This window comes from Symphodus melops (genome assembly GCF_947650265.1).
Source record: "Symphodus melops genome assembly, chromosome: 11".
Lineage (NCBI taxonomy): Eukaryota > Metazoa > Chordata > Actinopteri > Labriformes > Labridae > Symphodus > Symphodus melops.
The window spans coordinates 16,949,337-17,014,702 of NC_136701.1; the positions used below are offsets into that span (position 1 = coordinate 16,949,337).

The 65,366-nt window shown below is 38.4% G+C and overlaps 1 protein-coding gene and 1 long non-coding RNA gene across 2 annotated transcripts; one reads left to right on the plus strand and one right to left on the minus strand.

Annotated features, from left to right (window-relative positions):
- Positions 1 to 23,672: 23,672 nt before the first annotated feature.
- Positions 23,673 to 26,237, plus strand: LOC306831279. Its single transcript, XR_013780067.1, has 3 exons — positions 23,673 to 25,027; positions 25,400 to 25,520; positions 26,162 to 26,237. It is a non-coding gene; the product is annotated as an uncharacterized lncRNA (long non-coding RNA).
- On the minus strand, positions 25,127 to 60,591 carry rxfp2a (relaxin family peptide receptor 2a). Its single transcript, XM_079355266.1, has 20 exons — positions 60,315 to 60,591; positions 54,561 to 54,704; positions 50,982 to 51,065; positions 49,098 to 49,203; positions 45,270 to 45,341; positions 40,927 to 40,998; positions 40,590 to 40,661; positions 38,448 to 38,519; positions 36,520 to 36,594; positions 35,987 to 36,058; positions 34,643 to 34,714; positions 33,087 to 33,161; positions 31,063 to 31,134; positions 30,917 to 30,988; positions 30,564 to 30,793; positions 29,004 to 29,149; positions 28,177 to 28,272; positions 26,643 to 26,811; positions 26,159 to 26,377; positions 25,127 to 25,683 (listed from the first exon to the last, which is right to left on the minus strand). The coding sequence occupies exons 1-20, from the start codon at positions 60,370 to 60,372 to the stop codon at positions 25,418 to 25,420; spliced, it is 2,244 nt and encodes a 747-aa protein (XP_079211392.1). The 5' UTR covers positions 60,373 to 60,591; the 3' UTR covers positions 25,127 to 25,417.
- Between the last annotated feature and the right edge of the window lie 4,775 nt (positions 60,592 to 65,366).

A 65,366-nucleotide genomic window follows, 5' to 3' on the forward strand; every position in this document is an offset into this window, starting at 1 on the left:
ACAAACATGCCTGAAATAACACGGGCCTCACATAATAGAGATGATAATGTCTGGTAACAGGGTGGACATTTGACCTCTGTCACACACACGGAAAGAATCTATCTAAAATTAATAGATTATAATATCCTGAGCTGGACTAATATCATTTTCTGATAGTTTATAAAGCCCTCCTTCAGATCAAATGTTGAAATCATGAACATTTTGAAATTTTTTTATGAAAAGGTATCGAGCTGAAATGGCACCGAATAGCAGGAATGACTCATTTATCTATTCGCTCCCATTTGTTATTATTTCAATATACTTGTCATGGTTGTTATTATGAGTGGGCATGGCTACCTGGCATCGGGGGTAAGCGATGTCATGAGAAGGTGTGGCCGGGGCCTTTAATTGGGGACAGGTGTAAGATTCGGGGGAAAAGAGTGGAAGGGCAAACAAATTTCCAACCACGCCACACCACACCATAGCACACAAAGAAACGCTGTACTTAAATCCATTACAACGAATAAACGAACTGAAGAAGGATGAAATGAGGGTGTGCGTTGTCTAACTGACCACTCTTAACATAAAGTTGAAAATTTGCCCGTCCGATCACGGGGAGAGGAGGGGAGAGAGCAATGCTGGAAGGATTCCATGAATGAAAACCAGGAAAATAAGGATCGATCAGCTGTTCTGGTGTCTCGGAGAGCCAGGAACTCGCCGGTACCGTGAGTAGAGGCGCCGCTTCCTGACTGTGGCAAATCAAGCATTAAAGAAGATATACGAAATGTTTGGATGTGCATAAAGAAACCCCACGGTGACGTGAATTAATAAATACGGAAATACACGAACACAGCCACACAGCTGATCGCCACCTCTGCACAATCGGCTGATCGTCTCTCCTTGTAACGCACGGATAAAACACAAAGCATCTTATGGAATAAGTCATTGTGCTCACATGAATCCAGTGATTAAAGCGCTAATAAACCCGAGGGTTTCTTGACAGACACTGAGCGGTGACTGCGCGTACCCGACACAGAGCGCTGGGTGCGCGTGCCGGACACAAAGTGACAGCTAATAAATAAAGATAATTAAACAAATCCGGCCAAGTGTTTATAAATAAAACAAATGAATAGCGGGGAATCTGTGACGATGGCTGCAGGAGGGGATCTCGCGGACACGGAAACAGAAGCTGAAATGAACAGTAGACAGTATAAATCACTAAGCGCATCACGCAGAGGTAAACTCGGACATTGCACGCGCAAACTAAATGAAATTAAAACAATGATGGAAGAAAGTGCTGATGTTAATAGAGTACAAGAAGGTTTCGCTGAACTTCAAAGACTGCTTGATGAATTTAAAGTGTGCCATGAATCTGTTCAGATACTGTTGCCTGATGACGCAAGAATAAATGAAACTCTTCACTGTAAGCCCGGATGTCATATCTACAAAAAAATATTAAGTACAATGTACTTAAATTTGAAAATTTTGTTTCATTACTAAAAAAATTTAAGTATGTTCTACTGATCTGCAGAAAAAGTTGATTTTGTGAATAACTTTAAGTTTAATGCACTCAAATAATTAAGTTTTAGCCCTAACCACAACCAGAAGGCCTCATGAAATTTACTGAAATTTTAAACCTGTGTTCTGTTGTTGCTTGTTAATTTATCTTTTATCTGCCAAATATAAGTTTTAAAGTTTTTACATTAAAATGAGTTTCTTCTCTTCCAGTTTCGTATGTTTTAGGGCTCATCCTGCACTCAGGAGTATTTACTAGATTTGCACCCAGTAAAAATGCTTACTTAGATTTTTATATCACACTGTGACTCTGAATTTACAGCCCCTGTAAGCTAGTGGGCATGTGCAAGACCGACCACATTGAACATCCTGTTTCAAACTCGTGTTTATAGTATAATGAGCCTTTATTTTGAAAACAACCGAAAGCGCGTTATAATTACTGCACACTTGAACTTAACATCGCCCCTCCCCCACAACGGTTACCTGCTGCATGTTTGACAGGTTGAATTGACATTCGGCTGCAACTTGTCTCAGTGAGAGGTTTCTACCTGCCATGTGGTTCCTTCCTTTTTATTCACTGGATATTTATGAGCAGTGGAAACTTATTTGAACTTAGCAACTGCGGACGTTTTCGGCTGCTAGCTTGCGGACGTTTTCGGCTGCAACTTGCGGATATTTTCGGCTGTTGGCAGAGGACAGTTTTTCGTGTGGCAGTTCGCCACTTTTTCACTGGAGAGGCTGTTTTTAAGATGTGGACAACTGTTTCAACCAGTTCAACGGACCTTTTTTTATTGTTCATTCTTTCGGCGGACACCGCCCCACTTTGAACCATAGACTGTCTTTGAACCCGCGCCCCAGCAAAGAAAGGAGGGTGGACGGGACAAACGCTGCGCTAAGTGTGGTGTATCACCGCATGCTATGGTGTGGTAGTCACGACAGTGTGACGTCACGGCCAAAAAGTGTTCGGGGTTTTGGAGGCAAGGTGTGTTGAGTGTACAACCTGTGTTACGACAATAAAGCCGCCATAAGCACACAGTCGATGTCCGTGTCTTACTGGACATAATACTAAGGTCCTCTGAATTTGGTGAGTAATTATTGTATGTCACTTGCATGCCTCGTTTTTGTAGCAGACGTTACTGTCATAACATTTTCTCTCTAAATTTGCTTTGTTTAACTGTTGAGGGTAATCAGGAGAGATGCTTTGGAGGTGCAAGTATTGTTCTCTTAACTATGGTAAAAGAGGAGAGCTGTTTAAACATTACAGGCTTAAACATGGAACTTATGCCAGGACCGAATCATTTCCTTGTTTACATCAGGAATGTCTCTGTACCTTTACTTCCCTAAATGCACTGAAAATACATTTATCCCGCCTTCATCCTAAAACTCAGGACCAGCAACCAAGTTTAGGTGTACCAGTTAAGTTTTGCTGTCTGTCATGTGACTTTGCTGAGTCTTGTTCTGAGACACAATACTTCAGTCACCTGCATACTGTACACTTAAAAGTTAACCATAAAATCAGGTGCCCTTTTAAAGAATGTAACTTTGAAAGCAGTGTGTACTCCACTTTCAAAGCTCACAAGAGCAAAGTACACAAGGGACAGAACTGGAAGAGTTTCAAGTCACACATTATCGTTTCTGATGATGACAGTGGTACAGCTCGAGAGCAAATATCAGAAATGTCACATGATGACATGGACGAGTTAGAAGAGGATATTGGTGAGGCCAGTGCAAGTGATCTTTTTGATTTACAAAAACAGCTTGAACACAATTTAGCATCGCTAAAGTAGCCCAGCTAGCGGGGAAAAACCACCATCAACTGGGACGAGGGAGCATTCATGCTGTCCCACACCTGGGACTCTCTCCTCCAGAGACCATTGGACAGCGGGGGGCGCGGCCAGCCTGATAGACCTGTGAGATCCGTCAGGTTGACCACTCCTAGGAAGAACAACATATAAGGATACGTCACAGCGATCAGCTGACGCCTCTGAGAAAGACTGCAGATGACGGTCGAAACATGTCAAGGTAAAAAAACATCTCCTACTATTACTCGTCTGAAAAGTACAGTTTTATTTGTTTTTCCCGAGTATAGTTTTAAGAACATAAATGTTATTGGGTGGGGGTAGCTTTTCTTTATCTTTTCCCTGGTACCTTTTTTGTCATCTCTTTATTCTTCTCCTTTCCTTTCCGCTCTTCTTTCCTGTCTTTTTTTCTGTACATTCTTAAGTGTCCTCCTTTTTCTTGAATCTCCTGTATCTTAACCTGTGCTTTGCTCCTCTCCTTTTTTGCTTCATATCTTCTCTTCTGTTCTTCTCATCTGTCTATCTTCTTCCTCCTTCATTTCCCTTCATATTGTGTCCTCTTGTCTGCCTAGCCAGGAAATTTCAAATGATGTTCTAAAAATTGTTGTGAAAGTTCTGGCATTTAATTGACAAATACATGTAAATATCTTCAGCTAACTTGTGTTCTTTTGCGTACATTTTAGACTACTGAGCCCACTGAGACCAGATGCATATGTGTTCGGGGCCTGCCAGTTATCTTGGGGGATGATCCCTCAGACTTCTTCAGGACCAACACAGTAAGTAACTTAATTTTAAATTGTATACAATATGGTTTGCTGGCTTTGTAGCTAGGGACAGTCCCAGTCGTGCTGAAAAGATTGGGAGGGGGGGATAATTACTTAAAGTACAGTTTATATAGGATGAAGCTTAATGATTATGTTCTCTCCTGGTCCATCTCTCTCTTTCTTTGCTATGCTGTTGCTGACTAGGAATCATTCAGTCAGACTGCAGTGGGAATCCTGTGCGTAGATGAGGAACATCATCAGCTGAACCCATCCAGAGTGGGCATAATCTTGGAAGGAAATGTTGTCATGAATGAACTGTCCAACCTGCCTCAGGCCTTCTGCATCCTTTTTGGACTGATTTATGCCCTTCACCTGGACTACCCAAAGTCCATGTAGTACACTTTCCACTTTGTCCAGCAAGTGCTACTCAACCTGGGTAAAAGTGAGCTGGCACCAAAAATTCAAACACTGAAAAATCTGCTTACCTTGTAAGTTCCAGGTAGGCATTTTATGACATGTTTATGTTTGCTGTTGTGCACTGTTTGCATTGTAAGTTTTAAAGTTTCTTAACAGTTGCATCAGAAGGGCAACTCCCATCATTTATACTTGTTCAAGATGTCTAGTTTCTACTTGAACGGAGAGCCGTTACACATAATGCTGTATCTTAACATACGTCTTCACAAATCCACTGAAAAATTACAGACCGAGATGGGTTGGTAGTGATTAACCCATTTAAAAAAAAAAATGGTGCGACATAACTTGTTTTACCTTTTTTTTAAGTTTTTTATGTGAAGTAAAACCCAGTGCTGGGAAGTTTTATTCAGTACTGACTATTACTGCTCGCATGCTGAAGTGCACCTGTTAAAACAGGCATTCAATGTTTACGTTTGTAACTTACTTACGTTTGTGAAAAACATTCTTCTGTTGCAAATTACATTTTTCCACTGTTTAAAATATGGAAATAAAAAGAATGTACTTCTGTATTTAGTGTTTTGATGTTTTCTTTATTTAGTTTTCTGGGTTAATTAAACAAATATAATCATAAATGTACTTTAAGGAATTAAGTGGAGTAATTGGACAAAGCAATTGAAATAATACATTATTTAAAGTTTAACTTTAACAACTTAGAATTTAGTGTATTGAACTTAAAAAACTAAGTGTAATCAGTGTGCAAAGCAATTGATAGTACAGATGATTTTGAGTTAAGTCAACTTGGTATTCAGTGTATTGAATTCAAGCTTTTAAGTTAAATGCACTCAAGCTTCAAGTCCATTGTACTTTCTTTTTTAAGGCAACCGGTTTCCTCGGATTTTTTAAGTAGACTCAACTGAAATGGGTTTAAAGTGTTGATTGGTATGATCCAAAAATGTCTGATTTCACTGCATTCATGAGTGAGGTGGAGCGCTGGATAAAATCCCAGTCTGACCTACAGGCCCTTGTTGATACGACAGACAGCGTATCTAAAGCATCAAGGAGCAGCTCAAAAGCCTCATCGGTCTCATCAGCCCGCATTAGAGCTGCAGCAGACAAAGCTGCTCTATTAGCCAGAGCTGACACTCTGAAGAAAAAGCATGAACTGGAACTGGAGAAGCTTCAACTATGTTCAAAAATGGAAACATTGGAATTAGAAGCAGATGTTGCTGCAGCTGATGCAAGAATGAAGACCCTGCAAGAATTCAATGACAACATGGAACATAACTCAAAACCCGGACTGACAAGGATGGAAATAAGTCGGGATGAACATGAATATGTGAAAGAAAAACCACCTGACCCAAAGGAATCACTGGAGGCAAAATCAGTCCTGTTTACAAGAACAAATGGAAGCCTATCACATCTCGGTTTTGCAGAGCTTGGAGCAATACCAAAAACCCCACTACAAAGAATAATTCAGGCTCAACAGATCCCAAAATCACACGGCAAAATAAAACCAGAAGAGCATGCAAAAACTATAACTCATCATAAATCTAATACTGACACGCCTGATCAGTCATATAAACAAGAACATTCTACACCTAAAAATGAAATGAATCAAAGCCTCGACCTCACAACCATTATGCAAAGACAAATGGATCTAGCAAACCTGCTTGTAATGCAGCAGAGACAGGCTTCACTTCCAAAAAGAGAAGTGCCTGTATTCAATGGTGATCCTTTTGCTTTCCGACCATTCATACAAGCTTTCAAGCATAACATCGAGGAAAAGGCCAACAGTGATGAGGATCGACTGTACTTTTTGGAGCATTACACTTCAGGACAGCCAAATGAGTTAGTTCGAAGCTGTTTTCATATGAATGCCACAAGTGGTTATGCTGAAGCAAAACGCCTGCTTAAACATCACTTTGGTGATGACTTCAAAATAACAACAGCATACATTGACAAGGCCTTGAACTGGAACTCAATACTAACGGATGATGGAAAGGCTGTTCACAGCTACGCTCTTTACTTAAGAAGCTGCGGCAACGCAGTGCAAGATCTTCCATACATGACAGAACTGGACCTGCCTTCTAACATGAAGCAACTGGTTTCAAAGCTCCCATTTAAGCTTTGAGAAAAATGGAGATCTGCTGTATGCGACATAATGGAAAGAACACAGCAAAGACCAAGGTTTCAAGATCTGATAACCTTTATTGAAAGACAAGCCAAAATCATTCAAGATCCTGTGTTTGGAGACATTCAAGATGCAACTGGAGGTGAAAAGTTAAGAAAACACAAAACTGACTCATTGTACAATAAATCAAGCAGCAAGAAAAGTTTTGTCACCGCAGTTACTCCAGTTATAACCCGCACAGAACCCAACATGGTCCATGACAAAAAAGTAAGAGGAGAAAAATTACAGTGTACCAGTACAGTTAACAAGGATGCTTTTATAAGGCCTTGTGCATTCTGTCAAGGAGATCACGTGATGGAAGCATGCCAAGCTATGTCAAAGATTTCCCACAAAGAGAAAATTGAGTTTCTGAAGAAACATGGACTCTGCTTTGGCTGTTTGATTAAAGGTCACATGAGTAAAATGTGCAAAAATCGCCTTACCTGTTATTCCTGTGAAAAGAAACATCCCACTGTACTGCATATTAAAAACTTTAATTCAGCAGACATTACAGAGAAAGAGAAACAAGCAACCATCAAGAACAATCCTGTTACCATCGCTATGGTCTCAACTGAGCACACAGGGGCCAGAAACACGGATCATACACTGGCAGTCATACCTGTAAAAGTGAAAACCAACAAAGGCAGCTGTGTCATACAAACATATGCCTTTCTGGATCCTGGCAGCACTGCAACATTTTGTACTGAGGAACTAATGGAACAGTTATCTGTGAGAGGAAAAAAAACTGAGATTCTACTGCGAACACTGGGACAAGAAAAACCTGTGAAAACCTATACCTTAGGCGGACTGGAAGTTAGCAGCCTAGATGACAGCGACTTCATAGAACTTTCAGAGGTCTTCACACAGACTGCTATTCCTGTTAGTCGAGAGAACATTCCTACAGAGACAGATATAAAAGGATGGCCTTACCTGAAGGACGTTCACCTAAACTCCATCAGAGCAGAAGTTACACTGCTGATTGGTGCAAATGTCCCAAAAGCAATAGAGCCAATAAAGGTCATCAGCAGTCGATGGGCCCTATGCAGTCCTACACTGAAAAAAAAATGGAGTGCTATTTACTTGAAAAAACCTAGGTAAGTTTTTCCACGCAGAAATCCTGAGTAAATTCTACAAGGGTGATTTTCAAGTAAAATTTACTTACAAATATGAGTTATTTCTACAAGAATAAGTCAGTAACTTTTACTGGTAATTATTCTTTGAATTTTAATTCGCTATTTTCAGTAAGTTCTACTACTAATTCAGATTGCATAAAACTGAAAATCTCTCCTTATAAAAAATGTTTTTTTTCAGGGTATTTTTTAAAATAGTTTTACTTATTTTTTTACAGGCTATATTGAAGTAACATTTACACACAATTTTACATTATTTAACATTAAATTCCTATGGCAAATGTAATTCCCTATACTGGTTCTGTATAGGAACACATCTTTACACAAACGGAAGCAGCTCTGTTTAAACAACAACACCTTTATTTTTCTTTTGTGTGTTTACAAAGTAGGTTCAAGGATCATACTTTGCCTATCTGCGGATTCCTTTGATCCATCAACTCTATGAAGAAGCCACTGAACACATCACAAAAACAATTGGAAAAATTATCTCAGTACATCTCGAAAAAAATGCCAATACAGCATCCAAATGTGTAATCTCAACCAAACTTTTGGGGGGGAACCCACAACACTGAAATTAGAAACAAAGAAATAGACACTTTTCCCCAGTTTTGGCCTTCAAGTGACTACATGCATAAACAACTTCTTTTAAAGTACAGTTCCTAACATGCATTTAGGTGGCAAGTTTGTTTCGCAGTGAAAGGACTTAAGGTGACAGTTTAAGGATGTCAAGCTCAAGAAAGAGCTTTTGAAACACTTCAAATGTGTACTTCATCTTTGGTGGGTAACTCAAGTTAATTGCGTAGATGATGCCCATGAGCAAGAGGTACGCCTTCGCAACACTTCGACAATTCTCAAGTACCTCAGTTCCTTCAACAACAATGGACACATCAGGACTGGATGGGCCTTCGTGTTCCTCATGGACATGGAGGACACAAATTTTCAGAACTTGCTCAGTCTGGTCCTCTTTGACTGCATCTCTGCTGACATCCTGTAACATATATGAACATTCATGTTCAGTTGCACAGCATGACTCAATTTGTTATGTAAGTTACTGAGTTTTGAATAAGTTATTTGTTGGATTAATTAAAAGAGAAATGTTCATAATTTTGAATTGCAACTGAAATGATAGCCAATTTAGTTGCCACTTTAATATCATTTTAAATTTGAGACAATAGTGGTAAATAGAACTTTATTAGTACCGGTTGATAACATGGCAACAACAAATAACCTTGTCACCCAAACTTTATTGTTTATTGATTTTTATTTATTTTTTAATTATCTGCACATTCTAAGATGTTAATGAATGAACCAATTAAAGCTGCTTTTAGTAGTATTTCAACAGTGAAAATGAAAAGAGTACAATATAATCTACACTCCCATGAACTGATGTTCTTTCTGCATTTTCTTTTTTCATTCAGGTAATCAGTTTGTACAAAATGCAGAGCTCACCCATAAGGCCCTTTCTGCAGCCTTATATCAGAATGTTATTTTTCTGGTTTCATTTGATGCATGTCGTGTCAAAATCGTATCCTAATATCAAAAACCTGTAAACCTTAATGTAGAAAGTCTGGAACCCCCCCCCACAATTAACAGTAAAACCAAAAACAGACAGGTCAGACTCTGAGATTCTTTCTGTTTTAATGATACTTACACTATGATATCACCATTGATACTTTTCTCACTATTTTGGTGGAGAAAAAAACACATGATATGCCATCAAACTGGAAAGATATGTTCTTCATTGAACTGTCAGTATTAGGTTTGGATTTTGTATTGCTAGCTAACCAGCTTGTATCCTGTTAATTCAAACACCTGTCAACTTAAAATGAATATGTAGTTGGAGCTTGTGAGTCAAAGGTGTAGAATTTTATTTCAAATTGTTTAACAATGCTCGTGTTTTAGAGCTTGAAGTTCAATCTTTTTAGAAGTTTTAATTAGACAATTGCACGTTTGTAAATCGATTTAATAGCCTTTTTAAGAGTGTGACAAAAACTTAAATGTTATTGTTATGTTATTGATTTTTGGGTATCAGATTTACCATGTAGTCCTTGATGAGGTCCTCTGAGGACTCCCCCAGGAATATCATCAGGCAGCGGATTATGGTCTCCCGTTTGGCTTCAACGTGTTGCTGTAACAGATGAAAGATACTTTTGTAAGGACTACAATATGAACTCAATAATGCACAAATGTTGCGTTATTGCTGATGAGAGCTGCATCAAACAGTATGTCATTATATTATCCTAAGAAAAAAGATCAAAACATACAAACAAAATATATGACTTCCGGAATCAAACTAATTGTATGCATTTAACTCTTTACCTGGCTAAGTGAATCCAGCAGGGGTCTTATTTTAGTCCCAGCAACCCCACCTTTTTTGGCAAATATCTCCTGCAGTTTTGGGGTGTAGTAGTCCAGCTTGCTCAGAAAGGTTCTCTCCAGGTGAACTGTTGTAATTCTTCTGAACTCCTCCTTAATCTTAAAAAAGAAGCAAAGTTATGGTATTTTCTTCTGTCATTTTAACAAATAATTTCTGAATGAGTTTATAAATGCAATAATATGAATTTGTTGTTTATTTATTAGTCGTGTATTTCCATTTATTATAATTTCTTCAATAACTGAAAAAGTGGTGGGCTGTCAAGATTTCATTAGTAAAGTGAATATTAAATACATGGTGCTAATTAGGATATCATCATTTGTTTACATAAGTACACAAACACTTGATTCACCTGAGCTTCAGAGAAAAGAGCAGGCCACCTCTCCCGGAATTCTTGGATGCCAGGGCACTGCTTTACAACTTCCAGTCTTCGGTAGGAGAAACATCTTTCCATTTTCTCAGCAATTATCTTGTAGTTGTTTTTCTTCTTACTTTCTTGGAGGATGTCTAATCTCTCCTTCTCTAAAGTGGCTTCTGTGTCTCCGAATGGCAGTGGAGGCAGGTAGTTTACTACTTTTTGATCCCTTTGCTTGAACCTTTTTCATTTAACCTCTGTTTTTTTATGGAGTTCACCTCCAGCTCTGGACAGGCAAGTTGACGACATCTTAATTTTGAACGGTAATTCCCCATTTTGTATTTGATTCTCTGCTGCCACCCATAAAGGCCATTAAAAGACCCTGGTTCCCTGAGGCAAGGGAACTTCTCGATTAAAGCTTCGACGACAGTCAAAATTTGGATTCCTGTTGGGTATGCCGTATAGCTAAATATCACTTCTGCCAGCTTCTCGAGAATGCTGCTTGTCAATTTTGGATTGTGTAGCAGGGTACCATCCTTCAGGAATGCTTGGTTTCCAGCCTCCAACATTAGTTGTACGTCATAGGGAAAGGTTGGCACTTCAAATTTGGCTGGCCATGACTGAGAGCGGCGAGACACTCCGCTTTCATCAGAGGAGGAGGAGAGAAGGATAGTGTCTTGAGATCCTGATGAGTGAACTGAGGAATTGCTTGCGGATTCTTCTGGAAGAGGGGAGTCAACCTCTGATCCTTCCACAGCACTTAGATCTAGCACAATTGGTTGTGCTTGCACAATTTTTAAGGTTGCCTTGTTTTCCACTTCATCAATGCAGCTGAGAGTGAAAAACTGACCATCAAAATCCATGTCCTGATAAAGCAAAGAAAAATCCACAGGAATATCAAAAGTATCTCTGATAACACAAAAAAGCTCTTGCTTCTTGGTATGCCTGAGGGCAGAGTTAGTTTGCGTATATCACTCTCTTCAAAAATTATGCAGAGCTTTGCAGGTCCATCCATCGTGGCAGAGGAGGCTGCATCAGAAACAGACAAATATCATCAAATAACCATTCTTTTGGTTATTATTAACTATTCTCAATTAGAAAAAAACATCACACACTGAAATTTCACAAACATGAAACCAAATAAACTTTACCGGGGTCGAATCACTGTTTTTTGTTGAAATACTGCAGGTCTACCTGGTAGCCTACAGTTAGTGAATGTGTTTGAAGCTGAAAGCAGTGGAGGGCTCAATTTTGGTGGTGGCCACTTAAGATGTTAAAAACATCAATATAATATGATGAATACTAGCATCAAATATGTTTCATTAGCTTACCTAGAATTTAGCTAAATATCGCACCAAAGTTCATCTTACTCGTAAGTAATAAAAGTGAAAATGTAGTTTGAGATTTAATCTATAGAGATACTCAATATATTTTGTCATTTAAAATTCATTTTTTATGTAACACATACACATTTCTTAATCGACCACATATACCCTTTCCCACAATCGGTGTCCTACACTTTGAATAAGTTCCACAGTTGTCCCACTCCCCAACACTCTGGGACAACTGCACGGGGCTGATGGTTATGCACCGCCATTAACGAGAAGCTCCGCAAAACAAATTGTGTATGCAATAAACACCAAGTACTTTAGTCATACTGGTATATTGTTAAGTAGGCGAAGTTACAGCTCCATATCTATCTGCACACGTGCACGTTGCATGCTAGCTAGCAAGGAAATAAACTGACAGATAACTAGAGAATAACGGATAACGGAGAAAAACGTCTGTGCTCCATTTGTAATAAATTCGCCCTGAATTAAGTTGCATTTAGTTTTAAAAGTCAAGAAAGCACTTTTAAATACTTACAAGAATTAGCTGACTGCCTCCGCTCTGCAGGTTCACGTCCTGTCCGTGTCCATTCGTTGCGCGTTTTTTGGGTGACGTCACTCGCTAGGTTTGAATGAGGTTGCCAGGTTTGTCAAGTAAAAGTTACCTGCTTTTAGCAAGTTGACCATGTAGTTAATGAATTGAATAATTATTACTTGATAATGTCATTCATGTTTACCTTTTCAAATGAAGTTAAAGAAATACAACGAAATTTCAAGTATCACATCTGAAAAATAAGATGTTTTTCTAAGTAAAAACAGGGAAACAGGAAACTTGAGTAGAATTTAATTATGAAATAGAGGTCACATTTACAAGGCCAAAAAATCATTTTTTTCAGTGTAACACGCTTAGGCTGGACGATAAATGGACCGCTTGGAAGCATTTCACAAGCAGATATGCATGGCCGACCGTGCATTACAGCTAACCGTATTTCCGTGTCAAGATTGGAGGAACTGCTAGTCCAACAACACAATCAGGACTTCTCCGAGTTGGCCTACAATGAGAAACAAGAACATTTGTTTGAAGACAAAAGGTTCCTGAGGATAGTTAACAATTCAATCACAAAGAAAGACGGCCATTATGAAATACAACTTCCATTTCGCCAGGGTAACGTATGTCTACCTAACAACAGAAAGGTGGCAGAACAAAGAGCACTAAGTCTTACCAAAAGATTCAAGAAAGACGAAGCATTTCAGAACGATTACTTTGCTTTCATGAATGACGTCTTGAAGAAAAGATACGCTGAAAGAGTACCTAAAGAACAGCTCACCCGGAACGACGGAAGACTGTGGTTTATTCCTCACCATGGCGTCTACCACAAAAGAAAAAAGACAATCCGGGTGGTCTTTGACTGCTCCTCTTCCTTCCAAGGTACGTCCCTGAACTCGGAGCTGCTTCAAGGTCCTGACCTTACGAACACCTTGTTGGGTGTACTCCTCAGATTCCGACAGGAACCAGTAGCAGTGATGGGGGACATTGAAGGAATGTTCCATCAAGTAAGGATACCCAAGGATGATACAGACTTCCTTAGATTCCTGTGGTGGCCTGGCGGTGACACCAGTCAACCACTGGCAGAATACCGAATGATGGTACATCTGTTCGGAGCAGTCTCATCTCCGAGCTGTGCTAATTCCGCACTGAAAAGAACTGCCGACGACAATGAAGGGAAACGTGGCACTGAGACCCTCAACACCATACGTCGCAACTTCTACGTGGACGATTGTCTGAAGTCTGTCTTCACAGAAGGACAAGCAGTCTCTCTAGTACAGGAGCTGAGAGCTACATGTGCCACTGGTGGATTCAAGCTCACCAAGTGGACCAGCAACAGTCGATCTGTCCTTGCTGCTGTTCCAGCAGAAGAGAGAGCTAAGGAGGTAAAAGATTTGGATCTCGACAGAGACAAGCTGCCTGTAGAGAGAGCCCTCGGCATGAGATGGAACATAGACTCTGACACATTCTTCTTCATGATAACCCCTAAACAACAGTCAGTTAATCGCAGAAGTATCCTGTCAGTACTGAACTCAGTTTACGATCCTCTTGGATTTCTAGCACCTGTTCTGCTTAGAGGAAAAATTATACTCCAAGAACTCTGCAGGCTGAACTGTGGATGGGACGAAGAAGTTCCAACAGCCTTTGCAGAAAAATGGAAAGACTGGCTGAAAAATCTTGACCTGATCCATAATCTGAAGGTCAACAGATGCTTAAAACCCTCAAACATCAACATCTGTGATGCAAGTGAGCGAGGTTACGGGACAGCCACCTACCTGAAAATGACGAGCAGCAATGGATTAGTTTACACATCATTCGTGATGGGAAAGGCAAGAGTTGCCCCCTTGAAGGTGGTAACGATCCCAAGGCTAGAGCTTGCAGCCGCTGTCCTTGCCGCTAGGATCGACACAATGCTAAAAAGAGAATTCGAGTTAAATCTCACCGACTCTGTCTTTTGAACAGACGGCACCTCTGTCCTGAAGTACATCCTAAATGACACACAGAGATTTCAGACTTATGTGGCAAACCGTGTATCTACCATCAGAGATCTAAGTCACAAGTCACAATGGCACCACATAAGAACCGAACTCAACCCAGCGGATATTGGATCAAGAGGTACTACAACTGAGACTTTCCTCAGAGAGGGACGCTGGCTAAAAGGTCCTGACTTCCTTCTGCAACCTGAAACAGATTGGCCAGTGCCTGCTCAAATATCACTTGTAATCTCTGACACTGTTCCGGAGATCAAGAAACCTGCTGCTATCTTCGCTACAATTGCTTTGAAAAGCCAAGGCCCTTTGACTCGCTTCATTCAGCACTTCTCATCATGGGACAAACTGATCCGATCAGCAGCATGGCTCCTGAAAATCAAATGGATTCTGAAAAAACAGAGTTTACAGAAAAAAGCAGGTCACACACAAATATCCGTAAAAACTAACATTACTGAACAACTATCAGTGGAGGATCTTACCAAGGCAGAGGAATCCCTTTTGTCCTATGTCCAACAGCAATCCTTTCAAGACGAGGTGACTGCTTTACAAAGGAACCAATCTGTGAAAAGGAGCAGTAGGATCTACAAACTAGACCCTGTCCTTCAGAACGGAATCCTGAGAGTCGGAGGCAGGCTGAGCAGGTCGGCAATGCCGGAGGAAACTAAACATCCGGCTATTCTGCCCAACGACAGCCATTTCTCAAGTCTACTCCTGAATCATATTCACTCTTTAGTAGGTCATTCTGGACGAAACCAGATGCTATCAAAGCTCAGAAAGAAATATTGGATCATCAAAGCCAACTCAACTGCTAGAAAGATAACCCGCAACTGCGTAATCTGCAGACGATGGCATAGTGCTGCAATGAAACAGAAGATGGCCGACCTACCCCTTATACGCATAACACCTGACTTACCACCCTTTACTCACACCGGTCTAGACTACTTCGGTCCCATTGAAGTGAAGAGAGGCCGTAGCAGAGTAAAAAGGTACGGAGCCCTGTTTACATGTCTTGCCAGTAGAGCCGTACACCAGGAGATGGCTTACTCCCTAGATACAGACTCCTGTATCTTAGCACTCCGAAGGTTCATCTGCAGAAGGGGTCAAGTAAAGGAAATTGTCTCTGATAATGGTACAAACTTCGTTGGCACGGAACGTGAACTCAGAGAATCACTCACTAACTTTAAACTGAACAAGATCCAACAATCGATGCACACTGAAGGTATCAAGTGGACATTCAACCCTCCTTATGGTTCTCACCATGGAGGTGCATGGGAGCGCCTCATCCAAATAGTTAAAAAGATCCTTTACTCCATCACAAAGGAACAAACCATGGATGATGAATGCCTGCAAACAGCTCTGTGTGAAGTGGAAGCGGTCATCAACGACCGCCCCATTACAGTGATATCTGAAGATGCGACAGATCCAGAACCTCTTACGCCTAATCACTTGCTTCAACTAAGAGGAAGGCCCATTTCCATGGTTGTTATTATGAGTGGGCATGGCTCCCTGGCATCGGGGGTAAGCGATGTCATGAGAAGGTGTGGCCTTTAATTGGGGACAGGTGTAAGATTCGGGGGGAAAGAGTGGAAGGGCAAACAAATTTCCAACCACACCACACTACACCACTCCATAGCACACAAAGAAACGCTGTACTTAAATCCATTACAACGAATAAACGAACTGAAGAAGGATGAAATCAGGGTGTGCGTTGTCTAACTGACCACTCTTAATATACTTACGTCTGTCTGTCTGTCTGTCTCTCTCTTTTTTGACTGACTGACTTTTTCTTTCTTTTTTTGACTGACTGACTCTTTTTTTCACTCTTTTTTTGACTGACTGACTTTTTCTCTTTTTTGACTGACTTTTTCTCTTTTTTTGACTGACTGACTTTCACTTACTTACTGACTCTTTCTTTTTTTCTTTCTTTTTTTTGACTGACTGACTTTTTCTCTCTTTTTTGACTCACTGACTTTTTCTCTTTTTTTGACTGACTGACTTTTTCTCTTTTTTGGACTGACTGACTTTTTCTCTCTTTTTTGGACTGACTGACTTTCACTTACTTACTGACTCTCTTACTTTTTTTCTCTCACTTTTCTGTCTGTCTGTCTGTCTGTCTGTCTGTCTGTCTGTCTGTCTGTCTGTCTGTCTGTCTGTCTGTCTGACTGACTGACTGACTGACTGACTGACTGACTGACTGACTGACTGACTGACTGACTGACTGACCCTATTTTTTTCACTCTTTTTTTGACTGACTTTTTCTCTCTTTTTTGACTGACTTTTACTCTTTTTTTGACTGACTGACTTTCACTTACTTACTGACTCTCTTTTTTTCTCTTTCTTTTTTTTGACTGACTGACTTTTTCTCTCTTTTTTGACTCACTGACTTTTTCTCTTTTTTTGACTGACTGACTTTTTCTCTTTTTTGGACTGACTGACTTTTTCTCTCTTTTTTGGACTGACTGACTTTCACTTACTTACTGACTCTCTTACTTTTTTTCTCTCACTTTTTTGTCTGTCTGTCTGTCTGTCTGTCTGTCTGTCTGTCTGTCTGTCTGTCTGTCTGTCTGTCTGTCTGTCTGTCTGTCTGTCTGTCTGTCTGTCTGACTGACTGACTGACTGACTGACTGACTGACTGACTGACTTTTTCTCTTTTTTTGACTGACTGACTTTTTCTCTTTTTTTGACTGACTGACCCTCTTTTTTTCACTCTTTTTTTGACTGACTTTTTCTCTCTTTTTTGACTGACTTTTTCTCTCTTTTTTGACTGACTTTTTCTCTTTTTTTGACTGACTGACTTTTACTTACTTACTGACTCTTTTTTTCTCTTTCTTTTTTTTGACTGACTGACTTTTTCTCCCTTTTTTGACTCACTGACTTTTTCTCTTTTTTTGACTGACTGACTTTTTCTCTTTTTTGGACTGACTGACCCTCTTTTTTTCACTCTTTTTTTGACTGACTGACTTGCACTTACTTACTGACTCTTTTTTTCTCTCTCTTTTTTTGACTGACTGACTTTTTCTCTCTTTTTTGACTCACTGACTTTTTCTCTTTTTTTAACTGACTGACTTTTTCTCTTTTTTGGACTGACTGACTTTTTCTCTCTTTTTTTGACTGACTTTCACTTACTTACTGACTCTCTTACTTTTTTTCTCTCACTTTTTTCTCTGTCTGTCTGTCTGTCTGTCTGTCTGTCTGTCTGACTGTCTGACTGTCTGACTGACTGACTCTTTTTTTCTCTCTTTTTCTTTCTTTTTTTCTTTCTCTCTCTCTTTTTTTCTCTTTCTTCTTTTTCCTTTCTTTCTTTCTTTTTTCTCTTTTTCTTACTTACTTACTTTGTTGAAGCCATTTGAGTCATTCCTAACGTTCGGCGACATTTGAGTCCCCATGACATATTATTGTGTATTTTGTTTAAAACTGGGTCAATACTCTTTTTGAAACGTTTTTCTTCAAGTATAAATCTTACTCTACCATAGAAAAAAAAGATATATCCTCAGAATTGATTGCTTTAAATTAAATGCTCTCATGTTAGTGAAGGGCAGGTTAAAATGCCATGTCCCCAGTCATGTTTACGCAACTAAAATTGCATAAATATTGCATAAATATTTTAAAAAATCCAGATTTCTTTTTATTGGTATATACCGTAAATTCCGGACTATTGAGCGCACCTGGATATAAGCCGCACCGGCTAAAAATAAGTAAATAAATGTATTTGTACATATATAAGCCGCACTTGATTATAAGCCGCAGGTGTCCACGCTATAACAAGAGCTATTTACACAGACGTAGGCTACCGGTAACATCCGCAAATACTGTAGCGTCCGTACGGACGTTAAAGGACGACGAGAGCGTTCAAATAATAACTTTTAATAACCCGACCACTGTCGGCAGTGACCACGCCGTTTACAGCAGAGAGCAACATAACTTGCCGTAACAATCCAACTCTCTCCCCCAGCGTTCTCTCATACAGCCACTCAACACGTTCTCGCTGGTGCATTCACTGACTCTCCACATAATCGGAATTATGAACACATTATCAACTACTGACTTTACAACATGAACCGTTACAATACGAAGCCTAGCCGACGGTGTCTGTAACACGGCTGATGAAAAAGATGACCGTAATATATTTCACAAGAAAAAGTCCATCCATTCACTGCCTCAGAATGACTTCATTACTCACTTCCTCAGTCTCTGTTGTCGCTGTCAGTGTCATCTTAACGTGCAGCAGCTCTGTTAGCTTCTTTGACAGCCAGGTCGATCGCCTTTAACTTGAAAGCTACATCATATGTATTTCTCCGTGTGTTTTCCATCATGAGGGTGCGTGCATGAAGCGCAAAATGACTGATATTAAGATCCGACGTGACGATGTCAAATGTTTTTGCGGCAGAAGCTCATTGTCCCCCATAAAAAATCCATGCATTAGCCGCACCGGAGTAGAAGCCGCAGTGCTCGAAGTGTGAGAAAAAAGTAGCGGCTTATAGTCCGGAATTTACGGTAGTCTTTTTTTAAATGTTGCTCATCATATAATAGTTTTTGTCATTTATATAATTTTAATGCATAAAATCATTAAAAGACATTGTGTCCCTGAATTGACTGTCCACCCTGTTACTCTGGTGAGAGTCCCTTTGGACGCGCCCCCTAAATGTTCCCATGGTAACAGAACTCTTAGGCTATGCTCTCAAGAAGTGATACATTTTTGGAGGGAAACATCAACAAGTAGCCCAGTGAGTATCACTCTTTTGTCAACCTTTTTTTCATTGTTTTATAATTGTTTATAGATGTGGTAAAGCATAACATGTCCACTCTGTTACCCTTATATTTAGTGGAAAACAGTATTTTTTTGTGGTATTGAAAATATTGATGATAAATATGTACAAAATAGTCCTTAATGGTCGTTTTGTATTAGGTTATTTTCCTTCATAGGGGTAGAAATGGCTAGGTTTAGGATAAAATGTCCCCCCTGTTACCGTCCACCCTGTTACTGTTATGATCAGTAACAGGGTGGACACAGTGAATGAATTTGTGTTTGCGGTATGTTTTGGCATTTGTTATAAGTGTATTATGTATTCTCTATTATAATCATTATTTAAAAATCAATTATTTAAATCAGTATACATGTATTTGTTAGAAAAATGGCACCAATGTCTGCTGCGGAAAAGCAGCAGCGTTACAGGGCACGTCGTGATGCAGACCCTGTGAAAAGGTTAAATTACCTGAAAACAGAGAGGGAGAAATGGAGAAGGGACAGGGAGGACGGAAGGAAAAAGAAAATATCAGAACAAATTAAACACCGGGAAATAACTTGCTTGTGCCAAGCAGATAAAGGTGTGATTGATTGTGCTTGTTTTGATCTCAAAGTGGTTTGCCTTGAAGAAGAGGACAGCAGACATTCCTCTGAACCATCAAGGCCATCTCCACAGAATGCATTGGGCAGTGGTGCATTGTCAGCTATGATGGGGAGCTTTACCCAGGAATCATCCTGAAAGTTGAAGATGATGTCAAAGTAAAATGCATGCATAAGAATGGGGCCAACAAATTTTTCTGGTCAGGTCCACAAGAAGACATCAGCTGGTACAGAGATGACCAGATTGTGTGCCTTATGAAGAAGCCACTACCTCTGAATAAGAGGTCTTTCCAGCTTGAGAAGAAACTATGGAGTTTCTTAGAAAAGAATCTTGGGATCTGGTTAGGAAAATAGTTAGCGTTTCCTCAAACATCTGTTGGTTAGTAACAGTAATTTTTTTCTTCCTATGTTGTTTAATGGGTAGGGAGTAAATATGAAGTTTGAGGTGGAAAGATTCCTGTTTTGGTCAGGCGGTGGGGTAGATGAATTGTATTTCTTTAATAATAGGAACTTATTTGGTAATTTTGTTTATTTGTTAAGATCCCCAGTAGCTTCTGTGTTAAACAGTAGCTACTCTTCCTGGGGTCTCCATATTTTCATTGACAATATTTCATTAAATGGTGCATGTGTGTGTGTCCACCCTGTTACCCATGTGTTTTTGGGATATTAATAAAATAAAATACAACAATATGATGTTTATCTTTGTGGTTATTTGCAGGGAATAAATTGGTGAAATACAATCAATTAAAACATTTTTCAAATTCCGTCAAACTTCCTTTTATTTCTAAAAGACATATGTAAGAATTACGTTTTACGTCAAGCTATAACAGCTTTTTCAAGATAAAGCTTGTTCAAGAAGTAAAATGTTACAATGCTTTTCCAGTGTAAAGAAAGGGACATTTGAGCTTTAAGAAAATGTAATTAAGAATATGACTGGGTTTTCAAAACAATACGTAATAGAGATGATAATGTCTGGTAACAGGGTGGACATTTGACCTCTGTCACACGGAAAGAATCTATCTAAAATTAATAGATTATAATATCCTGAGCTGGACTAATATCATTTTCTGATAGTTTATAAAGCCCTCCTTCAGATCAAATGTTGAAATCATGAACATTTTGACATTTTTTTATGAAAAGGTATCGAGCTGAAATGGCACCGAATAGCAGGAATGACTCAGGTGTCAAACTCCAGTCCTGGAGGGCCGGCTTCCTGAGACTTTTAGATGTCTCCCTGCTCTAACACACCTGCTTTAAACCAATGGGCTGTCATCAAGCGCTGCAGAAGCCTGATAACGAGTCACTCATTGGATTCAGCTGCGTCCGAGCAGGGAGATATCTAACAGTCTGAGGAAGCCAGCCCTCCAGGACTGGAGTTTGACACCAATGCTGTAGATAATAAAATAACTAAATTCAGCATTTTAAAGATTTATAATATCAATGCAACTAAGAATACAATTTCATTATTCTGTAGGCTACACACAACGGCCTAAAATATGCTTTAATGTGATATACAAAATAAGCAATTCAAACGTATAAACAATTTAAATAGAGTTTGTGTTATTTGTAAGGGCAATGTCAACGTGAATGCTGCTACTGCACTATGTAGTATGTCTGGGTGTGTAGAGAGGAGAGACTCATATGTCAAATGGCTTGTCACTGTTCCTCTCTGCAGCATTCTTCCAGCGTCGCTCTTTCAAACAAAAAAAAATAAAAAACTACATATTCATAATTAATCAAAAATAAACTCTACATACTCAAAAGAAATGCTTATAAAGACAATAATACCATTTCTCATGTGACTTAATGTGGCAAAATTAGAACAACACTTGGAGAGAGAAATGAAAGAGAGCAGGCTGACCTGTATGAAATCCCATTCAGAGTCAGTGGGTTTCTTCAATAGCATGGACACAAGTTGACTGCAGGAGACTTCTTCTGGACGATAACATGTCTTCTTGGAAAACCTTTGAACAAAACCAACAAGACATGTTAGTTCAGCTACAACAGCCAAAGTGGTCGAACTACACTTTGAGAGGACAAGGGTGACAGTTACTGAGTGTTTGTAAAACTCCAAACAGCAATCGTGCAAAACATAGTTAAAATTTAAATTGTATTTGTATACATTCTCCTGTGCCACGATTGCGATACAGTTATTAATGCAGACATGTTGGAGGAAAATAGTAATTGTTTGATCTAAGAAAAAAATAAATACCAGTAATTGTTTACCCACATTTTTTCAATCAATTCTCCTGTGCCACAATTATGACTGATGATGTTATTAAAACAGAAGCGACAAGGTTTTGTGTTTGATTGTTGGAGGGAAATTGTAATTGTTTGATTTAAAAAGATTTTTTTTTTTTAAATTAAATTTATGTGTACACACCCATTTTTTTTTTTTGCGCGACCTCTCCTTACCCCTCGTCACACCTCCTGGGGGGCGGGGGAGGGTGAGTTCCTCTCTTCGGCTACCGGTTTAGAGGGAAAATAAAAAATAAAATAAAAAAAACACCATAAAAACCCTATACATAAATGTAATCATTTTATTTTACTTGTTTCAGTTTAACAGTTTACAGTATGCCCACATTAACCTTTATTAAGCTCAGAACTGTTTGTCATTGCTCTGCGCTAGCTTCGTGATAGCCTCACGCTAGCTCCGTCACAAGTACAAACAAGAAGCATTTACAGCCTCAACTCGACCAAATGACTGGCTTCAGGACCAACATTAGTAATTCAACGTCTGATAAACTTACAAATTAACTCACTAAATTGGTTGCTCTGGAATGTAGACCACTATTAGTGGTAGAAGATAAGGCGTTAGAAAATGTGTTAGCAACATGTGATCCAACGTTCCAACTGCTGTGCAGAAAAACGATTTCAAACAAGATCCAACAGCTTTATGAATCTGAGAAGCAAGTAAAATGGCAGGCATTGCATTCATTCATCCACGAAAATCCATTTAGATTTAAAAGTGTTGCAGTATATAGGGCCAATATTGTGATGCACTTAAAATGCTATCAATTTCGATACATTAATTAGAAAGCCCTGAGTTGACAAGTAAACATTTTTTAATCAAGTCCCACCCCTAATTTTTATATATCAACCTTTGGTATGACTATAATCTGTAATCCGTTTGTGTGTAGTTCATGTCCTCCATATTGTGTTTCCTTCTCTGAAAACTGCTATTCAAATGATCCTCCAAAGATTCAGGATTTGATGGCAGTATTTTCATAAAGAACACTAACTTAGAAAAACAAGACAAACAACCTAATATACAACACTACTGACTCAAGTTCTCAAGTACTCAAGTACTCAAGGCAACACCCTCTTTTTAAAAAAAGAAAAATACTGTAGTGTCCTGCAATTTAACACATCATTATACTTTTTATGGCCTCTGTCAGTTTGCTTCAAGGTAAGCATCCCACCATGCATTGCTAACTACAGTTCTTAGCTGTTATAGATCAAAACAGTATTTTAAATTGTTGAGTTAAATCATCCGCACTTTCTTTAATGCAACAAAAATAAGCAGATACTATCTTTAACATTTTTGTTTGAAAGTTACTTAAATAATTGCCACAAAATCAAGGACGCATTTATATTGAATACATTTTATCAGATATAAGTTAAATGTACATGACTACAGAATCATTACAAATTGCGCATGCCTTTTAACTGCAACATCAATGTGTCTGTCCCAAGCAGTGACCTTGTTCATTGTTTAACCCCCAAATACCATATTTCTTTTTTCGTGAAGTAATGAATAAAATACCCTGTGGACATAAGTCAACTCTTTATCAGGAACCTTGTAATATTAACAAGTACATCGCTGTTTTTTTTTTTTTTTAAATAACTGTTTACTGTGTGTTTGTGTATGTGTGCTGAGACAAAGGCTGCACATTTAAAATACTTTCATGTTTTTTCCTTGTCTTTTTTATTTTAATTTAGAAGTCATCTCGGGAGTAACAAACAACAAACACAATAATAAACATAGCATCCACAGTAATGGCGGTCTTCTGCAGCAAATAATAAAAAAAGAAGAAGAAGAAAAACAAACTTCAAGGCATAATAGAAGCTTGTGGTTCTTGGTTCATCCCCAGGGGGCTTCACTGCCTTTGTACAACCGTTCAACAGTCTTGTCTCTTCACCTGCTCTTATTACATCATTTTATAACTATTGATGATTGTCTTTCACTTTCTGCCAAAGGCAGCAAAAGAACATTATAGATAAGTATCAAAAAGCATAAATAAAAAATAGCAAGAACAGTCCAAATGTCATCAGTGACAACAATATAATCAATGATTTATATAGAGCACTGTTTCCACAGTAACAAGATGATTTAAAACACAGGTTCAGAATTAAAAATAATAGGAGCACTTATTGTGCATGCACAAGAATTGATGTCTTCTACCAGACGATTTAGTAAAATGTTAATTACCGGTAATGCCATGATATATAAAAAAAGAAATCATAAAAAATATGGCAAGGCATCATTTTCCACACATAACTGATGAAAAACATGCAGGGATTGTCGATGGTTAAGTCTCTCTATACTTTCAACCATTTTCAACAAGTTTATGTTCCTTAAAAATCACTATGACAACAAGATGTTATCTTTATGTTTTAAATTTTATAGCTCAGTTTACTGTCTTTTTTCACATTTAGCTCCTGACATTTAATCTTGGTAAGATCACTTTCAAAAGATTCAATTCATTTGGTTTCCAGACTTGTTTCATGAATTTAATACAATTATGGCATCTGTATAATTTGCATATTCACACATTTTGCTGAAAATGTAAATGTATCCCTAACATTTGCAAGTCATTTACATTTAAAAGGGCTATTAGAGAACGGAAAATAGTTAGGTTTTAAAGCCTGATGAAGGATAGAGTAAGATAGTCCTGACAGAAAAAGATGAGGCAACAGAGAGCAGGTGTACAGAGGAATGTATAATAAATACTGTGGATTATTTGGTCAGCATAATCCACAACTAATATGGTGTATTAATTGTTTTGGAGGATTTTGGCACTGACATTTACAAATGAATTGCCATTTGTTTTTGTGCACATTCAATGAAAGCAAATACAATTGTTAGAGGAAGAATGGGCGACTTTTTGATCCAGTAGATGTCGCCCTTGAGCACCAGCATGAAGGTTTCAAGCACAAGCGGTGGACAAAATTGTCCTTTGCTCAAGCTGCAATCACCTGTGGCTTGCATTGTTGCGTTAGCAGACTTAAGTTGGCTCGAAGTTTCACATTGCATGTAAATTTACACTCAATGACCGTGATCTAAACTCACTGATGTAACACTCAAAGCAGGGCAGTGAGTATTTTATTCTTTTCTCTAATCCTTGACTAAAACAGCTTTTATACACAAGGGGGGGGGGGGGATTTGATGAATTACAAGTTTTTGTTTTTTTTTGTTGCTGAAATCCATTCCTTAGTGCAGAGTCTGATTAGCATCACATGGCTGAAGTAGAGCAAAGATTCATCCACCAATCATGAGGCTAGAGCTTTGATCATGTGCTACTTGTGTCCAGAAGCCTATGTGACTTTGAGAAGACCTCCAAGGTGCTCTGAGTTTTTTTTTTCTTTGTGGGATGATAAAAATGTAAACTGCTTAACACACAGGCCTGTCTCATTACAACATGTCAAAGGCCTCCAGCTGTGGGTGTCTGACCCGTTTGTTTGTCAGGTAAAGTTCCTTCCTCCCTCAGGCGTAACGAGGGTCTGGCCCAGTCAGAGATGCCTCCTGGAGGTAGGCAGAAGGCTGGTATGAAGGAGCCCTCGCTGTCTCCATGAAGATGGTGGAAGAGGTGAGGCTTTTGCTCCCTTTTTTTAAGTTGTGTCTCCTCTGCCAATGACAGAGTAAGAGTTCTACCTGCTCTCTGAAGAAGCTGGTAGTCAAGGTGTACAGGATGGGGTTCAAAGCACTGTTAATGGGTAGGATGAAAATGACAACCCAGCTGGAGATAGTGCCTGAAAGAGAATAGGAGAAAAGTCAATAATTTGATGTGAAGAGATGTGTGGTTGTTTTCATAATGCATTTTTTATACAATGTAAAACTTCAAGTTAAAGCTTTTCCCTTTTCCTAGCCTGGTGTTGCTTTACGTTTTGTCACTTAAGCCCCGTTTCCACACAGCAGTCCGGTACGGATCGGTACAGTTTGGTTCGATTAAGCCCGATCCCGTTTCCATTTCCACAGCCACCCGTGCCCTATTTGGTAGGCGGCGTGTAAGCACCACAAATTCTCAATTTTATAGTGTTTCCCATCTTTGCTACACACGCTTTGTTTAAAAAACAGTAAATGACCATCTAATCGTGACGCATGTCCCAACTAAAGGCAGGGTCATTTGATAGACTGAAGTAGATAATAATTCAGGCTGTAAATTTAAGTTTTACAGTAATAAGGGTTCAAACATCATAAAACTAAAACTCTTAATTTTCTTCTCACCAGGTATCTCCACCTCCATTAATGAGAGGACTTTCACCAAAAATATGGGAATCCAGCAGAGGGCGTCAGAGAACACTATGAAGAAAAACCTGTTGGCCACGGCCACATCTCTGTGCAGTCTGCTCCTCAGGTCTGTGGCATTGATGCCAGTTTTATAGATGGAGTAGAACATGCTGGAGTAGGAGAAGACGATCACCAGGAATGCCACCAGGTTTAGCCCTGAAGAAATGCACAAGCTATTCACACTTAGAGGCAGTGGAGGAATAAGCAAAAGTCATTGGCACTTATGTCTCTGTATCTAAATAAGTAAAATGTGTGCATGGTGTATATAGCTGATCTGATTATTACAATTAATAGTAGCACATTGTTTATTATGCTGTACTCACTGTACTCTGCAAACTTGGCAAAGTGCAAACATTTGTCCTGAGCTGCTGTAACAAGCTAAAGGCAGTATTCACGGAAAGATATTTTATTTTTAATTTACCCAGAAAAATCCCCGTTGAATAGGCCCTGGCTGTTGATTTTTCCTGCCTGTCAGAGTGCAGAGGAAAGCACACTCCATTTCGGCCGTAGTAGTTTCCAAACAAGTCTTCATTCAAGAGGGGCACAGCAGCAATAATGAACCCGAGCAGCCAGATAGAGGCCAGGACCACCTGACAGCAGGACAAGAAACATGCAGGTTAAGATTTCTGGAAAAGCATTTTCATAGCCCAAAGTAAAAGTGATAGAAACAACCTGTTACCTCATTTCATTTTCACACTCTCAGTGTCATTTACTTCACCACAGCTTACACGAGGTGTTTAATTAGCAGTAATGAGAATTCTGCTTGAGAGCGAATCCTTCATCGCAATTAGATAACAATTAGACAACAATTAGATAACAATTAGATAACAATTAGATAACAATTAGACAACAATTAGATAACAATTAGATAACAATAACATTTAGATGTTAAAGAAGAGGTCATCGTTCTAGGTTCCAGTGTCAACAGGAGGCCTTGGCAAGAGTTCATCGGTAGAATAATAGTGAGAGGTGACAGGTCAGAAGTGGAGAGTTTACAGCTCTATGAATCTGAATGGATGTTTCGAGGCAGTTCCCGGGGTGGATTATTAAGAATTCGTTTTGGTAAGAGTAAGACCAGGAGGTAAATCTGTGTCAGTGGGACGTAAGACTTACAGTCACAGGGACTTTAAAGCAATAAGATTTGTGTGTGCACTGAGCTGATTATCTATGGTAGTCGTTTGTTATAAACAGACCCAATACAATTTTAAGAACCTATACATCGTTCTGAATAAGCAATACTGGATTTTTTATAATAATGTATCTTTTCTTTCCTCTGTCGTGATGCTTTTAAACTTGCTTTGCAGGGAATGTGTAACATTAATGAAATAGAGGTTCTGCCAAATATATTATACTCCTTTTTGTTATTTATTGTATGGTGCCAGGTTTTTGTCATTTCCCTTTTTCCTAAATCCAGCATTTTAAAGAAGTTGAGCTTAACTCCAGAGATGGGAAGAAAGACTCAGGGTCGGTGTGAAAATGTAATCACATATTTGATGAGAGTCTTCTTTGATGTCAATCGCTCTTGAGAATTCCTAATTAGATGTTTTTGTACACAAGGTGACTTAAGAGGAAGCCGATTTCTGTGGTAATAATTGGGACCCGAAGCTATAATGTTTCACTTTCAAACTGATTCATGGCTCTGAGGTGCCTTGCTGTAAGATAATTTAATTTGTCTACTTCTAAATATGGCTAACACAAAGGACAATGAGTCTTCCAACTTTATATGACTGAGTGCTGCACACAACATTAAATGCATAACACAGCTGCTTTGTAAAGGAAAAACAACAATATACAATGTGTTCACACTATGAGGTCTTATGATTATTAACAACTGAAAAAGGAAGTAAGACAAATCTGAGGTTGTTTAAGAGATTCCCCAAATAAATTAATGTTGTCAATGCTTCATTAGACCATTCAGCAGAAACTGTCTTTGCTCTCCTAACAGTGTAACTCACCCCAGTCTGAAGTTTGCCTGGGCGCAGATTGCTGAAGGGAAAAACAATGACCAGAAACTTCTCCAGAGTCAGGTAGGTCAGAAGAAGGACCGACACCTTAATGAAAAAAACATTTGAACTTTTAACAAAAATGTTCCTGTCCATCTTTTACAGACATTTTTGTAACAGTAAGCTCACAAACGGAAAACATTGGCTTGAAGTTTGCTGCTTAAAAAAGCCTCAGAAACGTTAGTCTGCTTTTACTATCAGACTCATTCATGTAGTCTCTGCAGTCTACTATCATATTTCATAAAACCTCATGCCACATTACATGAAAATATTTCCAATAAGCTCACAAACGTCAAGTCTTGGGGGAGGATAGAACTGTTATTAAGTCCCCCATTTCAGAGAGCAACAACTCCAGTAAACAGATTCATTCAGACTAATAAATCGTGAATGTTTACACTGTTACATTTAGAATGCATTCACTGCTAAAGGCTCGCTTTCTGCAGGCACACACAATCATATCATATAACAGACTTTCAAAAGTAATTGACGATAAGAGAAATGATTCAATTCTCCCATGGAAAACTCGTATTTGAGATTACAAAGGGAGTGGATAACAGGCCGGAAAACTGCTGAAAGCAGCAGCTTAGGGGCGATTAGTGAAGGTGCAGCCTGAGCAGAATGTGAGTGTGGAAGCTTAAAAATATAAGATACACCTCGGATGTGAAATGCAAAAAACATTGTGTTATGTTATTGTGTTCTCAGCTTTCACCAAACACAGCAGATAGCAACTTTCTCTGTTCGTATAAATACTTCAGTTGATGTTTACCGATTGTAATTACCTCTGATGACAGCATGGCCAGGAATCCAATGGTCCGACACTCCACGCTCTCCATCCACAGCAGAGCGTTACGATTGTACTGCCCTCTGAACTTCACATCAAACACTCCCACGAAAAAGAGATACACACCCATGAGGCAGTCTGCAACTGCACGATAAGAGATAGTGACATTAACAGAGGGCAATGTGCAGTGAGGAGTTCATTTATCACCTGCTGGTACCCCAACTTTTCTCTCTTTTATTAAACCTTATTTATAATGCAGTGAAGTCCGGGGGTCATTTAAATAAAGTGAGCATGAAGAGAACTGAAGACAGAGGAACTGACAATCAAGGCAAACGAAGGAGATAAAAAGTAGACAAACTGTGAACAAGGACTAAAATGTAAATGTATGAGATTGCTTGGAGGTAAATTCTGAAGATAACATCGTCTCTTTGAAGCTGAAGTTTTAAATATAGAGCTCAATTTCACACATAAAATGAAATTATGCATCTCACTCAGGTTTTGGGGATTTTACATGCATATAATTTGCCAGCATTTGTTTGACTGTTTGTTAGATCATTTGAATGTTCTGTTTGATGTAACATTTTATTATAAGGTTAGTTCCCTTCATACTTTTTATAAAATAAATATACTGTTTACACAGCTGACAACAATGTGCTCAGACAAGTGCTGATTTGTGAAAAACGCAGGAATTCCATTAATTGTAAGAATATCAGAGCTATTACAAAATGTTATCCATCTGTTAGGTCTGGATGCTTTTGAACCTTATGCTAAATGACAGGAACTCCTAATGCCACTTAAACTGTCTCCAGAACGTTGTTGGAGCACTGTTCATTTTTTTATTATCCACATTGTCATCATGACAAATGATTTTAAATTGCTCAATTAAACTATATGATTTACTGTGACAACTCATGTACTCAGGGCTCCTTAGGCCTGGATCTCCTTGTACAGTAAGTATATCTTTTATTCCCATGCTTGATTCAAATGTATCAGATTATACCAAGCATTAAAAGGGTTTTTTCTTTAGCGTGTGCCTCATTTAATTTACACTACAGTACAATATGTTCTAACAACATACATTTGATTGCCCTTCAAACAGATTGGATGAAATGCCAGATAGCCCAGCAGTCACGTCACACATCCCATGTACAGAAGCTATAGTCCTCAAAGCAAGCGGCCCGGGTTCGCCTCCAGCCCTCTGCACTCTATTGCATGTTATTCCTCTCTTTTTTTTATCTCTCTTTCCAACTCTATCTTTTGTTCATTAAAATAAAAGCATAGTAAAATCCCCCAAAAATAATAGTAATAAAATTAAACTAACAAAAATCAAATTCTTGTTTTCTTTCATCTTCAAGGTGAGAGACTAAACTAGACAGCTAAAATGCATAATTTTTTTTTTTTGATTTTTATTATTATTATTATTTTTAATTTTTAGAATAAAAACATGAAACATTTTGGTACAGTTTTTGTTTAGTTAATTTTTTCCTCTTTCTAACCTTAGATGATACCTTGATCGTATATTGCACAACATTATCGAGTCTAGTGTGTGAGCACTCACGGCAGAGGACTTTGATGCAGGCAGCATGCAGGTTGTTCTCAGCTCGTATCAGGGACCTCATGCCGATGACTAAGAGGTTACCGAAGCAGGTAATGAATGCCATGACCCAGACAGACACCCGCAGCACCATGTTAGCCAGCAAGTCCTCAAAGGATGAGATGCCATCTGTGTTAGGCTTACATGACCTGACATGAGGAGCATAGGAGCAGTACTGGAACTTCTCAAAGTAGCTGATGGGGACAGGAAAGATAATATACAAGTAGAGAAGTGCAAGCAGAAGGCAGACAGTGTTTAACATAAAAGCGAAATACAGTTGTTGTTTTTTTCCCCTTGACTGTCGTGCTTGAACGTACATGTGGGAGAGGTTCTTCATGGGAAGGAACATTTTGGACTGGATGTCTGGGATCTCTATTCCCTCCAACGCCCTGAAGAAAAGAGAGCTTAATTTACAACCACACAGTCTGCAGAGAGCAGTTTCACTGAGCATGTTTTAACTCACAGAGACTGAAGATGAGTCAAGTGGCTGAAGTGGCTGGGGTGAATGCGGAGAAGGGAGTTGTGGGAGATGTTTCTGCAAGAAACAAACAGATGACAAAGTCAATTATGTGTGCTCTGGTGAAATGGAACATGCTGCTAAACGACAGTACAATCCAGATTCTTTTTTTTCCTGCAGCCTTTCAAATTAAACTTTGTAGGGGATCAGAATTCTGTACATATTTAATTCTTTATAAATGTAACTATTGTATAGCTCTATGGCACACTTTAAATGGAGTACTGCACCTGGTATTACCTAGTAGTATGCTGTATTTTTATGCAGCCTGTTACATTGCATTATATTTCTAAACAACTATACGGTACTTTAACTAGCCGTTAAGTGTCCTTGCAGTTTCTTTTCTTTTCTAACCCTAATGGAGGTGGCGGTAGACCTTTTGTAACTGTCTTTACAAAAGGTAAAACATTATTTTAAAAGAGTTTCAAAGTGAAAAAAGAACGAGTAAAGTCCTGCTGCTTTCATGAAAACTGCCAGAGGATTCATTGATCAATACAATTCCACTGCATGTGTTTTCTGTGCAGCTCTTTTATGACAAGGAGAGATATTTAAAAATAAGGAATAATCAAAGTTTTTATTGACCTTGATACAAATGTGTAATGTGCTGTCTGTCTCAGAGATGTCAGCAGAGGTGTTAATGTGATGGCAAAATGAATAATCTCAAAGTCCTTTGATGAGTTTGCCAGATTGATGAGGTACATTACTCCTCTGAAATTCCAGAGCAAGCGGGAACACACAGGTAAACAGTAGTTAACTTACGCCACCGTCCAAACAGAAACCACAAATCAACGCACTAAATACTCTTTAGCCTGATATAAAAACTGGACTGACACAAAAAACACATCATGACAGTTTAAATGACTTGTAAGTAATGCTCATTCCAAGTTGATGTGAAAACAGTTTTCTGAGTCCATTTAATTAGAAAAGTTTAACTTTCGTGATAAAATATATTCCAGACATGTTGTTCACTGAGCAAATTGTTTTCTATAGCTTGAGGCTCTCCACTAATGAACAGAGAGTTTGGAGCTAAATAACTCAATGTAACTCATTGTTACATTGTTTATGAAGCAGTACTCTGACTGGAGATGTGACGGGGTCATTGCCCCTTACTTCACATCATCAACAGCTTTTAAGCAGCTTTGTGTTTCTCTTAAACTGTAAAGTCACACTAAAGAACACTTGGTGCGAGTCATCTTCGCAGGAATTGTGGATGGACTTTTTAGCAGAAAAATACAGCAGAGACATTTTAACAAGTCATAGCGTGTTGGCGCATTCACATTGGTCTCACATTTCTTTGATGTTTTCCAAAGAGGCAAAGTAATTAAACATTAAATGTTTCTGCAGAAAAGAGCAAAATGCTTCAGAAATAATTGATTTGGGTTTCTGAATGGATTTGGAAAAACAGGCGTCAGTTAAACATCTTGAACGCTGACATGTTTTGAGGACAGATCAACAGTTTAACTGGACTTGTCAGTCAAATAATTGTGATGTTTTTTCAGTGATAGGATATGATTTTTGTCTTGGCCTTGTCTCGGTCTCGGGCATGTCTCTGTAGTCTTTACTACAACACTTACACATAACGTGCTGCTTTAGAGAATACACTAAATTAAAACGGATGAAAGTTTTGTCGAGTTTAAGTACTTGTGAAGTATCGAGTGTCTACCTGTCGAACACATTTAGTGAGGAAAAAGTGCAAAGTTGTCCTTTGGAGTTTTGTCAGAAAGGCAAAGTAGCATAAAAGGAAAAAAAGTAAAGTCAATATCAACAACATAGGCCTTCTTCCTCACATAAATACAATGTGCGGAGTATCTTTCTACTGAGAGGCATGTTAGTAAGATGAGTTGTCTTCTCTGAATCCAGCCTAAAAAAAATACCCTTAGCAATTTAAAGTGAATAAACTCCACTTCAACATGATCTCTAATCCTCCCACAAGGACACACATCGCTCGCTGACAGATACTATCAGTTACTCACAGTTTAAGGAGCGACTTGGAGAGGCTCTTGAAAGTGTTTTTTGGCAGGTCCTTTATCCTGTTGCTGGACAGATTCCTAAACACAGAGGAAAAGAGAAAAAGAGACAATTCCGACTGAGAGAAATGAAATCTGACATACACACACGTTCTCATAGGAATAGCACACATGTTCATTCCTGAACACAGAAAGCATATCATCATATAATCTGATATCATCAATCATCTTCTTCTTCGTGTCTGGAAGATTACATTATAAAAACTGAAAATTATTTCCCCACTGTCAATTTTTCTAAAGCTGATTTTTTTCCTGAGATTATTTTATTTAAATGAACAAAACGTTTTTTGTTGTGTTTTTTTTTTAAGTTAATTGTAGCTCATTGTAATGGAATGTAGAATATGATGATAAAAGAAAAACCATAAAGCTCGACAATAAACTAGAAAGTGAACACTTTACTGAGCCATTAGTCGGCCTGCACAGAGCTGCTGACAGATATCGACTGAGTTTTACACTGCGCCACTATTGATGAGATGTTAGTGTCCACTCTCTGGTATTTACAGAGCTGTCTTTAGTGTGCTTAGATGTCCAATATGGTAATTAGAGACTCACCATTACTGGGGTTTAAAGGCTATTACCGTTATTCAAAGATCCAAAATCTGGTTCTGAACGTTTTTTACCATACAATTATAAATCCTGTCACTTCAAATTCAAACACTTCTTGGCACCTCATACCGTCATCAACTTTTATTTATTTATTTATTTTATTTTGACAAAAAAACACCACCACCCAAACAGAACAAAACAAGCAATCAATATGACAGTCGTTGCTTTCTTCATCATCCATGAGATCCATATTTAAAAAGAAAACGTTTAAAAAAAAGTTGAAAGAATTTCTGCATCCTTACTAATTCATTGTTTATAATTTAATTTAATATTATCATTCAATGTTCAATTCGATAGTAAGTTAATTGATTAAATTGATTTTAATCTCAACATTTCATTGCATCTTTGAAACCCTGAATGCACTGTGGTACTTTTTGATCTCCTTTTCTAGTTCTTTCACATTAACTCTGTTCATCTGCAAATCCCTCAAAACCCTAACAAGAAAATATTGTTTTCAAGCTTAACAGACGATCTTTCTCACTGAAAACTTTTCCAAACATAATGTATTCATACTGTTTTATTATGTTATGAAAGAGATTTAATGAGGAAAATCGTTTCATGCAGTCTGACCACTAAATGACAAACAGCCAAAGTATATATTCAATTATTATTTGAAATAAATGTAACCCTGATTTGCTGCGTCATGTTTTAGATTAAAATGTACCGTTCAGAGCAGGATGAGAAAACATGGATGAGTTACAAATTAATTAAGTTTGTGAAGGGCTATGAAAAATCTATGTAAGACAAGAAACCCCACCACCACCAGAGCAGGAAAGAACCAAAAACAGATTTATTTTTTTCCTCCATTGAAGCCCGGTGATGGATTACCCCTATCTTCTCTCTGAATTATTTCACGACAGAGAATTGATCAAAGAGAAAAGAATCAAGACACTCACAGTTCAGCCAGTTTCCACAGAGACTGGAAGGTGTTTTCAGGAACTCTTCCGATCCTGTTGTCCATCAGTAACCTGAACACAACAGAGCTGCTGTCAGACACCAAAGTGCCTAATGGTGTTCAGTCAAGTGGTGGACTACAGCTGGGACCCGGTTCAATCTCATCTCTTTTAGGATCTATACATTTTACTCCCCTTCTGTGCTGCAGCAAAACTTCTCCTGTTGTATATATTTACTAATTCATATTGATGCTCATATGGAATACACATTAACATTTGAGTTGATGGATCTGAAAAAAGACTATGTGGGTTATTAAATCTTGTGAAATTGTGCAAAGCTCACAATACAAGCAGCCTGTGGAAGTCAAAAGAAAATCTGCAGATTATTTGTGTGGACTGAATGAATTGATGGTGGATGGTCCTCAAGCCTCGTAAACTTTTTCTGCGAACTTCACACTTTTACTGAGTAGTAAAGGTCGTATTTTTTTGGGTTCAGCCTTTATCACAAGTTTGGAGAAAGCTTTCTTTTAAAATCAGCTTTTTAGACATAAAGCAGACAGCTTTGTACTTTCTCTTCACTGCAGGGTTCTAAATTAACTTCTCCTACTTGTTCCTTGATCACTGCTAACAGTCTCTGTTATATTCTGGTCACATTTGGTGTGAAGACCATCATTTTGGTTGAATTGTAAAAATCTGACTTCACCTTTGATATCTAATGTGTCATGATGGTGCTGTCAGGTTGAGAACTAGTGTTATGAGCCTCCTTTTTCATCTGAGGAACTACAAAAACAGGACTAATGCATTCCATGATTACCATAATTTATCTCACTCTGCACTCTGGTGAAAACACTTCTCCACCTTCAGCAGTTCAGATGCTGCTTTATTCACACCAACCTCATATGATTGTTTTCTCTCTGCCTTTTAAAGCGATTGTGTTCCCTTTTTAGAGCTCAGCCTCACCTCCCCTGAGCCTTAGCTCTGTTAGCTGCTCTGACAGAGTCCAACCTCTCCCATCACTTGTAAGGTCACTGCTTTATAAGAATTTATAGTATAGACTGAAACTTTTACTTTTTTAAGTGATTGTTGAAACGATTTCAGTCGTAATTTTCTTTTGTACTTTTGGAGCAGAGTGTTTTGTCCAATGTTTTAACAGCATAAGTCTTCCGAAAGCATCTGAAGGTTGGCAGGTGCTAAGGTGCTGGTTTTTGTTTTTTTGTGTCCTTGTTTGTCATACTCCACAGCCACATTGGACTGGACAGGTATCACTTCAGACCATTATCTATTCTTAATGAAAATGTATGTAAGTAGGCAAGTGGCTTTTATTACGTTTTAGAGTGGGATACTCACAGAACCTCGAGCTTGCTGCAGGTCTTTAGGATGGAGAAGTTGAGGCTTTGAATCTGGTTTCCCTCAAGATCCCTGTGAGCAAAAAAAAAGACAAAAAAAAAGAACTGAGTGTGCAATAAGCTTAAATTAGAGGAGAATACAAAAGAACTAAATATCTGTCCTTTGACTTGATTGAAAACTGTTTTTTTTTTCATTTAAAGAAGCGGAGTGGATGTTAGTGCTCACGGTAAGCATGCAGCTCACAGCCATAAAGGTGTTCAGATAGCAAGAGGTCATTGTTAGAATGATCCGACTGCCATCAACTGAGGACACTTCACATCTCGTCGAAGTAGAACATGAAGACCCCTCCTCCGAATCTCATATTGTCCACCACTAAGTCCTCTGTCACCCCAGTTGACCTGCCTCGTTTGTTTTCCACATGCACACACAATCTGTCTGCCTAATGACACTTATTCACTACTCCCCTGCACACACACACACACACACACACACACACACACACACACACACGTACACTGTCACAGCAGACTCACAGCCAGTCCAATGCAGGCATGTGTTGACAGAAGCTCGGGTGAGGAAGCTGTTCCAATAAGGTGTCCACCATGGATCTGGTGAGAGAAAGACAGTAAATGTCATTACAAACTGTCAACTACCAAAAAAATGTTTTTCAGCTACAGCAATGAAGTGATTTAAATGAAAGAAAACAACATTTTAGTTTAACTTAGTTTAACTAAAGTAACGCCTTTAAACTGATGTCTGATTATTTTCAGTTCACATTGTGGGGCTGCAAACCTTTTTTTTAAAGATTTATTTTTGGGGTTTGACTTTATTTGAGACAATAAAGGTAATAAAGAGCAGTCGGGGCGAGAGAGAGGGTAAGGAACGACATACAGGAAAGGAACCACAGGCTAGATCCGGGCCCACTTGGAGGACTATCGCCTCTGTACATTGGGCGCTCGATCTAACCACTAGGCTAGCAGCAAACCATTTTTTAATTTGTACATGATGCTGTAAAATAATCATGAAACAAACCCTCCTCTGTGGGTGTCAATACATTGACACCCACAGAGATTTAACAGATTTTCTTCTTAAACAGATTTAACTGTTTAAGAAGAAAACTTAAAGCTCTCGTGAGCAGTTCTTCCACATGTTAAGAAACAGACTCAAAAGACAAGCCACATTTTTTTTTCATACAAACTTTACTGCTTGCCATATGGCTGTTGTTTTTTTTTGTTTCAGAAGATTTATGCACTCGACTGCATTATAAAACCATAATGGAGTCGATAAATCCCAAATGAATGAAAATACAGTAAATTTAAGGTTTTGCAACTAATTGAACATTGATGTTTGACAAGAAGGTAAGAAAAAGTCCATCTCAAGCTTTTACTTTTAAATGGGGGGCATTAAAAACAAGTACATGATCTGTAGTAAAACATGAAACACCTCTGATGTGGGTTTTAAATTCAATTGAATCAGATCACAGAGAAGTTACAGACAATCCAGCACATTTGATCTGCTGCTGTTTTTGTTGGATTAGAAACAGTCTGATATTCTGGGTGGCCAAACTTTACATGGATGCAGAGAGAGTGGAGACAGGCAGCCCTCCTCAGATTCCAAGGGTGAAGGGGAAAAACCAAAAGAGACGTTCCTCTCTCAAAACCCCTCTTGGGTGGTGCAACAGAGACAATAAGAGCAAGAGCTGATTTAAAGGGCTATAGCCCCAATACCTACACATTAATAGAACATTTAGTGAAATAGATATTTGCTGTGGATAGCTTTGAGAAAAGACAGAGAACTGAAGTTGACTGAAGGTGGAGGAAAGAGACGATGGAAGTTAAGGATAAAGAAGGAATAACAAGTAGAGACAGAGACTGCCTATTGCTCATTTGAACTTTTTATTTGATTGCTTTATATTTTTTTCCCTGTATTAAGCACTTCAGTTGGCTCCACCTGCTTATAACCTGCCGGATTATGAACACATGTGACATGACATGTTGCTGTATGAAGAAAACAAAGCTATTTTTTCAGGGGAAACATTTTCCTGAGACTTTTCCACCAACTCCTTCAAAGCTCAAAGCTTGATCACGGTCGTCAGAACACCAAGACGTGACTGTGCGTGAAATGAGGCGTGTAATTTAGCAAGATCAACACACAGAGTGAGTCTAATCAGTTATTTGACAAGCATGAAAGCTCTTGATGGTCTAAGAGTGTTTGGGGGAAAAATAAAAGAAAACAATGCAAAAAAGTGCACCATGGTTCACACCTTGAAACTCAGATTGTACTGTATATACACACACACACACACACACACACACACACACACACACACACACACACACACACACACACACACACACACACATACAACTGAAACTTTTAGTTGTCATTTTAGTGAACCAGAAACAAGTTTGTGATTAGAAATCAGATAACATGAAAACGGAGTTAAAATAATGAAACTCACAGATACATGAGAGACTGGAGCCCGATGAAGGTATCCTGCGACATGATGCTCAGAGGGTTATGATCCAACACCCTGGGAAAAACAGATGCATCTTTTATATGAAGCAATCATCTGACTAAACCTTTTTCATTCATTCCTTTTATGCATTAAACATTGAACTTAATATACAGCACTTTGGTCTGCCTTGGCTGTTATAAATGTGCTACATAAATAAAGTTGATCGATAGATAGAATGCCAGAACATACTTCACAAATAGTTCAGTAAATCTGGAATGAAATAAAAGCAGGAAGTGAAGCATTATTTAGCCCACAACAAATCAGTCATGCACATAAACAATATAAACTGCCACGTGTTTTACACATCCTGGCTGGAGACCAGCAAAGTATCCCATCAATATTTGTTCCCCTTGTTGATGACTTCTTCTTTGTCTGGACCCTCAGCTTACCCACATGAATCTCAGAAATACCATTACAGCACTTACTTCAGCACTGTTGGACACTACTTTAACATTATGAGTTGGAAGTCAAAAAACGATTTCACTGTCCGTATTTGTTGTGCATGGTCATACATTGTAGTTGCTGTATTTAATTATATTAAGCCCCTACATAGACGATGAATGTTTTTGTTTACTGACAGTGGGCGGCAGTAGCTCAGTCTGTAGGGACTTGGGTTGGGAACCGGAGGGTCGCCGGTTCAAGTCCCGGCACGGACCAAGTCCGGAAACTGGTCTGGTAACTGGAGAGGTGCCAGTCCATTTCCTGAGCACTGCCGAGGTGCCCCTGAGCAAGGCACCGAACCCCAAAACTGCTCTGGAGCGCTCGCTGTGGGCACTCACTCTGAGACCTCTCCATTAATGCATGTCACTAGAACCCTGTTTGTGCATGAGTGTGTATCTCGGCCTATGTGTGTGTTAGACAGAGTGTAAACCGAATTTCCCCTCGTGGGATTAATAAAGTGTAAATTGTAAATTACAGTAATGTAAAACCAGTATCAGATTCCTTATGTACATAGACAGGGGCCAATAAAACTATTTCTGATAGTGAATGACAGGAAACAAGCTTCAGAGATTTATGTTTATATCTCTTACCTCTCTAACCACTGAAAACTATTTAAAACAGAAAAAACTAAGTCTTCTGTGTGCAGCTTTGGGTCAATCATTCCTACATACTGTATTTCCAAATAAGACTATTGAACACAACAGAACCCTTAATTCCCATTACATGTTGCAAATAAAGCAACTCAACTCTACTTTCACTTTATCTGTCCCCGGGGGGCGACAAGGGAGTATCTTAAAAACTAAAACCAGATTGTTGTTCTTTCTTTTTTCCTCTCCCATAATTTATCTCACGACCCCTCAGACTTTTTCTAGTGAACCTTTGGAAGGGATGACACTGTATCTGGGAAACTTAACCACCACATACTAAATAGATAGTGCTACCAAGAGAAGTCTAATCATTCATATGCTGCTTACATAATTCAAACTTCAGTATGAGGGGACTTTTTACTACAAATAAAGTGCTTCTGATGTTTAGGCATATTAAGTATCATACACATACATGTACACACATATATTCTTCTTATAATCAGAAATTTATGACTTTAACTGGTCATAGCTATTTAGTTATTGAGAATGAAGAAAATCCATCATCTGGAGCAGTTTTAAGCGTGTAAACTTCGACCAATGTCTGCCACGAGGTACCAATTGATAAACCAATCATGCCTCCTTGCTCATTCTGTACTCTTTGCATGCATTAGCCTACACTCAAAGCATGGCAGGGTCATGTCTTGAAATTTCCCATGTTATTAAGAGTTTCTTTATTTTGTTCAAAACATCTGTAGTGGCTAAATGGCTCAAATTAGATTCTTAACCAATAACGAAATATCCCAAAATAATCTCTGCTCTTTAAATCAGTAAAATGCCAAATAGAGCAACAAGAAATTCAGCCGTCTCACAGACTTGAAGAGTTCCTGAAGTATTTACTAATTAAAAAAAAAATATTCTAAATGGAATCGCTTTTGATTCTTGAGTTAACCATTGAATCCTGAGACACCCAAAGATTCCCAGCCCTATCCGTATACACCTATAGTCCACAACACAATAACTTTTCCCACATACATGTGCAGGTGTGCGTGTTACTCACAGCCATTCTAACTGATAGAGATCCCTGAACACACCAGGACTAAGTGAGGATATCAAGTTCTCACTGAGGAACCTGTGAGAAAAACAGTGAGAAACAGAGAAAGAGTGGCTGAAAATACAAAGTGTCTCTAAGTCCCAGATATCATTCAGTCCCTTTGTCTGGAGTGTTATATCTAACACATGAGTTAGAGGAAAGATGAAAGCTGGATTTTTTTTTCGTCAAATCACTGAACGATTAAACTTTGATGACAGAGAACAGCTCAGGGAGAGATGGTAACTCTACCAAAATGTTTAACATAGGAAGTGATAGTTCCAGAAAGAGTGAGCAGGGTACTTACAACCGCTTTAAGTTGTGCAGACCGCCAAAGGCGTTTTTCGATATGTGCTGCAAACTGTTGTTTTGCAGAAACCTGTGTGCAGAGGCAAAACAATTTAATGAACTCTGCAATTTCTCATCTTTGTCATTCACATCACACACAAACAAACAAACACACACACACTATAAAGTTATTAAAACCCTTCAGTGATTTTAATATCAGTTATTATTCCGTGCACATTTCTTCATAATTTGTCTCCTTTTCTAAACATCCAACTCAAAACACATTCATAACAAGCCAGCTACTAACCTTTAACAATTAAGTTTGGGAACTTAACTTTCCATGAACTTTAAAGGCAGGTGGTTTTGTTCTCTTTATCGCTGCACAGATATAATCATTATTCCACATGAAACTGAGACTGTTATCATCATACTTAATAAGTTCAAGTCTTTACTGGTAATGTGAAAGTACAGTGTACTATGTGACTTCAACATCTGATGTAATAAGTTATTTAATATGCACTGTATGAGGCACATTTTGCTGAACATAAACTATAAAGTGGAAAGATTTACTTCACTGCAAGTAACACAGTCTGACACTAGTTTGTGCTTATTTGTTTTTGAAGCGTTCAAACTTCGGAAAGAAAACAACACCAATGTTTCTGTGTAAGATATATAGGAACTGAACTTGTAGATCACATCTATTGCACACAACCATCATGCCCTTTTCATTTTTTACCTTATTAATTGTGACTGCCAATACTTGTGAGATGTATTATCTTTACACACATTAACAGTAAAAATCTACTGTATGAGTTTGATGTTGTTCTTTAATCTTGACCAACACCAAACACCACTTTATATAAACAGTCTTTTATATCAAGTCTTCTGGTCAGTTATCTCTGATATTTGACATTTTTAAATAAATATACATACTGTATATATAAAACCTTGAAGAATCAATGATAACAAATCTAACTACCATTTTAGCCTGACATTTTTTTAGGGTGATGTTATTGTCTTGAATTTACATGAATCTGGAACAAGCGGTTATAGTTTCACATTAAATCTATATAAGTGATCAATTAGATACAAAAACAACTGTGACTGTTTTGGTTTAAACTTTAAACTTGTGGCAGATACAGTCGCCCTCTGAGATTTACTGCCTGCATTCGATCTTTGGCCCATGTTAACTTGAAACCTCACTTCACTAAAGGTGGTCAAAATCTGAACTTTAGGAAACATTTCTCCTGATTTCTCTGAAATCTTCCAGAATTGGTTATTCAGACATTTCCCTTACAGCCGGGGACGCGAGTGGTCAGGGTGCTCAATTCACTTAAGGGACTCAATGTAAACGGTCATCTTATAAGAAGTTTGAACCTTAAGTTTTGCCCGTTTTGTGGGATAAGCAGATGTATTACACCAGAATGTATGAAACTCTTTTTTTGTGCGTTTTCTGCAGTAGTTTGTAACTCATATTTCCTGCAGAGTAATAAAACTCACAGCAGGTTGGAGCTTTTCATCTTTTCGCACACATCGGGGTGTTTCCAAGAAGTCAAAGCATAATTCAAGAAAAAATAAAGTTGCCTTGATTATCCTGTCATACAAAGCAGAATAAATAGATATTACCCTAGAATTTTCCCTTCATCATTTCCGAACTTATTTCCTGATCGTGCACAATTCAGCACACTCAACTGATAATGACTCCCAGCATCCCTGCTGGGAGACTATCCCTGTCGGACAGGTTTATCTGTCGTGCCGACTTATACGAGTTTTCTCCACATGTGTTCAAGGGAAAACAACTTACAGAGGATTTATAATTAACCAAGCATCTATGAATACGTACAGTATATATCACTGTTATAATTCTTTCGATGATAATTATTGTAGATACTTTAGAGCAGTGATTCCCAACCTGTGGGCCGCGAAATCAAAAATAATAATGTTTTAAATGTTAAAACTTGTTAAGTTTAAAAGGATATTAAAGAATTTCAAATATTCTTTTCATTATATTGTTTTTTTCTTCAAGTATTATACATGTGACAAGGAAATGAGAGATAGGAACTTTTGTTGTTATCGGCCGGACCACTTTGCAGCGGGACCGCATTGTACTTAACTTACTTAATTTGACGACGATAGAAAAAAGCTGGAGTTTACAAACAATGGATAGCTGGCTAGCAACAGGAATAATTAAAAGGAAAAATAGACACGAAACTGATGGTGAATCGACGGCTGATCTCCCTGCTGTCAAAAAAAAGAGCGTTATCGAGTGTATGAGCAGCCAGAACACGAAGGCTGTGGAAGCGGTTTCCCAACTCATAGCCAAGGCTGGAAAACCACACTCCATTGGCGAAAATGTAATTCTTCCCGCAGCAAAACAGATCGTTGAGGTGATGTTGGGTGAGAAGGCAGTGCAATCTATCAACCTCGTCTCATTGTCGGATAATACAGTCAAACGAAGGATTGATGACATGGCAGATAACCTGTCGAAACAGCTGATCCGAAGCATAAAAGAGAGCCGCTTCTATGCACTCCAACTGGATGAATCGACCGACATCGCAAGTCTTTCAAACCTGCTTGCCTATGTACGGTACGAAAAAAGTGGCGGGATAAAAGAGGAGTTTTTATTTTGTAAACCTCTGCCCACCCGTTCAACTGCTGAGGCAATATTTGACATTTTGAACACTTTTATTGTTTCCAACGGGATTGACTTTTTCCAACTTCATCAAGAGCCGTCCACTGCAACGTCGGTTATTTGCGGTGCTATGTGGAGAGATGGGCAGTGATCATCAGCAGCTGCTATTACACACTGAAGTGCGGTGGCTGTCCCGGGGCAAGGTACTGACGCGACTGTTTGAGTTACGAGATGAAGTGCGTGTGTTTTTTCTCGACACAAAGTTTGAACTCGCACACCGCTTCAGTGATTTTGAGTGGTTGGCTAAGTTGGGTTACCTGGCTGATATTTTCAGCCACTTAAATGGACTTAACCTCGCTCTTCAAGGGACAGCAGTGAACACGTTCAATGTCCAGATGAAAGTGGAAGCGACCATAAAAAAAAACTAGCGCTGTGGGCTAAGCGTGTCGACAAGTCAAACTATGACTCGTTTGAAAATCTGGCCGATTTTTTGACAAAGGAACAGAATCAGCTTCCCATCATCGTGAGCAACGCTGTCAGAGAGCACCTGCAAGGTTTGGGGACCCAGCTGCGCGTCTACTTTCCCATCCCAGACGTGCAATGTAGCTGGATAGAAAACCCATTCGCCAGCCACAGTGACGAGGTCCTCGCCGCTCCGAATTCAAAAGAGCAAGATAGTCTCCTGGATCTTTCATGTGACACTGCACTGAAGCTGGTCTTCTCACAGAAGCACCTTACAAACTTTTGGCTTCATGTTGCTTCTGAGTATCCTGATCTGGCCAACAGAGCTGTGAGATTCCTGATGCCTTTCCCGACCACGTACCTCTGTGAGACTGGATTTTCTGCACTCGTGGCATTAAAAACTAAGTACAGAAACAAACTGAATGTCGAGCCAGATCTTCGACTGAAACTTTCATCCATTGTCCCAGACATCAAGCATCTGGTTGCCGCCATGCAACACCAGCCGTCTCATTAGGTGAGTCAGCATCTTGTTGGCCTGTTGTTGGACTGATCCAATTTTGTTTCGTTGCAATTTGTTATGAGAATGCAATGCATTTCTACATTGTTAAAGGATTCCGTTATTTATGAATCAACTGTTTATTAGCCTGTTACAGACAGACCTTTGCTTGTCATTCATATGTCAGTGATATATGTGGTGCTGATTGATGTACGTGTGTATGCGTGCGTCTAATACTGAAGGTTATGTTGAGGTGATGTTACAGATGCTGTGTTAGTGACTGTGGAGCTTCCAATATGTTTCTCCTGTATTGATTTCAGGCCTTTATGTTCAATCTTCAATAAAATAAAGTGCTCTGAGAACGCATTATAATGCCTTTGTATTTATGGGGTTGGAGGTGGGCCGCGAAGATTTTTGAGACTTAAAAGTGGGCCCTGAGTTGGAAAAGGTTGGGAACCACTGCTTTAGAGTCTTGAATAAGGACCATTATCAGCAATGACTTAAGTACTATTGTTTATAGAGTATAGTCTTTAATTTAGAGTGCCTCTAAAGTTTGAGCTCCTTATTATAAATGTATGTGCTTGCCTTTCCACTTTTTCTTTATTCACTTTAAAATGACCCCATTTTTTTGTGGAGTCATCTTCAGTGAAATCTTCTCAAACAGACCTTGAGGTTCAAGCTGCACTTTACAGACTGAGTGCAGAAACATAGGATGAGGAGTAACCAAATCCAAAGTGACATCACAAAGAGAAAGCAGCTCAGAAATACTCACAGTCTCTCCAGGGCAGAATATTCAGAGAAAACAGAATCTGATAGCACCCGGATCTCATTGCTCCTCAGCGACCTGTAACAGAGGACATGAAATGCCACAGTTAGACAATCACAACAAACATTTTGCACTGGAAGAGAGAGGAAGGACTAAAGGTTTAAGTCATTATGCAAACTCTCATACAAATCTTAATCATTGTTTTTGTTTTTGGCTTTTAAAGAGTTCATGGATCAAATTTTCACAAAAACAGAGGCACCACCAGTCGGAGTCAACGTCTAAACAATTGAACTTTAAAGGACAGGGACAGAAATAGCGAAGCCCTTATACACACACTTTACCTGTTCACACAATCACACACACACTGGCTCAATACACAAGGATGACAGGCTAGTTTTTGCACTGTCTGAAGCCAAGAGAACTTTACTTGCTGTTTGAATTCAACCCTGCTTTTATTTTGAAATATAGTATGGACCCTCTGGTCAGGGGCATGGCCGGACTTTTTTTTTTTGGCACTGATTTGTGCAGGAGTGTCATGAAGTTTGTCATACAGACCCAAATAAATTACATCCCCACTAAGCACATCTACTGTACTTCAAAGTAACGCAAGAGAAAGGCAACATATCAGCCTACATAGCCTTATTCTTTGAGGAGTCGAAGAGAAGTTCAAAGTCACAATCTAAAACTAAAAAAAATGTAGTTGTAAAGTTTCGGTTCCAAAACAATTGCACTTAATTCATACATTCAGAAGTTTGCTTGCAAATATTTATGGTCTCATTCACAAAAAGCCTAAATAGTTGATTGCAACGGCATGTAAGTCCCGTCTCTGATAAGGCAAATAGCTAATCATAGCTTGGGATTTTTTCGATTGCCACTTAGGGAAGCTAATCAGATTTCAAGGAGGGCTTAACCACAGAACAAGAAACTTGTTACAGATGAAAAACTTATATAAAAATAGCTCAAAGAAACAAAGTAAATATCTGATGTCATAAGGTGGATAAAACTTTTGGCTCAACTACCGAGCTGTCGAGAAGTTCCATTACTGTGACTACAGGGAGACACTAAGGAGGCTTATTCGTGGTGCACCTTAAAGGACAAAAAAAATGCATTCAATTTAGACCTTTATTAATTGTGATTAATATGTTAATGCATACAGATCTAGAAAACCCTCATAATCTCTGAATCTATGGCATGTTTATTACACCTTTGACAACTAAAGAAAAATAACAAATGAAAAATAAGCTGTTCCGCACTTAAAGATCAGCATATTGCACACACTTTATACAGTATGTACACGCATACTAACACCATAATGTATCAAAATGCATAATGCATGAAAAATAAATCACTGAGAATAAATCTAAATCCCAGGTCATCGGGCAAAGAACAGATGGAAACAGGTATAAATCTCCAGCAAATAGTCAACCATGCAGGAAAAAAAAATGCAGCCGCAATATTCCTCAACCAGCTATATCCCGATCCATAAAACTGTCAGTACATCAACTCCTGCTTTTTAGAGACATTGTTGGACTTCTGACAAAAGCTTTTCAACACAAACTTTTCCAGGAAGATCCACTCTAAACTAGAAACTAAATCCAAACAGAGTGGAATATGGATGAGAAATGAGAAGTAAAGTCCTTGGGGGGGGAGCACTGTGCTCCTGAGGTTCGTCCAAGAAGAGCCTGATATTCAAAAAGACTGTGGCTGAAGGTCAGAGCATGAGCTCATGGTGGGCACCCAGCTCAAGCATATGATGCAATCCTCTGCCATTAAACGGTGATCAAACAGAAACGACTCAAATCCAAAGTCAGTCAGTGATCATTTATCTTTTTGGCATGTTGTTTTTTGAGCAGCTGTAACTTCTAAATGCACAACACACGTCTGTCGCGAAATACAGATGAAAGAGTCCCTTTAATTTTTTTTCTTCATTGTTTTGTATATATTAACTTATAGGTTCACCTTAATGGAAATCCTGAAAAATAATGTGGTTTATTTAGAATTGCTCATTGGTATACAGTATATGAGAAATATGAGAAATATCTAATTTGTCAAATATATAATACATGTATCATAGGTGGAAGCGTGGAATGACAAAAACATGAGATCTGGGAGGAGGAACGAAATAAAGAGTGTCAGTAAAGTCCAAAAACCTTCTCATGTTCACTTGTAAACATCCATGATTTGGAGGATGAGAAATGCTGCAGGTCAGGTATAGCTGTCCTCTATCAAACCTTAGTGTAGAGTCATTCAACATAAACTTTCAGGATAAATGATCCGGGTTTATGTAATTTCAAGATAATTAGAGGAGACTAACAAACTCACAATTAACAAAATTGCTCAACAAACAGCTCTTTTAAAAAAGGAAACACAGACAAGCTCAATATAAAAGAAGAAAGGTCACTGCTGTGACTGAACAAGTGGGTTTAAACTGATTGTCAATTTGGAAAACAGAGATTATTTGTTTTTAATTGCTTTTCTAGTCGATGTCCAATTAATCATTTGTAATTTATTTTTAAAAGGGATGAAAATTAACTTTATCAAGGACCTTCTCTTTAATCAGAAAAAAACTGAAAACAACACCACACTGCAGCATGTCTCCACTACTCCAGCAATCGGAGAAATCAACGAGAATGAAAGCATTAATTGTTTAAACTGCAGCGATGGTGAAACAAATAAGGTACTTTAAAGCACAAAGCACATCGTCAATAATTGGACACTTTCAGCATTAAATAGGTTAGCATTAGAATTGCAAAGCCCAAACACTGACAAAAACGACGCGACAGCCAGAAGAAAGGCATGTTTTGAAAAGTTTCAAACTTTTTACAGAATGCACACTGATTTTACAGGGAGACAAATAAATTCTCTCTGCATTTTTCAGCAGTAGGAATACTGTAGGTTTCCATGGAGATGATAAAAGTGTGACTCTATGCTTTGAGGATTTGATGAATGGAAGAAACATGGATTTAAGACAAGACTCACAAATAGCAGCAGAGTTTCTGAATCCCTGAGTGACTTTGCTGAGCAGAAAAAAAACAACAAAATTTAAATTTCATTTAAATATAATAAAAAAAACGTAGGCCTGTACCACTATGGATGGAACAAATAAGCTTCAGTTTGCATGTTAATAATCGCTGGTTTGTATCTTAAACATATTCATATTGTGAATATAGTTTGATCAGATCAGCTTGTGATAGGATAAATGAAGCTAACTCCGCCCTTTTATTTGAACACGTTCTTGGCAGCTCTGGGTTTACCTAACAGGTTGATAACCAGCTTCGTAGGACTGCTAAGCACGACCTCTTATGTCAGGTTTAATGAAGCCAGATCACCCAAAGAGACCCTGGATATATGGAACTCGCTTCGTAGTACAGGCACCTGGACAGACAAATACTCATGTCAAAGCAGGTCATCTAAAAGGTCAAAAAGAGCAGGGTTGACTGAAAAAAGTTTGGAATGGAAAACAAGACTAAATCTAATACAACCTTTACTAAGAAATACTGTTGTAAGTAATTCAGCAAAATGAATTTATAAGCCATAAATAATGACCACATTTTAGATATTATCTTATTTGAGACAATTTAAGTAGTATTTGAATGATCAATTAATGTAACAAGATAGGTAAAAAAAAAAAAAAAAGGTTTAATGTGAAGAGCGGAGAGAGGAAGCTGAAAAACAGGATGTATATTTTGACTTTTAGCTGAGGCCAGGCTCCAGGTACAAACTCAAACTGGTGGTCAGTGCACACACACGACACACACACACACACACACACACACACACACACACACACACGACACACACGCACCGTCACTGCTGTTGTCAGAGCAAACTTACAGCCAGGTGACGTTTGGAGAGAGGGAGGGAACATCCTGCAGGTTGACCTCCATACAGTCCACGTTTGTGTGGTTGCAAATACAACTCTCTGGATACTCCTGAAGTACTACAAACACACAGGAAATCTGGCTTTGTTATAAAAGCTAAAATTTATGATTATTTTCATTATTGAGCCAACTTTTAAATTCACTTTGAAATGTTGAATTAGTTAAATTAGGGAAAAAACACATCGAGTCATTCATATTATTATTATTATAATTATTATAATTATTGTTATTGTTTGTTAGTGTCGGTTTAAAATTCAGTTACAATTTATTTCAGTTAAGTGTGCTTCTGCTTTTTGTATGATTTATTATGTCATCAAACAAGCTAGGTACTCATGGAAATTACTGATGCCAGGATACTTTATACTGTATATAAACAATCCCTTACACTGCTCAAATATTTAAGGGAACTCTTTATAATAACTGTATAACGCCAAGTCAGCTAAACTTCTGGGATATCAATCCTTGTAAAGGAAGCACAAGTGATGGTTAATTTTCCTGCTTTGGTTCAAATAAAGGTTAAGACAGCTCCCCAAAAAGGGAATTGTGTTGCATGTCGGCCTCACTGTCTGTCTGTTTATCTTTCCTGACTGATTCTTCTTTGTGTTTTGATAGTGTCCTCGTCACTCCTGGCTTGATTAGGCAGTACTTGCAGCTCAATCAGGTTGCACAGGTAGTCCAGCACCTCCAGGATGGCACATCCCTACATGTGGTTGCAAGAAGGTTTGCTCTGTCACCCTTTACAGTATCAAGAGCAAAGGAGGTGATAGCAGAGGGACTGGGAGTTTACACAAGGAGAGCTGGACAGGGCCATAGCAGGTATCATACCAGCAGCAGGACCACCATCTGCGCCTTTGTGTGAGCAGCAATTGGAGGAGCAAAACCAGAGCCCTACAAAATGACCTCCAGCAGGCGGTCATATTGTGCATATTTCTAACCAACCTGTCAGAAACAGACTCCATGAAGGTTGCATTAGAGCCAAACATCCTCTGGTAGGACCTGGCTCTTACAGCCCAGCACAAAGCAGTTCGATAGGCATTCAACAAAGAACACCAGAATTGGCAGGTCTACCACTGGCACAGATAACAGCAGATTCACATTGAGCACATGCTATGGGGAGTCATACTGTATCCTTTGAGGATCGCACAGACCTCCACGACATAGCCAATGGTATCCTGACTGCTATTAGGTATCGATCTGAAACCCTCAGAGCAATTTTCCCACCTCACTCTGGTGCAGTGGGCTCTGGGTTACTGGTGCAGGAAAAGGCCCGTCCTCATGTGGCCACAGTGTTTAGAGAGTTCCTAGATGACGGATGCAAAAAAGCTGTTGACTGAACCTTTTGTTTCCATGACCTAAATCGAATTGAGCGCCTATTTGTATTGGTGCATCAGGTGCTGCCAAGTATCACCACAAGCCTCCAAGAGCTCACCGATGCCCTGATCCAAGCCACAATCCGCCGACTCAATAGGAGAGCATGCCCAGATGCTGTCAGGAGTGCACTCAGGCGTCACATTATGAGTTGCCATGGTAAAAACAATCTGAATATTATTTTTGGTTTAACTTTGAATTCAGCCCTTAGTGGGTTGATGATTTGAATGTCCATTGACCACTGTTAAGTTATTTTGTTTTAAACAAATTATACAATTACATCAATAAAGATTTTCAACTTGAATCATTTGTCGGCCAATAACTGATGTGTGATCTATCAAATTGCTTCTGACTTAAAATTACACAAATGTTGTCATTTGAGCAACACACAAAAGGTGACAAACAAGCCAACATTAATATCTTAACAAATGGAAGCAAATACAATTACTGTACATATACACAAACTTACAACACTCATTTGGGGGAGACTGCCCTTTTAGATTGCCTTTCTGTTGTGTTTCACCAAATAAGTCCGCCCATCCAATGTTGTCCCCTGTAAAGCAACACAAAAAACAATTAAAGCCAACAAAGAGGTATCTTTACTATCTTTGCTGAATATCATAACAAATTATGTTTTTCTACTAGAATCCTCAGAAGTCAACTTTTAATGACATAATTGAATGTGCTCCATATTGGATGGCAAAAGAGAAACAGAGAGTAGATGTTTTAACTTTCTAACATTTTAATAAAGTTATATTGGAAAAGATGATCCAAATTGCAGCTTTTTATGCCCTAGCAACCTTTAACAACAATGGACCAGGCCACACTCTGATATAACAACTACTGTAGACAAACTGGCTTTGAAATATCTGAATGGGTCTTTTATTGGTTGTGGATGTTTTGTCACTGAACGATAGATTTTGCACAAACGGCATGAAGCAGAGTCAAATCAGGCTGTCAAACATGTTGTCACACATATTGTCTCTGATAAGAAGCCCATTCTGTCGACACATTAAGCACAGTTCAGCATAAGCTACCAGTAAAAAAGCAAGGGAATGACATTACATCTCCACCTGCCAAATACAGAGCAAATGTTGACTGGAGCAGGCAGAAAATTCAGTTAAAAATTCAGGTCACCTTCCACCGATGTAAAAAAGATTTACTTCTTTTTATAACTCCTCCATGTTTTGACAGGCGTACACGATGTACTGGTTTGTCAAGAGGCTTAAAACCAGCCTGGCTGAAAGTTAGGCTGAAACAGTATTTCCAACATAACGCCTGCTAACCACGGGCTTCCAAAGACCCCTGCAGTAACAGATTGCTGACATCACTCAGGTTTCGTTCATTATTATTTTTAGTCTTAAGCAGGTATATGCTATAAAACTGTATATACCAATCTCCACCAGCAGAACTCTGATGAAGCTCAACAGGCCAATATTCAACAGGACGGCTGTTTAAAAGATGTGTTGCACACTGTGGGATGGCCAGACGGCTATTGTTAGCTTTAATTCTTGTCATTTTGGTTGCATAACACGGCTTTTATGTCTAATGATGAGGATTTGAAAAATCCTTTGTAATACAGCACAGAACGTGTTTCTGGTTATAGGCAGGAAGACTCAAACAAACCGAAACTAATCTGTGCTTAAACTAGCTGAAAGGAAAGTTATTTGCTTTACAACTTACAAAGGTATCGGCCTATAATGTATCACTGTCCAGACAATAAGTGTAATTAGTTACAAACATTTACTGTATATACGAAATTAGTCTGGTTTGGGCTCCAATAAAGGATGAAGGGAAGAAATGGTGAGCGATAAAAAATGGCTCAAACTCAATATTTGAAATTATTTTTATTTTTATTTTTTAAAGTTTTGTTTTCGGCCTTTTTGCCTTTATTGATAGAGGGAGGACAGTGGATAGAGTCGGAAAGGGGGAGAGAGAGTGGGGAGAGACATGCGGGAAATGGGCCACAGGCCAGACGCGAACCCGGGCCGCCCGCGCGCGAGGACTGAGCCTCAATACGTGGGGTTGCGCGCACTGCCGCTGCGCCACCGGCGACCCCAATATTTGAAATTTGAAGGCAAAAACATGTGAAATGTAAAAATAAATACCATAATTTTCAAGGATACAAACATGAACTATAACTAAGTGATGATTGAATGCTTAATTTGACATGAAAACCATCAACACCATATTTGATATAAGAAAGAGTAAAGCTGGGTTTTGAGTGATAATATGAAACAGAACAGTTCTCTGAAACTGGGCACGAGCGAGTAAACGCCTTCTGTTTTAAATATCTAACTTGGCTCTTATACTCTCTTTTTCCCAGATGCTTACCAGGCTTTCAGTGTTTCATTGTCCTTACACAACGCTGCTTCACTTCAGTCAGTTCACTGATTTGACAGGATGTAATGATGGGGTGAGGAGATTTTCAGCACTTCATTATACAGATTGTCAAGCATCTTGAGAGTTAAAGGAGAGCAAAGAGTCAGGGGATTTTGAAGCTCTTGTCGGGTGTTGCTTCTATGATAAAGAAACTGTTTACTCTAAAAACAATAGTTTTGTTTTTATAACATAATTTCTTTATATATAATGCAGGTATATCCACATTTAACTCCAGTTTGGTTGAGCTTTATCAGTACGTTTCAAAATCAACATGCAGAACATTAGGATCAAGGTGTAGCTAAACATGAACTTCTATCTCTCTTAAAGTGATCCCGAAAGAAAAGAAAAAAAACTCTTGCTTTCCTCCTGTGTGAAATCATAAAAAGACATGTATACAACTGTCTCCGTCTGCTTGCTTCATTGTCATAGTAACAAGTAATCCTGATGTGTTAGTCTTGTGCAATGTTTGAGTTGCTGAGCTGTCATGATTCAAAAGTAGGCAACATGCTTATAAGCATTTTTTAAGGATACAACCCTTTACTGATGCACTTTAGTATTCATTTTACTCTTGTGGTATAGTAATCAGTCAGAAATCCTACACACTTATGAGCTCTGTCAGGATGTTGGTTTACGGAATTGGCAGAGCTCAGCTTTGATGACAATGAAGGGCTCTCTAATCTACCAAGAGCAGCCTGTTCTTCTGTGAATGGAGGGAAGCACAGCAGCTGTCAGATCTGTTTCTTTGATAAGTGTGCTTTTGCCTGTTTTTTTTACTTATAAAGACACTAAGAGTAAAATTTGTATGTGAGGAAATCTTCTTTTAAGCATTACAGATAGCCTGTACTTTGTTTGCCAAAAAAAACGTCTTTTTACAATTTCACAACAGCAAATCTGTTTTTACAATGCATTTGTCCTCGCTTGACATCAGGCTGAAATAATGTGGAGTTTGAGACCCACTGTTGGACAAATTCACTTTATCCCTGGCTGTCTTCAAAACTTTATTCAGTTGTGATCAGTGTATGACTCAGTTACATGTTTCATATTTGCCAGCATATTATGGCAATGTTACATAAATTGGGATCAAGAACTTAAAATAACTTTGTGATGAATTTTCCCCCACTCACTAGCTCAATAACAGGCAGGTTAACTCTGTGCCAGTTCAGAGCTTTTCTTGGCTTTCCGCTAATCAAAGAAGGAGAGTCTGATGCATTTTGTGGACTACATGTTAGCTACAATGTGGTTAAATGGAGGTTATGCTTTTAGGAAAAGCTTTGAAATATCAAGAGGTAGCAATTATATTTATAATTTTCATCTTGTGCCTAGCAATGTTGAATGAGGATTTCTATCTTCATTGCCAGTCCTGTAGTGCTTTTAGAGACCTTTTAGAGGCCAAAGGTGCTTTTGGACCTTTGGCGAAGAACTTTTCAAAGTACTTGCCTTGTGATCTTTCTGACTTTCCCTTGTGCGAATAAAAAGAATCACACTTTCCAATCCTGTATCTTACATATTATACAAATAAGGAGAATTTAAATATAAAACTGACAAAATGAAGTTGTTGAATTTGAACTAAGTTATCATGAGAATTGGCACTTCATTATTTGTGAACCAGATGAAAGAGACAAATTGAGTTATTAAGCTGAAGAATTGCTGTTTGTAATATACTTACCACAGCGCCACTCGTCAGCTCCATTGGAACAGTCGGCGTGTCCGTTACACTGCAAAGCCTGTGGGAGGCACTCACTCGTGTTTCCACATGGGAAGTGACCAAGGGGGCATCCAGATTTTAATGCCACCCTATTAGTCAGCAGCCCTGAGGAAGAAATGCAGAAAAGAGAGTCAGATTACATTTGACCAAATTCATTATTAAAGTTTTCTACAGAATATTAGGAAAATGTGTGATCAAGTAACAGGTCAAGGCCATGACTGAAATGTGACAATTCTGTTAGGTGTTAGTCCTCCAATGAATCCTGGCTGATTCCAGCCAAGAACAGGGGCAAGAGGCTGTCCAGCGGGTGGTGCATGTAATGACTTTGTTATCTGCACTAGTGCTGAACTCAGTGCCGTGTTTTTTGTTAATGAGCTGTCTGCAACAATTAAGTTGCAGACAGCTCAGCTGAGCTGAAAACCTTGTGTTACTGAGTTAGGGGTGAATATAAATCGTAGTGTTCTGCTGTTGGCCATTGTTTTCCTTTTTTTTCTTAACACGATGAATCCTTTTGAAATACAGGTGAAGATTTGTCTAAGTAAATGTGCCGTTCACATTCTGTAGGCTATGTATAATGTCAATCCTATTGATCAATCTGAAATGCCTTTTTAACTGAAACCTGCAGACAGAGGTAATACGAACGTTATCAGCATTTAACTACCCCGTGGAGTGACAATCTTCAATTCAGACTGTGAGATTTCTCTTTTTAAAATTATAAAAAAAAGATAAATGTATCTTAACATGCTGCCAGCAACACATTGTTAATCAATAATATTCACATCGGAGCCACAAGGTACATGTGTAGTATTTGTAAGGCTGTTATGTTTTCGTGTTTTGGGGTTACTGATATCATATCAATTATTGTGGGATTATATTGAGTAAGGGGGTGGCAGGGTCACATGGGTATGGGCGGAGGCGTTGAACAGATTTAACTCACCTGTTCACCTTTTGTTCTTGAGGGAAGAAAGAAGATGAGCTGGGTCGCTGTATTTTTTGTTGACCACTATTGTTTGTACATCACTGTGATTATGAGTTAAGGCACTTTATCATAAGTTAGTATGTTTTTTTCGTAACAAAAAGGTCAAATTTATTTTACGTTTGATAGTATTTTTTGGGATGTCAAACAAAATATTAGGCCCAAACCTCTCAGCGGCCTAACGTTTCCTGATAGTCACTACAATTCAGTACCTCCAGCATAGTTCAAATTGTATCTAGATTACATTATTTAGCATGTGTTTAATTCATAAACTGTAATATCAGTGACAGGGAAGTGATATTGTCTATTATTAATCCAACTTCTTACAGACTTTTCACATTTAAAAGAACATAACATCAAATCAATTAAATGATCATGTTTTTCTTTTTTCTCCCTGTGATATTGCCAGATTGATTTCATGGTTGTATTAAATTTGCTTTAAAACCACAGTTGAAGCAAAATGGAAGAATATAATGCCACATTTATATTCCTTTTTTCCAATGCAACAGAAATCTATAGGTAAAAAACATTAACAGTAATATCTGTTTAGCTAACATAATATGTCCTAAGCTACTGAGTTAAATTAGTTAGCTAGGTTTCCATTTCCACTCTGTTGCTTTCTTCATACTTGGCCTTTGACGGACATACACAAATAAGATTGTTGAATGCTTACTTCCCTGGAGAGTCACAAAATATTTTGTCTATCAATATTTTCATTTTAAGTCGGCAGTAATAATCTTTATCTTTTATTCTTCATACCAAAAGACCTTGAGTTACAGCGCTAAGCGGGAAACACCTAACCTGTGATGATGCTGCAGAAAGGAACAAAAAGTATACCAAGCAAGCACCAGCACACTAAACAATAAATGCGCTACAGGGTGTCATGTTAGGTCAATAAAAAACGTTAGTTTTTCCCATCTGGTAACATGACTTACAGTAACTTCCCAGTTTTTCAGTTATCATTCATCATCGATTAACCATTTTTTAGCACTGTTTGATCGTTTCAGAGCTAATTTAGTATTCATGGAGACACAAAGCTTTGCAGCAAGTACATGAAACAAACACAGAAGCATTCTTCATAATTGTTCTTCCTATTACACAGGTTTAAGCTTCAAAAGTAAAAGTCCTAAGTTTTAAATTATTATTTTGTGTGTGCAGTATGCTCAATTCTAGTTGAAGTATCAGACATGTTCTAACACCAGCTTTATCCTGTTTTGTTTTTAATCTTGCAAAGCTTTCCCAAACATTGGAAATGTATTGCATTGCAGTGACACAAATTACCAAACCAAAGTGTCTTCCTAAAAAAGGAGTGTTGTTGAAATTACATTAAATTTCTCAAGAAACAAGCCCACTGAAAAATAAATGCACCAGAAAGTACCTCGTGACATCAAAGCATTTCGAATTCCTTTGCAGTTTAATGTTACTTTAATGTTTGTTTTTCTCCATCTGTCTTGCAGTGTGGTGTGACTGAAAGTAAACTGAGTGTTTGGACAGTAATTCATTACATTTCCCTTCATCGCACAAGCTTTGAAACTACAGCTGACAATGAGAGCTTTCTTATAAATAAAGCATGTTAACATCGCTGTGATGTTTCTCAGTATTTTTTCATTTTCTATCACTACTTTCAGATGATAGACATGCCTTGATAAAATACCTTCCTCCTTGTATTACATGTCATTTTGAAGGTTTCCCCTGATGTTCCGGTCATGTATTTCAAGGAGTTCAGGTAATGCTCCAGCTAATCCAGGCATTCATCTGCTGGATTTCTCTATATTATTAGTGTACTATGGAGCTCCATTGTTTCTACAATGACTATGATTGTTTTATATTACATATATATATATATAATTTCTGATTCTTCATCGACTCACTTGTCATGTTTATAGCAGGCTATTTTTTGTGTTTTATAATTCCTACTGAAAGTTGCATTTGTGCTTTAAGCGGTGAAAGTCAATTATTACATGTCCCAGAGGATTAAATATTTCAACTGTCTTTTAATGAATTTTGCATTAGTCATAGACATTACACATTTGTGTAGCCATATCAGTACACAAACAGAAAGAAAGTAGTGCAATGTGCATGAAGGGGAACACATCACACTGGACAACAATGGTACAAACACCCCTTGTAAAAATAAAATAAAAAGAGAAGAATGAATATCAATAAAAGCATACGTAAACAAAAATATGAAAATAATTCATAAATAAAAAGAAAGGGACAAAGCAATGTCAAGATTAGTCAAAGTTATCAACCCCTATAAGAAACCCAAAGTAAATCTTAAATCGCAACTAAAAAAATAAACAGTTAAAAAAGAAGGTGTGTGGGGGGGAGGGGCTACATGGAAAAGAGAGGACGTTTCCGTACAAAGTCTCGAACTTGTAAACACCTGAAAAAGTGTGTCCTTGGTGAGCCATATTCTCTAATCAGATCTTCAAAAGAAAGAAATACCCGTCCTTGAGCGTTAAGTGCTTCTGTAAAAGACTCTGTCACTTGGGAAAGCAAACTAAGTAAAACTATCTGCTTATTACGCTTCAACCTGTATTTTGCGACAATAATAGAATAAACTTTCTTTCAGTGAACCAGCTTTTAGTATTCCCACCCATGAAGCACAGATTCAGAGCGATAAAAGACCCCTCTCTGAGGCAGAGAACCTTCTCATAAGGAATCTTGAAACTAAAAAAAAAAGAAAGAAAATGAAACGGACTCCACAGCCCTTCCTCAGACACCTCTGGGTGCTCAGGTCCAAAAGTGACTAATCTATGATGATGCATGGCACGAAATCGAAATCTTAAAAACTGGTTCTGTTTGATCTTATTTTTTTCTCTTATAGAGCCCTGTATCACCAAATGTCAAAATTCACCGTTGCTATAATCCATTTAATTAAATAAAGATTTGAAATTACTATCTTCTTGTAAATTGTAGCCTTTATTGTAACTGTCATCTTTAAATGACAGTTATGATGTTAAAATGAGTGCCTTTTAGCATAAATGAATATTTATGCCCCCCAAATATTCAATCGTTTTGCAGACAAGCCGTCTCCAGTTAACCAAAAATATATTAATGTATGAATGTTTTATGGTTGATGGATCCTGGTCTGCACGATCTCCTCTGCACTGGAACCACTCAACACTGAAAGTTTCCTGGTAGTGAGCCAATTCCCCCTCGTTTTAACATGTAAAGGACTTTATCTGAGAGACTTCAGGAATCATTTGCTCGCCTTCTACTATCTTGTTTAATCTGACACTGCCAGAATACATTATCCTACATATCTGTGGAATGGATTCAACTCAGGCTCCTTTACCTCATTGTCATTCTTCTTAGACACAGTAAATGTCGCCACTTTCGTGACTGATAGCTTTGTCTCTTTATCAGACTATTATGAACTCTGCAGTGTCCTGGACACCTTCCCCCAACCTTGAGGTAAAAGATTCATTCATTCATTCTGATTCATTGTTAAAGCTCTTTGAACTCTTTCACAAAAAGATGTAGTGAATTCTTCAAACAAGTTGTGAGTAATCTTCGATGCTTGTTTGATTTGCATTTTTTTTTTGTTTCTTTAGTGTTGTCATTTGAAGTTGTTCTTTTTCCAGTTATAAGCTTTAAAATGTTGTTTTGTTATTGTTGCTAGAAGATCATAAAGTGTTAAACAGTACACATTCAATAATAGTGACAATAGTATAGTTTTCAAGAATCCTAATCCCTTTTAGATCACAATTATTTTCTAAATGAATAAGCACAAAGTCTCACCGCTTATGTGTGCATCTTATTGTTCACCTCATACACTTACCAAAATGTTTGGCACATAAGGACATGTGAAGATGAGTCACAGACTATGAGGAAGAGGAAGTGAGTAGGCATAAAACAAGAACTGGATATCAAATGTTGTGATATATACAAGCTAAAACCCCTCACTGTGTATAAAGTGTCTAACGCATGAGCAGCGAGCAGGTAAAGATTTTAGAGTTCACCAAGAGAATACAGAAAAATGATTCATTATGTGATACTACATGAACCAACCTCTTTAAAATCCTTACACTACACTTCATTTTGGATCTTAAAAATAATCTCTGAATTGAGGGTCCTTGAAAAGGCTTTTTAATTCTGGGCTGTGGTCATACAGAGTTGAACAATTTTGCAGCCTATTTCATGCCTTTCCACCTCCATCTGAGAGCGGAGCAGACAATTCTCAATAGAAATAAGACTTCTGTCAAACTCGGGCACAACATTCAGTTTTTAAGAAATGGTTTTCCTGTCCATCGGGCCAGCTGAGATTTTAATACATGGACAACCCTCAGCTCACTGGAGGTAGTGCCAATTTTTTCTGCAGAACTGTCTCACTCCACATATTCATGTAAAAATACAGCATGACGAAATGTTAAATGAACTGCATTTATATGAAGCGTTTCTACTGATATGACCATGTAAGCACTTTAAAACTAGGTGTTACTTTTACACACACACACACACACACACACACACACACACGAAACGACATTAAACATTAAAACGAAAACCTATTTATTACTTACTAAAATATAATTTCAAAAGCCAACCTTTTAATATTATAACTAATACTGTAGGTCAAATATTACTGAAGGACTCTAAAATAAAGTATACCTCACCTTTATATATATATATATATATATATATATATATGTGTGTGTGTGTGTGTGTGTGTGTGTGTGTGTGTGTGTGTGTGTGTGTGTGTGCAGCCTTTTCGTCCCTGCATTTTTCTTTACCTTTAATCTCGGTCAGGGCCAGGTGGAGGAGCAGAATGATGACAGGTAAATCCATCATGAGGCTCGGACAGTTTCCTGGGCTCAAATCAATTCACGTGTAATGCCTCGGAGTAATCCCTAGGTTTTTTTCTGCGGAGAACGGGTTAGTCAAAAGAAGTCAGAAGAAGTTCCGTAATAAATTAACTTATTTGGTTTAATCAGCAGAATAGGCGCGTGGGAAGTGGAAACAAAGCCGATGCGTATAATACGAGATATGCTCTCCCCCGTCCTCCTCAGAGCTCTGTCTGAAGAGTCTGCAGAAAGAGAGTGTCTGCACCCTCTCTTTCTTATTTCTCTCCAACTCTCCACATCCCCATACACCCCATCGCGCGCGCGTGCACACGTCTGATGGTGCGTAAACGCTTTCATCCCCCAGAGAGAAAGTCTCTCCAATCCTGATGTCCCCTAGTATTCGCACATTATTGACACACCTGCAGATTGCAGATTTACGCCAGACATTGCAATGCAAAACGTGTCATACCGACTATGGAAACCCTCCGCCCTCTCACCTATGCACCAAAGCAAGATAGGCTACTGTAAATAGAATAAAAATAGCAAGCTATTGTAAATGGTGTTATTTTATTCTTAGGCTGTTTTGTTTTAAACAGTTTGCTTTGCTTATTGAAGATTTAAATGAGAAGGTTCATACCACTAATATTTTGACTTGTGAAGCAACTGTCAGGTGATGGTTAGGATGGTTAGTAGCCTGTTTTTTCCCCAAGCTTAAGAGCCAGAAATCCCTCCTTAACATTTCTGCATGCATATCAGTCAATTTCAGTTGGGAAGGACCTGGATAACCAACCTCTGTTATAAACAGTGACATGCATACTACTTGCTAATTCAGTTAGTGCATGCTAGTCAATTAGAGACAGAATTGGAAGGTCATCCCGTCACCATCTTCGGAAAAATTTGCAGCAAACTACTGGATTTTCTTTCCCGATCAATCATTGGTGTAAATCAGAAGAGATTAAGAAGTGGGTATACTATGAAGACTGAAAAAGTAAGTGGGTATACTCTGTATACCTGCATATATCCTGCACTGTACCACAGCTGTTTGTAGTGAGATACATCAGAAAAAGGGATGATGCTCATTTAAAAATAGGTCCACTCCTCAGGTCCAAAGCACAGCAAGAAAAAAAATGCTTTTTTCCCCTCATACACTCCCGAAAACGCAGAAGAGTCTGCCCCTGAATTCCTACTATGTTGCTCTTTCACATATGTCCCACACAGCAGAAGCAATTTCCTGTCCAAGGGACTGTGAGGAGGAGTCTCAAGAGGCAGGACTTGATGTAAAAAAAAAAGAAAAAAAAAGAAAAAAATGTGCTGCAGTATTTATTAAAAATCCAAGAAGTGAAACACTACACTATAATGACAGTTGTTGCCTTTATGTAAGTGTAATTGGACATACAGTAGTTACAGTAACAATGAAAAGAGTGGAAAGGAATGTGCTGGCTTAAAGAAAAGAGTGTAAAGCAGTTTCCTTACAATGTGTTTCTGAAAGTTACCCGCCAGGTTTACACATCAGATTCAATCTGGTCCCTGTTGTGCAGGAGGGCGCGATACGGCAGAAGCCTGGTGCCTGCAGTCATTACAGCCCTCAATAAAAATCCACCTCAGTCCCAATCCCCGGTCCCCCCATAACCATATGCACTGTTTGTCCTGTCACTGTATGTCCTGTTGTCCCACATGTATCCCCCTGTGTTCACCCTCTGTCGGCACGCTGCCCTTAAAACTGTATACTGGTGAAAAAGAATTTCCCCTCGGGGACAATAAAATAAAAAGTCTAAAGTCTAAAAAGTCTATTTAATCACAACTGTCAGCTAAGTTTTTGGATCACAGAGGAAGTGCTTATAGTAAAGCTGTCATAAGAGACAGCGGAAAATGATTTATTGATGTTGGGGCCTGGTGCCATCCAATATTGAAGGAGGGAAATAAGCAGGGGAAAAGCTTTTGTGCGGTTAGCTCACCTGAAGGATTCTTGGAGTTAGAGTTAGCAGAGCAGCAATAAGGTCATATTTGAAGTCAGCATTTTAAAGACATTTTGGAGGCCCGAGGAAAGTCTGAATAGGATCTGTATAATTTAGCCAAAATCCAGTTTACGATATTATCTGATACCATGGGAGATTCTATAAACTGCCATCAGATTAGATGTTTCTTGTCATCTTTTTTTAATGCATAAAAAAAAAAGCACATCTCAGTCCAAAGTCGTACACACTGTGATGTTAAGAATATGAACTTAAGAAAGGCTTAAAGGAATAAACCGTAGATGAAAGAAAGGTATGTTCCTCTAAAAAAGGAAAAAAACAAACTGGTTTGATTTGTTAATTTTTTATATTGTCATCTGAAATGAATTCACTCACTCACTCACTGACCAAGAAGTTTTTTATTAACTCAAATTAAATGGAGCTCGAGACCCACGTACAGAGTCTCTAGTCCTCGAAGCGGGAGGCCAGGGTTCAAATTCAACCTGTGGTTCCTTTCCCGCATGTCATTCCCTACTCTCTCTGTCGCGGATTTCCGACTCTATCCACTGTCCTGTCTAAATAAAGGCATGCAAAGCCCCAAAATAAAAACTTTAAAAAAATGCAAAGGTTTAGATTAATGAGGTCTGTCCAGGAAGTTGTAGTTTCAATCACTGATTCCACACGAAATCAATCAATCTTTTGCAGTTTTTTCTCACGTTATTTCCTCACTCATCTTTGGTCAACATGTATATCAAAAGAATTATCTTCTTTTATACTGCTGTTTTATGACTATAACTAATGAGTTGTTGGCGCCACATGCAGCCTTTCCTCATGTTCCTTGAGAGTTGACATTGTGTAGCAACTGCTGTCTTAAGTTTGGTTTGGGGTTTTTTATCCTCAGACCAACCAATGAGCCTGGAGATAAAAAAAAAAGAAGAAAAAAAGAACTGCAGGACATCTGTGTTCCCAGTAAACTCAATAAAAGAACATTTTTCCACAGATCAAATAATGCACGTGTTTTGATCTCGAGATTCAATAGATGTTTGCTTTACTTCTGAAACTTGCATAACATGGTTTTGTTGTTTCAAGGATGCAATGATTTAAGCCGGAAAAAGGACGGGTTGATATGACATGTCATATTAACAGGCATGTTACTGTTTACTCATTAAGCAAGCACAATGGTCCAACATTTATTTGGAGACCTGTTTTTGACACCCAAGGAACTTACTTTGTTCACATCTGTGGTTCTGTGAATAGTTTGCCCTCAGGCTTTTTTTTTTGCAAGACGCCTTTCTCCTCTGTAGACAATGCATAAAGAGTAACAAGGTTCTCGTTTGACTTAGTCCAACAAAGGACTCGTTGCTGGGAAGCACTGTGAATCACAAGTCAGCACTGAATAGACATAGAAGAAAAACTTTGACCACTGTCATTGTACCTTAATATCCTGTGTCATTAAAAAAACAACTGTCCCTAACATAGTCTATAGTAACTTAGAATTTTAAGTTAAGCATAAATATTTAATTTAGTAAAATCTAAATATCTTTTTTTTTTTTTTTTATACAGTATGTCACAAATTGTTTATGTGTGGTCCGTCTGTGTCTGAAGCTGTACAGCAAAAAAATCCTGTTGGCAGAAAGCTGTTGTTGGGATTCATACATTCCAAAGTCTTTACATTTGATGATCAGTGAAAGCATCAGCTGGCTCAGAGGCACTAAGGAGGCCAGAGAAACTATAAAGGACACTGGCTGCCTGTTCGCAATTATCATACAGAGCATTAAATGGCCAAATTAGCTTTTAGCTAAAGATTAACCTTTACCATCTGTAGAGCACAAATAAATACACATGTTCCCACAGAATAAAACAATTTAATCCAATCAACCGACTCACAAAGGTAGGGTTACAAATAGAAAGTACAAACACGTAAGTGGATATTCATGAGAAGTGTGTGCGCAGCCCGAAGAAGAAACTGTTGTGCTTTTGAGTTTTGAAATAGTTTGAATATTATTAAGAAAGGAACTAATTTTGATCTCTAATTATTCATCATCATGATTCAAATTACTTTTTGCATTTCTCATCGTAACTTTTCGTAACTGGAGAAATAAGTTATTTTATCTATTTCAAGTAGTGATATGAATAGTGAGTATGTTAAGCAAAAGATCAGGATACTTTTGAGGACCATGTCGAATAAGTATGGAGCCCCAAATGGTTTCAATCCAAGTCAGAAATAAAGTAATAATTGAAATGGACTTGAGAGAAAACACCATTTGGATATGACTTTGTGCCTTGATAGATTTGCAAGCTTTGTTGGAGTTTTAATGATTAAGAGATTTAAATCCATCATATTGCTTGAGCAGACAAACAAGATTACTACCTTGACTGCAGGGAGGAGATAATCAGGTATAAATAAGCTTGAATGTCTGAGCTTGTTTTCCACTTGTATGGTCACCTTAGCGTGTCGCCAGCATATTTCTAACCCCCTAAAGTACTTATCCTGTCTGAGTCTGTTTCTTTATGCCGCTTTGTTAATGTCAAACTTTTATTTTGGTCTTCCGGTTCTCTTTTTACCAAGTGCATACCTCCTCCTAGACGGTAATTTAAGCTAGTTACTTGACCACTCTGCGCACACAACCTGGTTTATTGTATCACATATTCACTAAAGCATCTTGCACCAACAAGGAACTTTTATACCCCCACAAACACACACTCATTTGATTGATTCTAATTAAAGGGCAAAGAAAACATGTTTCACTCTCCCCCTCAGATACTTTTAATGCCTTTTGAGGTCCAAGAGTGTTTTTCTGCTGATGGTCGTTTCTACTAAAGAGCTGGTTTGTCCAAGTCTTAGAGCAGAGTCAGTCACTACATAAGATCCTCTCCTTAAAAAAAAAACATGTAACAAATTTAGGAGATAAACATGGCTTGTTGTGATTCTTTCTGATAGCTATGGCAGACTCACCTGAGTGGATGTGCAACTGTGATGTAATAGGCACCATAGGATTCAATACGTCAAAAACATAGTTTATTTTAATTAGTACCATTTCATTACATC

Excerpts from the sequence above, each read along its gene's own strand:
- rxfp2a (XM_079355266.1), bottom strand. The coding sequence starts at position 60,372 with ATGATGGATTTACCTGTCATCATTCTGCTCCTCCACCTGGCCCTGACC. Across the intron at positions 54,705-60,314 it reads GGCCCTGACCGAGATTAAAG|GGCTGCTGACTAATAGGGTG; the intron begins GTAAAGAAAAAT and ends TTTCTTCCTCAG. Across the intron at positions 40,999-45,269 it reads TATTCTGCCCTGGAGAGACT|GTTTCTGCAAAACAACAGTT; the intron begins GTGAGTATTTCT and ends CTCTGCACACAG.